Here is a 72,089-nt window from a genome sequence, read left to right as displayed (position 1 = left end):
TATTTTTTTCAAATTCTATTTTACTTCCATCATATCATTTTAGTCTACTTCACTATATTCATTTTTTTCAAATTTTCAAAATATTTCCTTTTTTTCTTCTTTCTTTCTCCCCTGCCCTTTTTTTTCTCTAATCGATGAAACCACTTTCAACACCCAGACCAAAACACACCTAGGATCTATCATCATCTATTTGATTTGTGTGTGTGTGTGTGTGTGTTTAATTTTTAATTTTTATAATTTTTAATTTTAGGTTTTTTTAATTTTTCTACCTCATTAATTCCTTTTCTCCCTTCAAAATGACAAAACAAAGGGATTCACCCCAAAATAAAGAGCATGAAGAAACGACAGTCAAGGAGTTTACCAACACAGATACAAGCAAGATGTCTGAAACAGAATTTAGAATTCTGATAATAGAATACTAGCTGGGGTAGAAAATAGATTAGAATCCCTTTCTGCGGAGAGAAAAAAAGAAGTAAAAACTAGTCAGGATGGAATAAAAAATACTATAACTGAGCTTCAATCACGCATGGATGCCATGACAGCAAGGATGAATGAAGCAGAACAGAGAATCAGCAATATAGAGAACAAACTTATAGAGAATAAGGAAACAGAAAAAAAAGGGATATTAAGGCAAAAGAGCACAATTTAAGAATTAGAGAAATCAGTGACTCATTGAAAAGGAACATCAGAATCATAGGGGTCCCAGAAAAGGAAGAGAGAGAAATAGAGGTAGAAGAGTTATGTGAGCAAATAATAGGGGAAAAATTTCCTAACCTGGGGAAAGACACAGACATTAACATCCAGGAAGCACAGATGACTCCCATTAGATTAAACAAAAACCGACCACCAACAAGGCATATCATAGTCAAAATCACAAAATACTGAAGCAAGGAGAGAATCATGAAAGCATCAAAGCAAAAAAAAGTCCTTAACCTACAAGGAAAGACAGATCAGGTTTGCAACAGACCTATCCACAGAAACTTGACAGGCCAGAAAGGAGTGGCAGAATATATTCAATGTGCTGAATCAGAAAAATATGCAGCCAAGAATTCTTTATCCAGCAAGGCTGTCATTCACATAGAAGGAGAGATATAAAAGTTTCCCAAACAAACAAAAATGAAAGGAGTTTGTGGCCACTAAACCAGCCCTGCAAGAAATTTTAAGGGGGACTCTCTGAGGGGAGAAATGATGAAAAAAAAAAGTAAGTAAGTAAGTAAGTAAGTAAATAAACAAATACCAAAAACAACAAAGATTAAGAAGGACCAGAGAACACCACCAGAAACTCCAACTCTACAAGCATCATAATGGCAATAAAAATCATATCTTTCAGTACTCACTCTAAATGTCAATGGACTCAATGTTCCAATCAAAAGACATAGGGTAACAGAATGCATAAGAAAACAAGATCCAGCTATATGCTGTTTACATGAGACCCACTTTAGACCTAAAGACACCTTCAGATTGAAAATAAGGGGATGGAGTACCATCTATCATGCTAATCGTCAACAAAAGAAAGCCAGACTAGCCATACTTATATCAGACAATCTAGACTTTAAAATAAAGACTGTATCAAGAGTTGCAGAAGGGCATTATATCATCATCAAGGGGTCTATCCACCAAAAAGACCTAATAATTGTAAACACCCAAATATATTAATCAAATAATCACAAACATAAAGAAACTCATTGATAGTAATACCATAATAGTAGGAGAATTCAACACCCCACTCACAACAATGGAAAGATCATCTACTCAAAAAATCAACAAGGAAACAATTGGCATTCAGTGACACACTGGACCAGATGGACTTAACAGATATATTCAGAACATTCCATCCTAAAGCAGCAGAATATGCATTCTTCTCCAATGCACATGAAACATTCTCCAGAATAGGCCACATACTGGAACACAAAACAGTCCTCAGCAACTACAAAAAGATTGAGATCATACCGTGCATATTTCCAGACCACAATGCTATGAAACTCGGAATCAACCATAAGAAAAAAATTTGGAAAGGTAACAAATAATTGGAGACTGAAGAACATCCTAAAAGAATGGATGGGCTAACCAAGAAGTTAAAGAAGAAATTAAAAAGTATATGAAAGCCAATGAAAATGATAATACCACAACCCAAAACCTCTGGGACACAGCAAAATCAGTCATAAGAGGAGTGTATATCACAATCCAGGCCTTCCTAAAGAAGAAAGAAAGGTCTCAGATACACAACCTAACCTTACACTTTAAAGAGCTGGAAAAAGAACAACGAATAAAACCCAAAACCAGCAGAAGACAGGAAATAATAAAGATTAGAGCAGAAATTAGTGCTTTCGAAACCAAAAGAAAAAAAAAAAGAAAAGAAACAAACAGGAGAAGAGATCATTGAAAACAGAAACTGATTCTTTGAAAGAATTAACAAAATTGATAAACCACTAGCCAGTTTGATCTAAAAGAAAAAGGAAAGGACCCAAATAAATAAAATGAAGAATGAAAGAGAAGAGATAACAACCAACACAGCAGAAATGAAAACAATAAAAAGAGAATATTATGAGCAATTATATGCCCAAAAAATGGGCAATCTGGAAGAAATGGACAAATTCCTAGAAACATATACACTACCAAAACTGAAACAGGAAGAAATAGAAAATTTGAACAGATCCATAACCAGTAAGGAAATCAAATTAGTATTCAAAAATCTGACAAAAAACAAGAGTCCAGGGCCAGATGGTTTTCCAGGGGAATTCTACCAAACATTTAAGGAAGAGTTAACACCTGTTCTCTTTAAGCTGTTCCAAGGAATGGAAATGGAAAGACAACTTCCAAACTCATTCTATGAAGCCAGCATTGCCTTGATTCCAGAACCAGAGACCCCACTAAAAAGGACAACTACAGATGAATTTCCCTGCTGAACGTGGATGCAGAAATCCTCAACCATATACTAGCCAACTTGATACAACAATACATTAAAAAAATTATTCACCACGACCAAGTGGGGATCATACGTGGGATGTAGGGCTTGTTCAATATCCAAAGAACAATTAACATGATTCATCACATCAATAAAAGAAAGGACAAGAACCATATGATCCTCTCAATAGATGCAGAGAAAGCATTTGAGAAAATACAGCATCCTTTTTTGATAAAAACCCTCAAGAAAGTAGGGATAGAAGGATCATACCTCGAGATCATAAATGCCATATATGAATGAGCCAACGCTGATATCATCTTCAAAGGGGAAAAACTGAGACCATTTCCCCTAAGGTCAGGAAAAAGACAGGAATGTCCACTCTCACAACATAGCATTGGAAGTCTTAGCCTCTGCAATCAGACAACACAAAGAAATAAAAGACATCCATATTGGCCAGGAAAAAGTCAGACTTTCACTCTTCACAGATTACATGATACTCTATATGGAAAACCCAAAACATTTCACCAAAAAACTGCTAGAACTGATTCATGAATTCAGCAAATTTGCAGTATATAAAATCAATACACAGAAATTGGTTGCATTCTTATACACCATCAATGAAGCAACAGAAAGAGATATGAAGGATTTGATCCCATTTAGAATTGCACCAAAAACCATAAAATACCTAGAAATAAATCTATCCAAGGAGGTGAAAAATGTACACACAAAAAACTATAGAAAGCTTATGAAAGAAATTGAAGAAGACACAAAAAAAATGGGAAAAGATTCCCTGCTCCCGCAAAGGAAGAACAAATATTGTGAAAATGTTCATACTACCCAGAGCAATCTACATATTCAATGCAATGCCTATCAAAATAACACCAGCATTATTCACAAAGCTAGAACAAATAATCCTAAAATTTGTATGGAACCAGAAAAGACCCTGAATAGACAAAGCAATCTTGAAAAAGAAAACCAAAGCAGAAGGCATCACAATCCCAGCCTTCAAGCTATACTACAAAGCTGTAATCATCAAGACAGTATGGTACTGGCACAAGAACAGACACTCACATCAATGGAACAGAATACAGAACCCAGAAATGGACCCAGAAACGTATGGCCAACTAATCTTTAACAAAGCAGGAAAGAATATCCAATGGAATAAAGACACTCTCTTCAGCAAGTGGTGCTGGGAAAGCTGGACAGTGACATGTTGAAGAATGAACCTGGACCAATTTCTTACACCATACACAAAAATAAACTCAAAATGGATGAAAGAACTCAATGTAAGACAGGAAGCCATCAAAATCCTCCCAGAGAAAGCAGGCAAAAACCTCTTTGATCTTGGCCGCAGCAACTTCTTACTCAACATGTTTCAGGAGTAAACATGCTTTTATTCAGAGGAATAAAAGCAAAAGTAAACTACTGGGACCTCATCAAAATCAAAAGCTTCTGCACAGCGAAGGAAACAATCAGCAAAACTAAAATGGCAACCAACACAATGGGAGAAGATATTTGCAAATGACATATCAGATAAAAGGTTAGTATCCAAAATCTATAAAGAACTTATCAAACTCAACAACCAAAAAGCAAATAATGCAGTAAAGAAATGGGCAAAAGATATGAATAGGCACTTCTCAAAAGAAGACATCCAGATGGCCAACAGCCACATGAAAAAATGCTCAACATGGCTCATCATCAGGGAATTAAAAATCAAAACCACAATGAGATACCACCTTACACCTGTCAGAATGGCTAGCATTAACAACTCAGGCAACAACAGATGTTGGCCAGGATGAGGAGAAAGAGGATCTCCTTTGTATTGTTAGTGGTAATGCCAGCTGGTACAGCCACTCTGGAAAACAGTATGGAGGTTCCTCAAAAAATTAAAAATAGTACTACCCTAACGACCCAGGAATTGCACTACTAGGTATTTATCCAAAGGATACAGATGTGCTGTTTTGAAGGGGCATATGCACCCCAATGTTTATAGCAGCACTGTAAACAATAGCCAAAGTATGGAAAGAGTCCAAATGTCCATGGATGGATGAATGGATAAGGATGATGTGGCATATGCATACAATGGAGTTTACTCAGCAATCAAAAAGAATGGAATCTTGCCATTTGCAAGTACATGGATGGAACTGGAGGGTATTATGTTAAGTGAAATTAGTCAGTCAGAGAAAGACAAAAATCACATGACTTAACTCATATGAGGACTTTAAGAAGCAAAACAGATGAGCATAAGCGAAGGGAAACAAAAATAATATAAAAACAGGGAGGGGGACAAAACATAAGAGACTCATAAATTTGGAAAACAAACAGAGGGTTCCTGGAGGGGGTGTGGTAGAGGAATGGGCTAAATGGGTAAGGGGCACTAAGGAATCTACTCCTGAAATCCTTGTTGCACTATATGCTAACTAATTTGGATGTAAATTTTAAAAAATTTAAAAAACATTTAAAAAAAGAATGAAAGAAGTTTACACACTGATTAAAAAAAATTAAGAAAGAAATTGAGTGCTATAGGGGCACCTGGGTAGCTCATTCGGTTAAGCGTCCTACTTCGGCTCAGGTCATGATGTCATTGTGAGTTTGAGCCCCATGTCCAGCTCTGTGCTGACAGGTCAGAGCCTGGAGCCTGCGTCAGATTCTGTCTCCCTCTCTCTCTTCCCCTCTGCCACTCATACTGTATCTGTCTCTCTCTCCCAAAATAAATAAACATTAAAAATTAAAAAAAAAAAGACTTCCAGATATCCCCAGACCAAAATAATGTCTGTCTTCTGTGAAATCTCACAGTTTGTACCTCTTTTCTTTTGCTATTTATTGCCTATTTTCTTTTTTTTTTTTTTAATTTTTTTTTTTCAACGTTTATTTATTTTTGGGACAGAGAGAGACAGAGCATGAATGGGGGAGGGGCAGAGAGAGAGGGAGACACAGAATCGGAAACAGGCTCCAGGCTCTGAGCCATCAGCCCAGAGCCCGACGCGGGGCTCGAACTCACGGACCGCAAGATCGTGACCTGGCTGAAGTCGGACGCTTAACCGACTGCGCCACCCAGGCGCCCCTATTGCCTATTTTCAATAACACCTACATTTGTTCAAGTTATTCATGTGTTTGGAATTATAAGATGTTGGAACTGGAAAAGACTTACATAAGATACTCTCATCCAATCTCATGTTATATAGAGGGAAAGAGATACTGAAAGGTTAAATGAATTGTCAAGAATCACACAGAGCTTTAAAGACCAGTTGGACTTCTCAACTCAGAATTTAATGCTTTTCTCACTATTTTACTTGTCTCCCATTTCTGAAGTTGTTTCTACCTCCCCTGCCTTCACTGGGACCAGTCAACCATTCTCCCCACATTTATGTAGCTTAATTATCCTCTCAAATTATTTTCATAACAATATACCCCATTACACAATAACCCCAGACCATGACCATTTTAAACAATTTTTTAATGTTTATTTATTTTTGAAAGAGGGAGAGAGATAGAGCACGAGCAGGGGAGGGGCATAGAGACAGGGAGACAGAGAGTCTGTCAGCACAGAGCCTGATGAGGACTTGAATATACAAACTGCGAGATCATGACCTGAGCCCAAGTCAGATGCTTAACTGACTGAGCCAACCAGGTACCACGTGACCATGATTTTTAAATCTCCAAATTTGTCTTCTCATCGCAAGTCTCTTTCTGGTTCAAGTCATACTATGGTCTGATGCCAGATTAGCCTTAGGAACCATCAATTGTCATTCTACTACTCTATATTGAACATAGTATTTCCAGGGGTGGGACGTATTCCGCAACCTATATTTGCTTTGCTGCTGATTATATAAATACTGGAGAACCAACTTAGGTAAAAGTGAAAAACTCAAAATTTCTATCTTTCTGTTTTCCTACAGATGATTCTTCTGTCCCAGAGGTGTGATCTCTTCATCTGTGTTTTTCATTGGATCTTTGCTTTGAGTGCCTTTCTTCATTTCTATTTATTTAATAACCATTCATGTTTCTAATTATGGCTTTAATTCCAGCTTACTGATGAAGAACGTTCTTACCACCAGTCCATTGGCATTATGTCTTCCCTTGTCTTCTTAAATATATTATTCATAGTATGTTTTACTTTGTATTATTGTTCCCCCTTTTTCACATATAAAATATCTCCAGATTCTAGAAAAATTTAAGAAGAATTAAAACTCATATATATTTTATCTCTGTAGCTACAATCAATAATGTTTATTTTTATGTTAATTATATATCTTCTTGGTAAGTAAAAAAAGTCCCCCAAGCACAACATCACTCCTGCTGTGACTAATTTAAAAATATTTCCCATAGCCAGATATAATTTTTTTTCTAATGGCTTTTTAGAACTTGATTGTGTCAGGTCGCTTCCAGCTTTGATTAATTTTTCATTAAGAAATAATTTTGAAAAACAAAAGAAATAATTTTGTTTCCACAGTTTGTTTACAAAATTATAGTCTTTAAGACCAAATGAAAAGTGTGCTTGAATGATTTCCATATCTCAGTAAATTGTTGGCAAAATGTAGCTCTCATTTTGATTTTCATAAACTTTGAATATAATATAATGTCTGTTCTTAAAAAAAATGACAAGAACAATCAGCTTATGTAATATATAAAAAAGATGTTATACAGTAGTAATTATGGCCTGATTCACATTTGGTAAGTGTATTTGTAGAGTTCAACTATAATATCCAGCCGGATTTAAATAAATAAAATCATCTCTTAGAGGCTTGGTCAAATAGCCATAATATTACAAAATGACTTTGTGTCTTTATTTCAAATCACATTGAATAGGAAGTAAAATGAATTGATGAAATAAAATATAGTTCAATGTAATTTCTACTCATGGGTTTTCTAAATGAAATACATAGTGTAGCTTTCAGATGTATGATATAGAGCTAAAATGTCCCTAATTTAAAAAATGAAAAGAAAATTTGTTATATTTTAAATGATGTCTCATGTCTTATGTTTAAAAGGTAAATTCTGTGGTATCAACATATGAGTCAGTAATATTTTTAGGTTGCATATTCAAAAGTGGAACACAAATTTCAGAAAGATTCACTGCAAGGGAGCACCCATTTTAACTCCATTCCCAGTATGGACATGTTCTTTGACTTTGAAAAATGTCATTTAAAGTAGCACTAATAGGGCCCCAGCTGAACAAAACCTTTGCACATATACATCAACATCTGGACCAGGATGACAGAGTGCCATCTTCTCCCCCTGCCACAAGACCCAAGATTCATGTCCAGGCTCAAAAGTCATGTGATAGGCCAGTTATGCCAAGGTATTTTCAATAAAGCATTTGGAAACACAAAAGAACAAGTTGGAAACCGAAATTATTTTCTGTATAGTATATCCTTGTCATAAATCAAAAATAAGAAAACTATTGTATAAAGTGCCATTTTATTAAGTGTCACTCAGCATTCATGATTTCATCATTCTGGTGGTTTGGAGAGGGTACAAAATAGCCAATAGTCCAATAATCAGTATGCCTACCCAGAGCAGTACAGTGTAAAAGTTATGGAAAATCTGAAGAAATAAGGTAAAAATACATTAAGAAATGAATTCCCATGTAGAAAGCAAACAGCTCTACCATCCCAATCACTCTAGAAATGTTCTTTCAACTTAAATAAATTACATTTTTCACACAGATAGTCTAAAATTATTTGTTTAACTTTCTGATTAAATTTGTATGTGTGTATCTGTGTGTGTCTTTCCTTCTGTGTATGTGTATATAGAAAGAGAGAGAGAGTTGACTAAATCAAACAAGATTCTAATATATGTACTTGAATAAAAGAAGTGCTTGATTTAAGACTGTTAGTAGAGGGTGAATTGAGTCAAGTAAAAAAATATTAATACAAAACCTATAATTTACCATGACACATCTATAAAAAATTGAATCTGGTGAAAGGGCTTGAGAACTGATTACATTAAGTATAAAGAAACCAACACAGACAAACACATTAGCAGTTCTATCTATACATTAGAACAACCAATTTAACTTTAAGATTCAAGAAACAGAATTTTCTATAGGTTTTGTTGTGTCCTTAGCAGCAGTACAAAGAATCTTTGATTACAGCTGGAAGGATATGGATAATTCCTTGTTACCTCTCTATATGTGTGATTAAAAAAATGGTAGTTCAAACCAAAATCTGGATCAATATGTGGATTTTTTGTTTGTTTATTTGTTTGTCATGTCAATATATTCAGTTAGAATTAAACTTCCATGTAATGGAAAAAAAAAAAAAGGACTTGACTTATTTACCCTCTTGCCTTTTTTTTTTTTTTTTTTTTTTTTTTACAATATCTTGAAACCTGGATAGGAATAGTTCATTTATTTATTTGTTTGTTTGTTTGTTTATTTTTCAATATATGAAGTTTATTGTCAAATTGGTTTCCATACAACACCCAGTGCTCATCCCAAAATGTGCCCTCCTCAATACCCATCACCCACCCTTCCCTCCCTCCCACCCCCTATCAACCCTCAGTTTGTTCTCAGTTTTTAACAGTCTCTTATGCTTTGGCTCTCTCCCACTCTAACGTCCTTTTTTTTTTTTCCTTCCCCTCCCCCATGGGTTCCTGTTAAGTTTCTCAGGATCCACATAAGAGTGAAACCATATGGTATCTGTCTTTCTCTGTATGGCTTATTTCACTTAGCATAACACTCTCCAGTTCCATCCATGTTGCTACAAATATCCTCTTGCCTTAAACAACTAAAAGTCAAACAAAATATTTAAATAATGGTTTTTAGACATTTGACAAAAGACAGTGCAGAATAGTTATTTCTGAAATCAAAGAGAAAAATGAGGTAAGTCCTATGATTACCCTAGCTTACTGTCTGGGCAGTTTCTAGGCTATAGCACAGGGAGGGTGTACACAGAGACTGATAATTTCTCAAAGTTGAGACAAAATTAAGCATTCAGAGAAATCAAAGAAAGTAGAATCCATAGGGCAGAGTACCATAAAGGACAGAGCTGCTCAGAAAGAGAAGTTTTTAAATATCTATATAATGTTCCTCTTGAGTTTTCAGCTATAAACTTATCTGCACATGTGTGTCAGGAAATTACTGATCAAGAGGAACACCACCCAAAAGGAGAAAGAAGAAAAGTCCCTGGATCTCACATAAGGCTGGCATAGTCATGTTTCATTAAGTCAGAGTGGTAAGTCCTTCTAAAATTTGGAAAATCAAATGGAATTCTCAGTAAGTTTCTTCATCAGTAGTAGGGCCAAATTAGCCCTAAGATGAAGGCTATCTGGACCTGCTTGACACAGTTTAATAGCAAGATACTAAAGAACCAAAGTAGGTTATCTACATCCCAGAACACAATTCTATGTTTATTTAAAGAAATACCAAAATTCCGGCACCAAGATGTAAATTTTACAGTGTCTAGCATCCAATCAAAAATTAGCAAGCATGACAAGAAGCAGGAAAATATGATTCTTAATGCTGAAAATAATCAATGAAAGAAAAAAATGCCAAGAAGTGAGTCATACTAAGTAGAAAAGGACATTAAATTATCATTATAAATATAGGGCATGTGTTCAAGAGGATAAAGGAAATCATACATATAATAAATATGAAAATGAAAGATACAAAAATGACCCAAACTGAACTTCTAGAGATAAAAAATATAAGATCTGAGTTGAAAAACACACTTCATGGTATTAATAGTACATTAGGCACTCCAAAGGAAAAAAAAAAAAAAAGAAGATACTAGTAGTAGATGTTGAAGATACTTGGTAGTGGAAACTACCAAAACTGAAAAACAGAGAGGTTAAATGACTTCAAGAAAAATCCCCAGACCTCAGAAAGCTGTGGAACAATATCTATTATGACAAAGGAAAGATTGTCTAATCTTACCACTTTTATTAACCATTATACTGGAGGTCCTCACAAGTATAATAATGAAAGAAAAAGAAGTAAAAGGCACACAGATTGAAAAGGAAAAAGCTAAACTGTGGTTATCCATATATGCCATGATCATCAATATAGAAAACCGTAAGGAATCTACAAAAATGATTAGGGTGTGGACATATGTTTTGGGGGGGCACCAATCAACCCACTATACATAATTTTTCAGTTTCTTTAAAAATTTAAACATACACATACTAACTGATTCAGTCATCCCATTCCTAGGTATTTTCTAAGAGACAACATAAATTCACCTAAAGATCTTTACATGGGTGCTCATTTGTAGTAGTGAAAGAAGAGAGGGAGAGAGAAGAAAACAACCCATCTAAATTTCTATCAATATGTGAATGGATAAACCGTTATGGTAAATCCATATAGTGAAATACTACTCAGAAGCTAAAGCAACAACAGAGAAGAATCTTAAATAATTATTTTGAAAACAGAAGTCACACAAAAACTTTACATACTGCATAAAGTCATTTATTTAAAATTTCAGAAAGTTTAATCTGTAATGACCAAAAGATCAGTGGTGACCTGTAGATGGTGAAGCAAGGAGAGAAGGATTTCAAAGAGGCTCGAGGAAATTTTTGGATGTGATATATTTGTATATCATCTTGATTGTGGTGATAGTTTCATGGGTGTATACATAAGTCAAAACCCATCAAATTGTTGAGGGTACTATACTAAGTGAAGTAAGTCAGACTGTGAAATAAAAATACCATACAATTTTACTCATAAGTAAACACTAAAAAATGTTAAAAAAATAAATGAATAAGCAAACAAAAAGCAGAATAAGACCTATAAATACAGAGAATAAACTGATGGTTTCCAGAGAGGAAGGTGTGGGGGATTGAGAAAAATGGGTGAAGGAGAGTGGGAGATACAGGTTTCTAGTTATGGAATGAATACATCAAGGGAATAAAAGTCACAGCATAAAGAATATAGTCAGTGATGTTGTAAACATTGCATTGGGACAGAAGGTAGCTACACTGATGATGAACATAAGATAATGTGTAAACCTGTTGAAACACTACAATGTATACTTGAAACCAATGTAACATTATGTGTCAATTATACTCAAATAAAAAAATAAAAATAATCATCAATTTGTACAATTTCAAAACTTGTAGCTTATTTTATATACTTTAATAAAGCTGTAAAAATAAAAAAAAATTAAAAGTTTTAATTATAATTCTATATTATTGCAGTTCAACTGCTCTCCTAAGCTATGAATGAAAGGGATGGTATATGTTGATTTGGTTTTGTCATTAGATAATATCTCCTACTTTTCTCTTCTTTCAGAGTCAGTCAGACATTAGTCTCAATGATTAGACCATTGGCCTCACTCAGTTCTTTGAAGCCCTCATCCTGTTCCTTCTCTGCTGTCTTTTCTTTAAACACTGCATATAGATATTATTTCATTCATATCTGCTGTCTTCAAGGCTAACACTCTAAGTTGAATGGGAAGCTACCAGGTTGGGTAAGATTTTCAGGCAATGTCATTTTTCCCTACCCACATTTATCTTTCCCTTTGAATTTTGTCTTCTCTTCCTTTCTTCTGTGAAACTCTCAGCATTTTAATATTTGCATTTATGCAACACAAACTGGAGGATTTGGTTAAAAAATACTGTTAAAAATATTCTGATGTGCCTAATTCTTTCAAGTCACATTAGAACACAGTAGTTAATTAGGTTGTCTAGCTGTCCTCTTTTAAAGCAAAGAAAATTTCCCTTTGAGATAATGAGGTATAGTATCCAGAGATTCAAGGAGAAGCTCAGATATGGCACATACAAGGGAGAAGCAGTGGTGGGTAGGGGAAGACTGCCTTGGAAATACAGATGGGTCACTGAGAGGTCTGGACCTCAAGGTTGTTTAGATAGAGGGAGGCTCTTGCCAAAGGGAAATTGTGCACTATTCATAAATTTGCCTAGAGCAGGGCTTAACAAGATCTGTTATTTTTTTCTTTTTGAGAGAGAGCTGAAGAAAATCACAGCAGAAAGTGGAACTAGTTCCAAGTGCCAACAGCAATGAGGATGGCCCAACAGCATCTGAAGCTAGATATTTTTTGCCATATACTTTGTATGTGGATTTTGCATACATATTTCCCTCTTTGAATTTCTGGATTGAGGATCAAAGAGAATGAATTACATAGATATAATTCTAAGGAAAAATACTATAGACTTCTATTTGTATAAATTCCCTATATATGCATGTCCCTCAACATTGAAATTTAATAAATATTTGGAAATTAATTTTTGTTTATCTTAACCTCAAATCTTTTTGTGTTTATATATTCATTAATATGCAGATACATGTATTTGTTTTTTTCCCACTTTTATTGAGATAAAACTGACATACAGAACTGTATAAGCTTAAGATATATAGCATAGTGATTTGACTTACAAACACTGTATTGTGAAATGATTACCACAGTAAAATTAGTTAAAATCCATCATATATATAGATAAGAAAAAAAAAGGAAAAGGATTTTTTTCCTTATGGTGAAAACTCTTAGGATTTACTCTCTTAAAACTTTCAAATACTAGGATTTACTCTCTTAAAACTTTCAAATATACCATAGAGTAGTGTTAACTATAGTTATCATGTCTTACATTATAATCCTAGTATTTAAGTATCTTATAGCTGGAAGTGTGTATATTTTGACTACCTTCCTCAAATTTCTCCTCCCTTTCCCTCTTACCTCTGGCAAACACAAATCTGATCTCTTTTTCCATGTTTGTTTGTTCTTTTAAATAGACTCCACATATAAGTGAGTTCATACAGTATTTGTCTTTCTCTGTCTGACTTATTTCTTTGTCTGAGGCATAAGCATAATGCCTCAAGGTACATCCATGTTGTTGCAATTGGCAAGATCTTCTTTTTTATGGCTGAATATTATACCCAAACACACATGTGCATGCATGCGCGCGCACACACACACACACACACACACACAACTTCTTTTTCCATTCATCCATCAATGGACACTTAGTTTGTTGCCATGTCTTAGCTGCTGTAAATAATGTTGCTATGAACATGGGGTTGCAGCTATCTCTTCAACATAGTGTTTTTGTTTCATTCTGACAGATTTCCAGAAGTAAAATTCTATGTCTAATTGTTCGAGGAACCTCCATACTGCTTTCCATAGTGGCTGAGAAACACGTATTTGTAACTCCATATAAATAAATTGAGCTTGGGTCTAAGTATCATATTGGTGGGGTAATGAAGAGAAGGCTCAACTAACTTGACAAGCTGCAAAATGGCAGCATACAGACATCCTCAACTCATGTTCTCCCACAGACACACCAAATCCATAGCTACGTATGGATTATATTCTTCTGAAAAAATATCTGAAAACTAGATGAACTACTTCTCTGCAATGAGGGAAAAAAGGACCACACTGAGATGGGTAGGAGAGGCAGATACAGTCTTGCCAAAAACTTACCCTTGACAGCACCACACAATAGGGAAGGATACCATCAGCCTGGAAATTCTCCTGGAGGAGCTTTGGGTTGGTGTCCCACATCAGGCACCCCAATTCTCAAGATCTGCACGTGAGGGAGAAGACCCCAAAATTTCTGGCTTAGAAAACCAATGGGGCTAATATACAAGGGACTTGAAGTGCTATAAGAATCTGAGATTCCTGTTGTGTGGAATAAGACTCTTCCTAAGACCTAGGGGGAAAAATCAGTGATTTTGAAAAGCACCTAGACCATATATGAAGAAAATTAATTTGGTAATCTAAAAGCAATGCTGGAGGGGCAGGATTCAGTCAAAACTCTCTCTAGAGATGGAATCACAAGAAGACACCAATTTTGCACTGCCAACCTATGCTGCTAGCACAGAGGGGTGAGTTTTGATACAGAAGCCTCCTGCCACCTTGCAAAGACAGGCAAAGGTAAATGTTCACAGCATTATGTTGCTGATTTGCTGAAGACAGATAGTGTGGGAAGTTATACCATTTCCCCATTTTCTGGATGGGGCTGGTGATTGGGAGTGGTGGCAGCATTCTCCTGTGCATGCACAGACAAGGCATTTATTGCCACATTTCTGAAGCATGTGGACATGCACAGTAGAAACATTTTCCATTGCCCTTATGAAGCGAGTGAGCATGCCCCACCCCTTACACTCTTTAGCTATCTAGCTAAAACAAGTAGGCACACATAATCCATAGAGGGGGATGCTCCTTGATCACCTGGCCCTGGTGGCCAAGGATCCTGGCATTCCTGAGCTCGATAGGAATGTAACAATCAAAGAAATTTCTTTATAGCCCCCCCACACACACAGTGGGCAATGTACATACAGCAGATTGAAATACATCCCCAGTCTTCCTGTGAAAAATGCCTATTAGCTTGAGCTTCAGCCTGAGGGACAGGGTGTAGGCTTCCCACACATCTAGAAGTGAAGGAGGTGCTTCCAGGGGATATAAGCAGGGAGACATCATTCTTGCATCCCTTCGCCTCATCACAGCTTGACAAGACCTCCCAGAAAGGAGGTTATACACTCCTCTGAAGCCCTAATTTTTAAACTATTACCCAGGGGACACCTCCAGATCTCCTTGTCTGGAGCCCAGCAGCAATTATAATTGTGGCCTTATAGGACTGTGCATATTTTCATACTTTAAAAGGAACTGCCTGAGGGTCTTGCTGAAATCAGCAATCAGCTTGAAACTAGGTGCTAAATGAAATTTCTCCCCTTGAGGTACTGGCAGATCTTGGTACACCCTCAACAATCGGAACTTGTGAAGAATAAATTAGGAAGTTTAGACAATTGGAAAGGTTCAATGGACAACCAAGAGTTAGGACAAGGTTGAATGAGAAGTTTCATTACCTACACAAGGCTATTCCTTCAAGACTGAGAGCAGTAGTTGTTTCACCTAATACATAGAAGCAAACACAAAGAATCAAACAAAATGAAGAAAGAGAAATATGTTCCAAATGAAAGGACAAGACAAAACCTCAGAAAAAAAGACCTTAATGATATGGAGATAAGTAATATACCTGATAATGAATTCAAAGTAATAGTCATAAAGGTGCTCACTAAACTCAGGAGAAGAAAACAAACAGTAAGAATTTCAAAAAAGAGAGAAAATGTAAGAAACTACCAAATGGAAGTCACAGAACTGAATAATGCGATAACTAAACTGAAATATACATTAGAAGTGTTCCACCACAGGCTAGATGAAGCAGAAGAACGGATCAGGAAGGTGCAAGATAAAGAAACGAAACATCCAAACAGAGTTGCAAAAAAGAATTTTAAAAAATGAAGTTAACTTAAAGGACCTATAGGACATCAAGTAGAATAACATTTGCATTATAGTGGCCCCAGAAGGAAAAGGAAAGAAAGGAGTAGAAAAACTATTTGAGGAAATAATGACTTAAAATGTCCCTAGTCTAGGGAAGGAAGCCGACATCTAGGTCCAGGAAGACCACAAAGTTAAAAAGAAAGATAAACCCCAAAACAGCCACAACAAGACACATTATAATCAAAATGTTAGTTTATTGATAAAGAGAGAATCTTAAAAGCAGGAAGAGCACAAAAAACTGTTATGTACAATGGAAAACCCCATAAGGATATCAGTAGATTTGTCAGCAGAAACTTTGAAGTCCAGAAGTGCACTCACAGAAGTGCATGACATATTCAAGGTGCTGTAAGAAAAAAACCTCCAACCAGGAATACTGTACCTAGCAATTTCTCCCTTATTACCATTCAGAACTGAAGGAGACCTAGAGTTTTCTAGGCAAGTGAAAGCTAAAAAAAAGTTCATCATTACTAAACCAGACTTAAACAGTAAAGGGACTTCTTTAAGCTGAAAAGAAATATCACTAATTAATAACAAGAAAGTATACAAAAGTAAAAATCTTACTAGAAAAGGTAAATATATAGTAAAGATAGTGGATTAACCATTTATAAAGCTACTATGAAGACTAAAAGATAAAAGTAGTAAAATTAAATTTATAATAGTTAATGAATACATAAAATAAAAAGAGGTAAATGTGATATCAAAACCAAAATGTGTCGGAGAGAATAAAAATGTAGTTTGGAAATGCATTCAAATTTCAGTCACTATCAAGCTAAAATAGATTTTTATGTACATAGAATATTATACATGAACTTCACAGTAACCACAAAGCAAAAGTATATAGTAAATACACAAACAAGAAAGGAATCTAAACATATCATCAAAAAATATATCATACAACAAGAGAAGAGAGAAAGAAGAAAAGAATAGAAAGGAACTACAAAAACAGAAAACATTAACAAAATGGCAATAAACATACATCTATCAATATGTAATTTGAATGAACATGGGCTAATGAATTAAAAAACAGAGTAGCTAAATGGACTTTTAAAAAAAGACTCATTTATATACTGCCTACAAGAGACTTACTTCACAAGTGAAGACACACACACACAGACTGGAAGTAAAGCGATGGCTAAAGATACTCCATGCAAATGGAAATGAAAAGAAAACTGGTGCCATTATGCTCACATCAAACAAAGTAGACTTTAAAACAAAGACTGTGTATCAAGAGACATAAAAGGTACTATGTAATGGTAAAGGTATTAATGCCACAAGAAGATAAAATGTTTATAAGTACCTAAGCACCCAATATAGGACCACCTAAATACATGACCTTAAGGCAGAAATTGATAACAATACAAAAATAATGGTGGGCTTTAATACCCCACTTACAGCAATTGGTAGGTCATCCAGACAGAAAATGAGTAAGGAAATATTGGCCTCAAGCAAGACATTAAACGAGATGGACTTAATAGATGTATACAGAATATTTCATCAAAAGCAGCAGAATACACATTTTTTCTCAAGTGTACATGAAACATTCTCCAGAATAGATCACATATTAGGACATAAAATAAGTCTCAATAAACTCAAGAAGATTGAAATCATGTTAGGCACCTTTTCCAATCACAGTGTTATAAAACTAGAAATCAATTACAAGAAGAAAAAAAGAAAAACTAAAAATGTGCAGAGATTATACATGTTATTGAACAACTACTGTGTCATAGAATTCAAAGAAGAAATTTTAAAAAATACCTAGAGACAAAAGAAAACAGATATATGACATACCGAAATTTATGGGATATAGCAAAAACAGTTCTAGGAGTGAAGTTCATAGCAATATAGATATATCTCAAGAATTAAGAGAAATCTCAAATAATTTAAGTTTACACCTAAAGGAACTAGACAAAGAGGAATAAATGAAGCTTTCGATGAGTAGAAGTAAGTAAGTAATAAAAAAGCAAAAATAAATGAAATACAGACTAAAAAGACAAGAGAAATTATCAATGAAACTAAGAGTTGGTTCTTTGAAAAGATAAACAAAGTTGACAAACCTTTAGATATATCCAGTGTAATTGCAAAACAACAACAACAACAACAACAACAAAACAAATGTAGTGCTCTCATTGTTTCATGCTTCTGTTTAGTTCACTACAAATTACATTGACTCATGGTTATAATTCCAGCACATTTAAATTGCAACATGTACCACCATACATACATTTTAATTATTCTTCATTACCAGTAAATATCCATATCAAAATACAAAAATGATTTTATTTTATTTTTTTTTTTTTTATTTAAAAAAAAAATTTTTTTTCAACGTTTATTTATTTTTGGGACAGAGAGAGACAGAGCATGAACGGGGGAGGGGCAGAGAGAGGGAGACACAGAATCGGAAACAGGCTCCAGGCTCTGAGCCATCAGCCCAGAGCCTGACGCGGGGCTCGAACTCATGGACCGCGAGATCGTGACTTGGCTGAAGTCGGACGCTTAACCGACTGCGCCACCCAGGCGCCCCCAAAAATGATTTTAAAAAGTAGATTTTGATATTCTATCAAGGCCTAGTGAAGTAGTGGATTATTTTGTTACTGAGATGGCAAAGCACTGCATCTATTTTGTGCTAAAGGAATAGAATGTATGCTGACAGTACTGGAAAGTACTCATCCCAACATTCCTAACTTAAAAGAACAATCAGAAAAATAAGAAAATTTAAAATGGCATCTCATCATAGCAGAATTTCTTCACATAAATAAAAAGTGAAAATGAGACTACTACTGGCTATCTTTCCAAAGAAAAAAAAAATTTGAAAAGATATATGTACCCCTATGTTCACAGAAGCATTATGTACAATAGCCAAGGTATGGAAGCAACTCAGGTGTCCACTTATGGATGAATGGATGAAGATGTCATATGTATAGACATATATACATATATATGAAATATTACTCAGCCATATAATGAATGAAATGCTGCCATTTGTAACAACATGGATGGATATAGAGGGTATAAAGCTAACTTAAATAAGTCCATCAGAAAAAGACAAATATCATATGTTTTCACTTATATGTGAATCTAAACAAACAAACAAACAGACTTTTAAATACAGAGAACAAACTGGTGGTTCCCAGAAACCAAGGCACCTGGGTGGCTCAGTTAAGCATCCAACTCTTGGTTTCAGTTCAGGTCACAAAGCAAACAATTTCAAGTACTTTTCCTTGGCTTTTGATACATCAACAGATATTACCAGCACTACTTAGTTGTCATTCATTTCAGAAGGCAATGCTGACTTTAAAGCGACTAAAGAATTAACCTGTAGGAATAGTCTGCATAGAACAACTATAGGCAAGAACATTTTCAAAGAAGTTGAGAAAACACTAATTCAGTACAACCTGAAGTGACATCTGTTAAGATGTGTCAAGTTGATGGTGGTAACAATATGCATGGAGCAAATAAAGGATTAGTTTAACAAATTTTCAAACATCATGGAGATGTGAAGTGTTTAAAGCCTATGGTTATTCACTGTATTGGTCATCAGTTACCACTGGTGTGTGTGTGTGTGTGTGTGTGTGTGTGTGTGTGTGTGTGTTGAATTCTTAAGATCTACTCTCTTAGCAAATTTCAGTATAATATGCAATCTTATACTCGTCATGCTGTACATTAAATACCCAGAAGTTATTTATTCATTTTACAAACAAAAGTTTGTACTCTTTGACCAACTTCTGATCATTTCCCCCAAACCCCAGTAACCACCATTCTACTCAGTTTGTATAAGTTCAACTTTTTTTTTAAGCTCCACAACTAAGTAAGATCATACAGTATTATGTTTGACCTTATCTGTCTTATTTCATTTGGCATAATGTCTTCCAGTTCATGCATGTTGCCACAAATGGCAGGATCTCTTTCTTTTTTATGGCTGAATAATATTCTATATATACACATATCACATTTTCTTTATCCACTCATTTAATAATGGAAATTTAACTTGTTTTTACCTCTTGGCTATTGTGACTAATGCTGTAGTGAACATGGAAGTTCAATTATCTTCTCGAGATCCTGATTTTAATTCTTTTGGATAAGTAAGCAGAAGTGAGTTGTTGGACCATATGGTAGTTTAGTCTTTAATTTTTGAAGAAACTCCGTGCTGTCTTCTATATCTTGGCTATTGTGAATAAGGTACTAACTAATTTAAACCACACAAGAGATCTTTGAAATACATAAAATTACTTTCTTCACCTTTTACATGAGAAATTGAGAGAATAATTGAATAACATATACAAGGTCACATAGTTAGTATATGGTGTAGGAGGCATTTAAACCCAACTTTTTCTTTACAGTATACTCAATGCCTCTTGATTATTTTGTTATGTCTACTATTAGCTGACCTCAGTTAACCCTTCTGCCCAAATAAGTTTGCACAAGAAAGTTGGCATTTTTTAAGCCCCAGATTTTTCTGTTGGCTTAAAAAAAATCCCAGTGCTTCAGTACTGCTCACTAAAACCATATAAAGCCATTATTGACCACAGAACAGGCTTTTTTGCCTCAAAAAAGCCTTGTTGTAACACATTGTATTTCATGAGAAGGAAGTTCATTTCAGTGTGTACAGGCCCACATTAAAACCTGGGTTTGTTTGTTTGTTTGTTTGTTTAGTAGTGTGCCACCTTCAGAGTACAATGGTACACAATGTGTGAATAAGAAAGTCTGCTCCCCCCACTGGCTTTGGAGAAAATGGTGTTCCAAAATATCATTGTTTTTCTTAACTGTGTTTTTCATATGATGCTAACAATGGAGAAATGACCTTAAAATTTTATCCATAATAAATTTCCTTCTGGAAAGCATGTTATTTAGACACAAGCCCTTTCTAACTGGTGTTTATTGAATATCACATAGCAGTGAGTCCCCAGTTAATTATTATACTTTCCAATAGAGCTACCATGACAACTAACCCTATAACAACCACTGTGATCATAGTTTGTTTTTATATTGCACTGGCATTCATAGTTACATTTAACATGTAATAATTGTATTTTTCATTATTTCCCATATATACTACCATAAATTTCAAGAGGAAAACAAAAGTCAACTATTTGTAGGGAGAACAATGCCTAGGAGTGATGCTAGGGATGGTTATGGAAGGAATGACAGGGCATGTAGGAGGCAGTGATGTCTAGGGAAAGCCAGACATTCTTATAAATGCACAATTTCCCAGTCTCCTCAGGCAAGTGCCATCTCTCTCACCTACCCAAAGTTCAGTGCCCAGAGAAAAGAGAGTTTTATTCTATCACCTTCTTTTCCTGATCATGCTAAGACAACATAGGGAAGGGAGTCTTCCATAAACCCCAACAATCAGGGTCAGGACAGCTACTTCTGCATTGATGTCACAACAGGCCTCCAGCCTCTTTTTTTCTAATATGTTTTCATTCCTGTTCCATGAAATGGAATAATTCATGAGACACAGAGGGGAAGAGAATGAAGAGAAGAGGGAAGCTGCTGCTAGTCTTTCAGCCCTGTGCTGCCACCTGCAAGCTGTAACACTATTCTATTCCTGGACCATACTCTTGATGAGTACCTTTAGTACCTGTAGGCCCTGTTTCCCTCTTCCTTCTCCAATTCTCTCCTTTAAAAAGTCAGTCATTTTCATTACAATTTCATTGTTTTTTTAAGCATAGACAAATTACAGATTCAAACTTATGTTATAGAAAGTTAGCATTATAAAGTTAACATTATAAAAAGACAGTTGTTAAAATGATTTTATCTGTATTAAAAAATGCTATCTTTAATATAATTTAGTGCTACATAGGTTCAAAACAAACAAAAATCTGGAAAATCATACTACAATAATGGATATTCTTCCATGGAAGCTAGCATTTAGTTTTTAAAATCCCAATAATTAATTGTAGCATAGTATATTAAGGAATGCAGTTTAAGATATTTACTATGAGTACTAAGAAGCAGGCGATCCACTCTGCCTTACCTTATGTCACTTACTTGGGGGACTGAAAGAGCAAACTATTCTGTTTCTCCACGTAACTCTTCCACTGTAGCCTATACTAAGGCACACCTTTATTTGGCAAACTACCAATAAAGAAAAGATAATGCATGCATTATTGATGAACTTCATTCTGGATTAAAAGTCAAGATTTTATATATATACATATACATATACATATACATATACATATACATATACACACACCCATATGTATATATACACACACACACACATCCTACCTTTACCTATGGAGATGGGATTGCTTTAATCAAAAAGGAAAAAAAAAAACTAGTGTGGTTATTGGTAGACTTACATTACCCCCAATGTAATTGCAACATAAATTGAGAGAATGAACATAAACTTGAGGGTGCACATTAAAGAAGGTATTTTTTTTATATGTTTGGCTTCTGTTTGGATACTAATTCTAGTGGTGAAGACACAATCCAAAGTGAACAAAGGCTTGCACATAGTTCATTTACTTTTAGATATTTCACATTATCATTAACATTTGAGTAATCGGCTCATTTTCTGTCATGTAGTTTGCTATAAGTCTAAAGAAAAAATTCTCTATAGAGCAAGTTAACTACCCCTTCTTTGTCTCTTCCAGGAATGCTTTCCAGAGTTTGTTAGAGAATAAAGCTACAAGCTGAACATCAGCTCACACTTCACTTTCTGCATTGTTCACGAACCAGTGTTCAAACAAAGAGATAAGAGGTTCACAGGAAAGGTTTATTGCATTTATTCCTAATTTTTGAAGGGGACTAGATTTGTCTAATTTTTTTTTGTTTGTTTTCTTCTGCCTACAAATTATGTCAATACATAAAGGGTTATTCTGTTTAATAGTTAAAGAATTGAAAAACCTGGTGTCATGTGGGGACATTTCCATAAGTATGTGGAAAATAGCATTCTGACTTTTAAAAATACTTTGATTTGGGGCGCCTGGGTGGCGCAGTCGGTTAAGCGTCCGACTTCAGCCAGGTCACGATCTCGCGGTCTGTGAGTTCGAGCCCCGCGTCAGGCTCTGGGCTGATGGCTCAGAGCCTGGACCCTGTTTCCGATTCTGTGTCTCCCTCTCTCTCTGCCCCTCCCCTGTTGATGCTCTGTCTCTCTCTGTCCCAAAAATAAATAAACGTTGAAAAAAAAAATTAAAAAAAAAATAAAAATACTTTGATAACCTTGCTAGTATAAGACAATTGTTTGGTCATTTGTGTTAACAAAGTGTCTCAAAAGATGGAAAGGAAATACATCAGACAGCAAAAGACAAATACTGTATAATCTCACTTACATGTCAAATATAAAAAAGACAAGTTCATAGAAACGGGAGCTGGGAGAGAGGATGGAGATATGCTGGTCAAAGGGTTAAATTTCCAGTTATAAGACGAATATATCCTGGGATCTAAAATACAACTTGGTGATTATAGTTGACAATACTGTTTTATATACTTGAAAGTTTCTTTATTAAAAAAAAACAATATTTATTTTTGAAGGAGAGAGAGAGACAGAGCATTAGTGGGGGGAAGGGCAGAGAGAGAGAGGGAAACGCAGAATCCGAATGGGCTCCAGGCTCTGAGCTGTCAGCACAGAGCCCAACGTGGGGCTTGAACTTACAAACCGCGAGATCATGACTTGAGCTAAAGTGGAACGTTTAACCAACTGAGCCACCCAGGTGCCCTATACTTGAAAGTTTCTAAAACAGTAAATATTTTTTTCTTTAATGTTTATTTATTTATGAGAGAGACCATCTGATCCAGTGTCTATGAGAGAGAGACATACAGAGCGTGAGCAGGGGAAGGGCAGAGAGAGATGGAGACAGAGAACATGAAGCAGGCTCCAGGGTCAAAGCTGTCAGCACATAGCCTGACATGGGGCTCGAAATTATGAACTGTGAGATCATGACCTGAGCCAAAGTTGGATGTTCAACCGACTGAGCCACCCAGGCGCCCAGACAGTAAATCTTAAATAGTCTCACCACACACACACACAAATGTAATGTGAGATAATGAGGTGTTAACTAACCTTATTGTAGTAATCATTTCACCATATATATGTGTATTAAATCATCATGTTGTACCCCTTAAACTTACACTATATGTGTATTAAATCACTATATTGTACACCTTAAACTTACACAATGTTATATGTCAATTATATCTCAGAAAGATGGAAAAATAGTAAAAAGAGCTTGACAACAAGGACTTCCTATCTTTTAGTAGTATAAAGTGAATACTGTAACTATCTAGAACATGCTTAGAGATCAAAGGAAGATGCCAGAGACTCAGAGCGTGGGTTTCTCTGAAGCTCTGGCTGACTTGTGTTCTCTTAAGTCTTGAGCAAAGAATATGACTATGACTAAAAGGAAGGGAATTTAACACAAAAAAATCAAGATTACATGAAGTTTAGTAAAATGATTCTTAGTTGTTTATTTTTGTCATTGCCATATAAATCCCAAAATGCTTTACATGAGAGTCTTGTAGATGACAGACAGCCTAACAGTAAGAAGGTCCTTGTCAAATTATTCCTGAGGAACATGAAAAATTCATCAGTGGATGAGCTTTGCTCATTAGAGCAGTTTATTTTGATGGGAAACTTCTTTAATTCAGAATGTTTTAAAAGACAAAAATTACTGCAATTATGAATCAACGATTCGTTCATCTCTTAGATCTGTTTAAACTCTAAATTAGTCATGGAGAACTACAGTATATACATAATTTCAAACTGGGTACACATTCAAACTCCATGTTTGAATCAAACAATAACGTGAAAAACAGTGCTTTTTTAGCATATTAAAACATTTTGAAGTTTTTTCACATATAGTTCGAAATAAGGTATTTTATTCCGTAGGAGGCATAGGACTTTACCATATATTAATTTTTTATTAATAAGCATTGCTTTGCTAAATTAAAATATTGAATGTAAGGACAATTTACCACAATATGAAGCAGTGGTTATAATTAATAACTTAATTTTTACACTTTACACAGAAGTCTTCTAATCACTCTGATAATATGTTAGGAATTAGGGAGAATTATACAGTTTATGAAGTACTCTCACTAGTATGGAATTAGAGGATCACAATTCAAATTCAATTTAACAAACTTTCTTAAGTGCTTACTTACAAACACACATCTGGCTATGTGCTATGGTGGGATTCCAAAATAAATGAAACCCATACCCTTAAAAACATACAACTTAGAAAATAAAATCTGCTCACAAGTAATTTTTTTATTACAAATGCATTCATGCAAGAGTACATGGGTTGCTCAGTTGGTTAAGTGTCCCAGTTTGATGTCACGGTTGCTAAATTCAAATCCCATGTCAGGCTCTGTGCTGACAGCTCAGAGCCTGGAGCCTGCTTTAGATTCTGTACCTCTTTCTCTCTCTGCCCCTCCCCCACTTACACTCTGTATCTCTCTCTCAAAAATAAATAAACATTAAAAAATATTCTAAACAAATAGATTCATGCATGCAAACATATTTTCTAGCATCTGATTAACTTTCTCAAATACAAATCTGTGTTAATACTTTTCAATTGCTCCCATTTAACCTTCATGGCAAAAATCAATAATATTTTTACAAGACCCTTTATCTAACTCATGCCTGCCCTGTCCCCTCATTGTTTCCTTAAATTCTCTGCATTATCTCTGTGATCCAATAATAATAACTGCTAGACATTGCTTTGTTGTGATTGATACATTTTAGGCTAATTTTTTTCCATTAAAAAATTTTTAACTCCAGTGTAGTTAACATGAAGTGTTATATTAGTTTCAGGTGTACTATATAGTGATTCAACAGTTCCATATTTCACTCAGTGCTTACCAAGATAAATGTACTCTTAGTCCTCTTCACCTATTTCACCCATCCTCCCACCCACCTCCCCTCTGGTAAGCATGTTTGTTCTCCACAGTTAAGAGTCTTATTTTCTTGGTCTCTCTCTCTCTCTCACTTTTTTTTCCCCTTGCTCATTTGTTTGGTTTCTTAAATTCCACATGTGAGTGAAATCATATCATGTTTGTCTTTCTCTGACTGGATTATTTCACTTAGCATTATACTCTCCACCTTCATCCATGTTGTTGCAAATGGCAAGATTTCATTTTTCATAGCTGAATAATATTCCTTTGTATATATATACACCACATCTTCTTTATCCATTCATCTATCAATGGACACTTGGTCTCCTTCCATAGTTTGGTTATTGTAAATAATGCTGCAATAAACATAGGGGTTCACATATCCCTTCAAATTAGTGTTTTTGTATTCTTTGTGTAAATACCCAGTAGAATGATTAATGGATCATAGGGTAGTTCTATTTTTAACTTATTCAGGAACCTTCATATTGTTTTCCACGGTGGCTGCACCAGTTTGCATTCCCACTAATAGTGCAAGTGTTCTTTTTTCTCCATAGTCTTGCCAATACTTGTTGTTTCTTGAGTTTTCATTTTTAGCCATTCTGACAGATGTTTCATGATGTTAACTAAATAATAAATAAATACGTTCCCTTGGAAAATAATTAAAATATTACAAGTAAGGCTAAAACATAATTTGAATACTATCCCAAATGCCCTATTCTGTTTGCCATCAGTAGTTACTATTATTAGTTAGGTATGAGTCCTTTAATACTTTTTTTTTTAACACATTTACATGCACATGTTGCTTTGTTTTGACTTTTAACCTAAAGGAGATCATATTTTGCATAGGCTCTGCAATTTATTTTATTCAACAAATATCTTGGCAATTTTACTATATCAGTGTTAAAACATTTCTATAGTCTGAGTTAACAGTTTTCATCTCCTGTTTATCTATGTTCTTTTTAATCCTTAAGCTGTTTATTTAACATTCTCTTCTCCCTTAGCTATATGTAAAAACAGTTGGTGTAACTTTTTGGTCCTTGGAATTAGTTTTTGTTTTATTGATCAAGTTTATATTTTGTTTCATTTTCCATTATTATTTTTTCTAATCACCTTTATTAATTTCCTCCTTCAGTTTAATAGAATTTATTTTGTTGTTCTATCAGATTTTTGAATCAAAATTTTATTTCAGTCCAATTTATTTGACTTAGAATAATACCTTCTAGACCATCCATGCTATTGCAAAAGGTATGGTCTCAACCTTTTTATGGTTGAGTGATATTATATGTATATATACTTAATATGTATTAAATATTATGTATATAATTTAATTATAACTTTTATTATTTATAATATAATATAATTTAATTAATACATAATTTAGTATGTATTAAATATATTATATATATTTAATATTTATATGTATATAATATTATATGTATATATACATATATGTATATGTGTGTGTGTATATATCCAGTAGCAGAATTTGAACATAACATATGTTATTTGTATTTTTAATTTTTGAGGAACTTCCCTAATGTTTTCCATAGTGGCTGTACCAATTCAGATTCCCGCTAACAATGTATGAAGGTTGCTTTTTCTCCACATCCTCATTAACACTTGTTATTTCTTGAGTTTCTTATTTTAGTCAATCTGACAAGTGTCATACATGGAATCTTAAAAAAACAAACAAACAAACAAAAAACAGAATCAGACCCATAAATACAAAGAACAATCTGACGCTTGCCAGAGGGGAGGGGTTTGGAGAGATGGGCAAAATGGGTGAAAGAGGATGAGAGATACAGGTTTCCAGTTATGAAATGAATATATCATGGGAATAAAATTCAATGATATTGCATTCAATTGCATTGAATAGAATTGTATTGTGACAGATGGTAGCTATACTTGTGGTGAGCATAGCATAATATATAAACTTGTCAAATCATTATGTTGTACTGAAACAAATGTAATATTGTGTGTCACCTATACTCAAAAAATAATCAGGTGTGCTTCATTTACTTTTTTTTAAAGAAATTAAGAGCTATATATATTCTTTCTAAATCTCTCTTTGATCAATTTTACCAGTTTGATATGTGATGTTATTCAATTCTAAATAAGTTTTCATTTTCATTTTCTTTTTAATGTAATATATATTCAAAAGTGTGTTTTTAAATTTGTGGGTGTATAGGAATTTTTTTGTCTTAGTATATTTTTGGGAAATTGTTTTCTAATTTAATTGAATGGTGATCAGTATATGTAAAATGGCCAATAAGATATTAATTTTTTTATTTATGGAGATTTTTTTATGAGGCCTTTTATATTGTCAATTTTTTATAATATTTCTCATGTGTTTGAAAATAATGCATATTCTTCTTTTACAGGTACAAATAATGTATGGGTGTACGTGTTCATAATCTATGTATATTAAATTGAGTTTGTTAATCATAAAATTCAAATTCTCTATATTTTTCCCAAAATTTTTAGTGTATTTGGTCTGGAAACTTAGTGAAGTATGTTAAATTTTCACTATGACTGCAAATTTCTCTTTGAAATTTTATCAGTTTTTGTTGATATATTTTGAGCATACATAATTAGGCAGTAAAAGCTTGTGACTATTATATATTTTGATGGTTTATTCTTTCAATGAAATATTTTGTCTGTGTCCTTTTGATACTTTTTGCTTTGAATTATGTTTTTACTGATATTAATAATGTCACACCTGCATTTTTCATTAGTATTTTTAGTACATATTTTTATTTCTTATTTTCATACTTCTTGTGTCTCATGTAAATAACACTTACATTGGATTTCCACCCAGTCTGAGAGAATTTAACTTCCTTATATTTATTGTGAATATTTATATACTTGGCTCTATTCCCAATGTATAATTCTGTTTCTCCTAATATACATGCATTTAGTCTTCTCTTTTTTTTAATATGAAATTTATTGACAAATTGGTTTCCATACAACACCCAGTGCTCATCTCAACAGGTGCCCTCCTCAATGCCCATCATCCACTTTCCCCTCCCTCCCAACCCCCATCAACCCTCAGTTTATTCTCAGATTTTAAGACTCTTTTATGGTTTGCCTTCTTCCCTCTCTGTAACTTTTTTTCCCCTTCCCCTCTCCCATGGTTTTCTGTTAAGTTTCTCAAGATCCACATAAGAGTGAAAAAATATGGTATCTGTCTTTCTCTGTATGACTTATTTCACTTAGCATAACACTCTTCACTTCCATCCACATTGCTACAAAAGGCCATATTTCATTCTTTCCCATTGCCAAGTAGAATTCCATTGTATATATAAAACACAACTTTTTTATCCATTCATCAGTTGATGGACACTTAGGCTCTTTCCATAATTTGGCTATTGTTGAAAGTGCTGCTATAAACATTGGGGTACATGTGCCCCTATGCTTCAGCATTCCTGTATCCCTTGGGTAAATTCCTAGCAGTGCTATTGCTGGGTCATAGGGTAGATCTATTTTTAATGTTTTGAGGAACCTCCACACTGTTTTCCAGAGCAGCTACAACAGTTTGCATTCCCAACAACAGGGCAAGAGGTTTCCTGTTTCTCCACATCCTCTCCAGCATTTATAGTCTCCTGATTTGTTCATTTTAGCCACACTGACTGGCGTGAGGTGATATCTCAGTGTAGTTTTGATTTGTATTTCCCTGATGAGGAGTGACATCTTTTCATGTGCCTGTTGGCCCTCTGGATGTCTTCTTTAGAGAAGTGTCTATTCATGTCTTCTGCCCATTTCTTCACTTGATTATTTGTTTTTCAGGTAGTCTTCTCTTTTTTTAGAGAGAGAGAGAGCATGAGAAGGGACAGGGACAGAGGGCGAGAGAGAAACTTAAGCAGGCTGCACACTCAATGGAGAGCCTGATGCACGTTCGATCCCATGACCTTGGGATCATGACCTCAGCCAAAATCAAGAGTCAGATGCTCAACCAACTGACCCACCCAGGTGCCATGCATTTAGTTGGCTTAATTCATGTTTTTTCCTTTAATTTTTTGAAATATATTATGTTTCTCTTTGTTTATGTCTGCCTGTCTCTGCATGTGCATTTCTAGTGGTTATCCCTAAATTTTAATCAAACATTAAACCTGTATTATCTAAAATATTCAGTGGTATTTATTTTCTGTCCCTCAAGCCAAAATAAGAAATGCAGTATATATTTACATCCTTCTTTTCTTTTTGCTTCCCCTCTATTTCTTCCCCTTTTAAAATGCCAATTTACATTGCAGTTTTTAATTTAACACTTTTTTTAACCATGAACAGTGTTTAATTAAAAAAATTATTTGCTTCAGTAGGAGAGGAAGAATAATTTTTCCTCTACCCCTCTGTGTTTGTGGTTGAGACCTCCATAATAAAAGATAAATTAACAAGAGAAAAACAGACGTTTATTAATATGTATGCTTCATGTCTACATGGGAGATACCCAGGGAGAAATGAATACTTGAAGAGGCTTAGAATTCCTACAGCATCATCAAGAAAGAATAATAAATTTGTGGAGAAATGAGAAAACAAAGGAAAACAATTTTAGACTTCCAAGGGCAGAGATAAAGACCAGTTAGTACAATTTTTTGTTTTTTTGTTTGTTTGTTTGTTTTGTTTTTGTATCCTTTAAAGCCTTCTCCAGACTGTTAAGGCTTTAAAGATTTTTCTGGTGATTAACTTTTGTCCTTCTTGGTAGAGAGGGGAGGGGAATACCTCTGTAAATTTGTATCCTGTTTTTAGGCAAGTAGGGAGAGTGCAGAAAACTCTTCTTGTATCTGCTTCTTAGTTGTCTTCAGCTCAAAATGATCCTTATGCAAAGTGACATATTTTGGGGTGGTATATTCTGCTACCCTTTAGTTTTTTATTCAGCCTTGCTTCTTACATTTGACTTTATCATCTTGAATTCATTATTCTTCTTGTATGTCATTTGTATATATTCTAGTACAATATTTCCCAAATACAGCTGTTTATCACCTTCACAATTTTATATCTGAATCCCACTATAATTTTATTTCATTAATAATTTATTTAAATTAAATAAATTTTAATATAAATTAACTTAAACTCACTCTAAGTAATTAGATATATGAAATCATAGGTTAATATGTCATTTAAATATAACTATTAATTAAAAAATGTCAGTTACTACAAAAAGTGTCATCTCATGTATTGTGGTAAAAATACCATATTTGGAAAATACATCTGTAGTAATTCTCTCAGAAAGTTCTGTACTCAAGAAATTATGTGAATTTGTACGTGTCTTAAAGGACAAAGACACACTGTTTAGTCTTAGGTTTCAACCCTTTTGGGGTAAAAGTTGGGTAGTGGCAGGATCTGTAACAACATAGGTTACCTCAGCTTCTAATCTCAGCACTGATGGTTTTTGTCCCTCCCTGGGAATCACAGTCATCTGTAAATTCCCCACCTCTCAAACCCAAGTTCTTTCCTAAAAGCAGACATTGGAGCAGTTACTATATATCCCTAATGTCAGGTAGAATGTAACTTGTGTTCACTAAATTGACCAGTTTCCCATTCTATAGTACTCAAATCTCCTTGTTGTTGGTTGCCCTTGAGTTTCCTGTTACTCCTGGTATTCCCTTTTAACAAGGATGGACAATTCTCAGTGCCTATGTTTTATAGAAGAATAGTCCCTCATGCATATTAGGGCTATGTTTTTCTTTCTTTAGACTGATCATCTATTGAACTCCTTCTTTCAAGATTTTTTCACCATGCTTATTGGGTTTTTTTTAGTATAAAAATAAATTTACTAGTTGTTCATATCTATTGCACATAACTTTTTGAAATTTGGGAGTTGAAATAAAATGGTAAAAGACGCTCAGGTTTCATCTTAAAATGAAAACACTGGTAGGATTTTGACAACTAGGAATGGAACAGAGAGGTATTATAGACAGAAACAATAGTATGATGTTGTCTTCAGAGTTTAGTGAATAGTCTAGTCTGACCCACAAAGGAGTGGGGAGGGATATATTGGGAGACACTGCAGGAAATCTGGCCATGAGAAGAAAATCACAGAACTTTGAAGTAAGTTCTGTAAAAGCAAGGAATGTGTCTGAGATTTCCACCACTATTGCACCAACATCTAGCATAGTGGACAACATAAAGTAAATTGCTAAATAAGCATGGAGTAAATGAATGAGTGAGTGAGTTAATAAACTAAGATTTTTCACAGCACAAGTGTAGGAATAAATATAATAGATTTTCATAAACTTCCAGCTCTTAAGGAGAAGATTTAGAATGAGGGACTTGAATATGAATCTATGTGTAGTAAACAGCATATAGAGGCCTACCTGTTACAAAATGAATAAATACTTCTTAATGCAAATCTTAACACATAAATAATTGCCAGAGTTTGCAGATCATACTGCCTGCAGCAACTACTCAAATCTGCTATAGTGTGAAAACAGAAATAGGCAATATGTAAACAAATAGGTGTAACTATGTTCCAATAAACCCTTATTCACAAGAAGTGATGGCAGAGTAGATTTGGCTATGGGCCATAGTTTGCTGACCTTTACTTCAGATGATAATACTGCAGTTTAAGAGGATTTTTCTTACTACAATCAACTATTTCACTTTCTTAAAGCAGAAAGATGCTATTATGAGTTCTGAATAGAAAGTAGCTTTTGCAATTTTCCAAGTATTTCACAAACATTATACTTGTTAAAACATCTGAGGACAAGTTATTAGATTTTATAAGAAAAAGTAAATTGCCATAGAGCTGCACAAAGAGTTAGTAAAAGGCAAAATAGTAAATGCTATTCATTTAAGATGAGACTGAACTTTCTAAATAACAATTTTGTTTGGACAAATAAACAGTTACCTATACTTGCCTTCCAGGTTCTAAAAAAGCCAGTATTCAGGAGCCCTGGCTTCCACTATTGTCAGGGATTTAAATAGTGCCACTATATGGGAAAACTAAAAAAAAAAAAAAAAAAAAAAAAAAAAAAAAAAAAAAAAAAAAAAAAACACCTCATTTTTCACAGGTATTTTCCTTAATGTGCTTTGACAATATTTAATTTAATAATCCATTAGTTTTTATTTTGTTTATGTTCTTATATGGGTGTAAGGGAGGTAAATTTTTACCTTCACTGACAGTTTTTTGGCTGGGTCTGAGAATTAAACTGATTTAAGACCAATCAATAAAAGTATATAAATTTATATTATTTTATGTGACATGGGAGCCCTCAGAAGGAATGAAAACTCAAAGAAATGTTGAAATCTACATATTTTTATAGTAGGTTGACAAAGAGAGGCAATTGTGGAAAAGTAACTAAACTATGTGGGGAGGCTACAGGAAGTTATTATTTTTTCACAATGTGTATTTGTATACAATTTTCTTGTTCTCAGCTTCTCATCACTGGTGATAAGAATGCTACATTCCTTTGGATCCTGGGTGGCTCAGTCCGTTAAGTGTCTGACTTAGACTCAGTTCATGATCTCACAGTTCCTGGGTTAGAGCCCCATGTTGGGTCTGCACTGACAGTTCAAAGCCTGGAGCCTGCCTCGGATTCTGAGTCTCCTGCACTTTCTGCCCCTCTCCTGTTCCTGCTCTCTCTCCCTCTCAAAAATAAACATTAAAAAAAGAATGTTAGTTTTCTTCTGGTACAGGGAGTACATCTTTCATATAAAAATGCCATCTCCTGCTTTCAGTAATAAAAACGTGGTCAGAGTGCCCTTTTTGTATCAGGCGATCCACCTCAAAATAGCCATAGGCCCTAGGTGACCAATGAGCTACTTACAACTGGTCACAGTTACCAACATAGGAAATTCCCATATATTCCCATACTTCCTCACTCCACCCTATGTAGCCCCTCACCACACCTGTTTCCTTTGCTGTCATGTCCATTAGTCTCTTGCAGTGTATTCAGTAAACTTCTATCTCTTTTCTTCTGCCATGGGTGAATTCTTTCACTGACCATGTCACTGGCCTCTACCCAATCAGGTTGTCCTACAATTCAGGAAAGGGATTGTAGTAACGTTGATAGACTTTTAATCTCTACTAATTATTTTTCTGTTTCCCTGAAAAGCCCTTAAAACATCCTTAATTTTTCTCTTAAAATACACAGGTGTACAAATAGATTTTTAAGAAAGATTCATAAAAAAAACACAACACAACAAAAGAAGGATATTTGTGATTGCAATTTTAAAAACATTTTGCTAGGGAAACTTAAAGGTAACCATGACTCCAGAGATATAAAATTGAATGGATCCAAGGAATGCGTATGCCCTTTGTCATTATAAAGAAAAGGTCAGGTCTATTTGATCACTTATTTTCCAAAAAATAATTTTATAAAAGTGCTTTTCTTTTTCTTTGATTTTGTTCACAAGATCCGAAGAATAATTCTACTTCTATTTTTGGCAGTGAGTTTGCAAAGGAACTCTTTATAAGAATGTTATTTTGGACAGTATTTGAATGGAAGTTTGAAAGTATATTACTTATAGAGTACTATGGTTGCCTTTAAATTTCCAAGTTAGTATGTGTTGCGTCACTGTTTGGGGTGGCATCTTTTCCTTCTAGAATACTTTTAAAAATGCAAATGTGGAAACAGAAAACTCTTACTTCAGAGATAAATGGACCTCTTTTGAAAGGTGGCCTTTGAATGCAATCTTATTCAAAAGGAAAGCCTATTTAGAGAAAAAGTAATCCAAAAATGCCAACAGCTGTATTCTGTCTGAATATGTGCCTTCTTTTTGACAATGGCACTGATAAGTTAAAGTACTTTTAAAAACAAACACTTTACTTTATTTGGTTATAGAAAAAGTAGTGGAAATGTTATGGTACTCCCACCCTTATATTTTCATTAAAAAGCAATACATTTCAAAAGTTTGATATGGGCAGTTGCCTAAACCCACATAGTGTATATTGGAAAACACAAATTAACTTTGAAAAATAAATCAGAAGAAATGTGTGTGTGCATGTGTGTGTGTTTCTAAAATATCTACTCAAAACTAAAATATAATTTCTTTGCTATAATTTTGATGAATTGTTAAAGTTAGAATATAATGGAATATTATGGAAAATATGATCTCACATTACAAAATTGATTTTTCTTTTCTTTTTGTTTTTAGAGATTATTGTAAATACTCTTTGATCTAAAAAAATAAATTTCCTCACTGATAGCACAAAAGATATTGAATATGACAAAGACATGCTTTTTAAAAACAATAAAAACATTGTGGACAACAATGCTTGCATTCCTACAGACCAGGAAAAGATAAATGCTACTATCACTGTTAGTTAAAAAAGAGTGATCCAGAAATTGGAAGGAGGATGTTGGTCTCCCAGGGATTCTGGTGACAATTTTTAATAATACATGCAGTTTTGCTTTAAGGATTTACTCCAATAAGAAATAATAAGACAAAATGGTTGTGTAAACCCTTAAAGAAAAAAAAATCATGTGTTATTTAAAACATCTTGTGTTTTGTAATTTTGCAACAATTCTCATAAAAAGTTTTATTATTTATTTTCAAGAAAAATGTAATCACTAGTAAAGATAATGTTCCTAGGTGAAACCTAATGATGTTATTTTGATTAACACATCTTTTGTCTTTGTAATTCATTTTCTTACAAAAACATTTTTTATAAGACTTCAACCAAAATTTATCCTCACATTGGGGCATATGGGTGGCTCAGTCGGTTAAGGTGTCCAACTTCCAGTCAGGTCATGATCTTGGGATTCACAATTTCCAGCCCCGCATCAGGCTCAGTGCTGACAGCTCAGAACCTGGATAGCGCTTCAGATTGTGTCTCCCTCTCACTGCCCCTCCCCTGCTTGTGCTCTGTTTCATGCTCTCTCTCTCAAAAATAAATAATAAACATTAAAAAATTAAAAAATATATATCCTCACATTGAATAAGCACTATGGATGGTCATATAAAACTGATCACATTAAATAACTTGCAATATAAATGGCTTATAGTTCTGTAAGTTGTCTGACAAATTTTTAATTTTACCATTTAAATGTAAACTCTGGGGGGGCGTGGGTGGCTCAATCGGTTGAGCATCCGACTTCTGCTCAGGTCATGATCTCACGGTTGGTGAGTTCAGGCCCCGCATCGTGCTCTGTGTTGACAGCTCAGATCCTGGAGCCTACTTCAGATTCTGTGTCTCCCTCTTTCTCTGCTCCTCCCCCACTCGCGCTCTCTCTCTCTCTGCATCTCAAAAATAAACATAATAAAAAAACAAATGTGAACTCTGCATTTTACATCAGACTGTGAGAGTAAAATAATTTGTTACAAATTCATTTAATCTTCTATGTTATTCCACTTGTAACCTAATCAAGAAAAATAATCTAACTTAATGATAACTTCATTTGAGGCTTTGAAAGTATCTTAAATATATGGTCAGAGAAGAAAAATATTTGGTTTCTGTTTGTGTTTTCTTTTTAATGTATTGTTGTGGTATATTTTCTTCTCTTTTGTGTTACGTGTTCTTTTTTCTTCTAATGCAAAGATCTACCAGGCATTAGAGAAAGGGTTCATAGATCTTTACAGTTCCTCAATAACTCAAACAGAATCATCCCTAAAGACTAGATATTTTAAGATAATGTAATACAAAAGATAAAGAAGTGCTGACATTAAGAAGGGTATTTTGTTCTAACATACTCAAACATACACCAATCAATATGAAGATCATAAAAATGTGTACTTAGACCACTAACTGAAAGTTGGGAATCAGACTATAGTTAAGAGATGCCAAACTAAGAAAAGTTAAGATGAAACTGCTGGATAGGTGGAAGCACTAGCAAGGCAACAAGTGCATTGGCAGTATTTAGGCACTAGGGACTAGTATTCCAGGCAGAAAACCTTGTGTTGGGGAAAACTGAGGTACAAGGTGTGAAAAAAAGTTAGAAAAGGACAAGAAGAAAGATTCACGAGTCTCATTATATCCCTCTTCTTCCCAATCCAATCACCACCCCTACACACACACACACACACACACTCACTCACTCACTCACAACCTCTATTTATAGTCTGGAGTCTGAGGTGTGGCAGATCCTGAAAGAGGATGAGGCAGGAATAATGAAGAATTATAGACTCCCATAACTATTAGGTATCCTTTGAGGTATCTGGCCTTTTTTTGCAGATAGAGAGTTTGAAGCTCCAAAAAGATTCTCAACTGCTCATCTTCTCTGAGACTGTTTCTTCCTATAAAACAAAACTTTGGGAAGGATTAAATATGGAATAACAAGTGAATGTTCCTAACTATTAGGTGCTCCCTATTTGCATCTGCTTCTTCCATGAAACCATTCTGAACCTTCCTATCTAGAATAGGAGGCCTCTTGGTATATGTCCAGGAATCCTGAAACCATGTATACCATTACTTTTAGCCCCATTTACTTATTCTTCAGTTGCATTACATTTTGAGAGGAAGCATTTTTCAGGAATAAGGTTTGTCTCACCTCTGAAGTGTTATAACAGACACAATAATGACTAGAAAAAACATTAGGCTGCATGCTAAGTTAACTCCCTCTTCTAAAGAAGTGTTATTGAATGCAATAATTAAATATAAATTACCATATGGCATGGATTTTCAAAGGTCATTTGTGATTAGTGAAATCACAATTGTTAAATCTGTGTGCCATAACACTATATTTCTATGAGGCATAAAACTAATTTGCAGTGTATATATCCAGAAGATCTCACATTAATTATGATTTTGGGTATTTCCATATTTTAATACAGGATTGTATTTCTCCATTCTATCTCACTATCTGGCATTAGAAATCAGTCTAAAATCAAGCTGTAATGTAAGTGACACGGGGTCTTCTTAGACAAAATGCAACCAATAATGATAAATTTATGTAGAGCCAATTTTCCTCCAGAAATCCAGAGATTTTCAATGCACAAAAAGGGGCTGGTATTCGTGACAATATGATAAGGTATTTTGGCATCCCTGGAGTGTAACTTTGGCTGATATGCAGGTGTCAGAACAGCATATCTTTATGGTGTTCACTAATGGAAGGAACATGATAAATGCCCTTTAACAGAGTGTAAGGAGGAAGGAAGAAGCACAGCCAGGGACAGATGGTACTGATTTATTACTTTGGAATGTCAGAGGGTAAGTGCTTTCTGCATATTGAGTTAGAGGTAATGCAGAGGTAATGTTTGAGATTATTGTGTTGGGCTTGATATTTTGATACTGAATCTGAAACAAAATTGTCTCATCTTTTAAGCAGCGTTAATGACAAAAGAGATGGCTGGATTTGAAAAGGCCTGACATCTTTTTGGATATGCTCAGAAAAACAATGCACTGGGTCTATTGCTCATGAATATATTTGAAATGAATATAGTCTTTTTAAAAATTGTCTTTATTTTCTATGGCAATAACAATATTATTCAAAGTGACTTAACTAAAATACATTGTAACCAAAGCAACCATTGTATTGTGGTTTGCCAAGGAGATCAAATCTAAAAGAAAATATGGACAGAACATCCATAAATACAGATATTCTTTTGTCTGTTGCTTCACTGATAACATTTTTGATATGTGGATTTGGTGTCAAAGAAATAACTACAAGAGGATTTATTTGACTTCTTCATTACTTTGACATAATTTATGATAATAGATGTTTTAGATCATTTAGTTGATTGTTCAAACATATTAAGCTTTTGAGACTTCCAAATTAAAGTAAGTTCATGTAAATTACTTGATGATTAAATTTTAGAAACAAACTTTATATAATATGTACCCTAGCATCTAAGAAAGGTGCAAGATTCGGTAATGTACAGATATATTTGATCACATTTTATGGAACAAGCACACTTCTGCTGAGCTACTTTGCTGTTATTTAATCACATTTTTTTAATTTTTTAAATTTTATTTATTTATCTATTTATTTTAATTTCTTATGTTTTATTTATTTTTGAGAGCAAGAGAGCGGGGGAGGGACAGAGAGAGAATGAGACACAGAATCTGAAGCAGGCTCCAGGCTCCGACCTATCAGCACAGACCCCGACGTGCGCCTCGAACTCACAAACTGTGAGATCATGACCTGAGCTGAAATCAGACGCTTAACGGATTGAGCCACCCAGGTGCCCCTGATCACATTTTAAATTAAGCATTCTCACGTGGGAACTCTGGACTGATATGCACACTGCTGGAAAAGGTATGTTTACTTCAATGAAGTTACTATTCAGTTATAAGAATTATACAGCTGAACATTCTATAACTTGGTTTCATTTCATTGTTTATTAAGATATTTTCATTGATGTTTACAGTTTTCAAAAACAGGTGAAAAGGAAGAGGTGGTCTACTACATAAAAATATCAGATTGAGAAGGAGACTAAAATTGTATTGTTCCTCTTCCTGTCTCATTTCTCTTACTAATGCTCCTCACTTATAAAGAAAATGTAATCATTTGCACTTATTATACATCTATAAGTATTGTGTAAAATGTTTACAAAGAGTTTAGACCTCAGCATAAAATAAAATTTCCAGAAGTAAATGAGTGGTGAATATATAGAACACATTTGTATATCACTTTAAAATCTCTATTTATTAAAATAAATGTTTTATATATTGTTATGGTAATAATCCTATAAGATAGTCAATGTCTGTATCATTAACTCCATTTTTGTATATGAGCTAACTGAGATTCAGAGGACATAAATGATTGATTTATGATCATCCTGCTGGAAGGTAGAGCAGACTGGATAATAATATGAGTCTTTGAAAATAAGTGTTCATTATCTTATACCGCACTGCTTCATTTTATGCACGATAGATATGTGTGTGCCATCATATTTCTACATTATGAGTAATAACACATGTCTGGTCTGCTATTCATAAGAAGGAAAAATAGTGAACAGAATATAAACTTTGCAGGCAATATAATGTTTGTTAAATTAAAACATTTGTTGAATTAAAAAATAAACTAAATAGCATAAAAGGCATTTTTCTTTCTAGCTTAATCAGAAAACAAATTAGAAAATTTGTTGAACATCTAAGTACCAGGTCCTGTAAAGAATTCTACATATTTCCCATTTATTTTACTCTGTCTAGCTCCTTTAATGCAATACTAATTAATTTTAAAGATTAAAAATTTTAACTGATATGATAATGTGAGTAAAAAAAAAAGAAATGGAATGTCACCATCTGTCTTCTAACATAGCCCTACAAAATAAATATATAAATTAGAAACACTTAGGGTTCCATGTAATTCCATAGAAAGATGGAGAAAAAAAAACAACAAGAAAGCTGGCCACTCATCATGCCAGCTTAAGGGCTGACTAGTAGGAGGTGCAGAAAAGTAAAGATCAAAGAAGCTGCCTTAGGTTCACATGCTGTTGACTGGCCAACTAATGCAAGGTCTTTTGTGGATATGACTAACACTGAATTCATATTTACTCTACAGAAATTTGATAAGGATTAATTAGGGTGTTCGACTTCAAAATATAATACTGAAGGAGGAAGAAGAAGCTCATTTCCTGGGACTTCTTAGATTTGGTACTTTTCTCTCTGGCTATATATACATAATACCACCTCGGTGTTTCTAAAATTTTCTGCCAGTAACTACTGTAAGTATTCTTAACACCTTCTTATCAATACTCTGTGCTATTCCTCCAAAACTTTCCTATATTTCTGTTTGTAGGTCTCTTTACCATCTGATGCAAAACTAATAAATTCAGCCTGACTCAGTGTCATTTTGCAAATACACTGTAAATTAAACACTTATTTTATTAACATTAGCTCTCCAGATTTAACCACAATTATGACAGAGAACATATTTGCTTGTTTTATCATTATAGGCATCCTCGCCATGGGAAGCACAAGATGATGACCACAAGTTAAAAAATTAGCAAATTATTTAATCATAATTTCATACAGAGATTTACTTTCCAAGTTAATGATTTGTTTAATTAAAATTATTTTTCATTTAATTGAGTGTATATCTGGCATATTCTATAAGCCTAGCTTTCTAGTGAGAAATGTAAGTTTCAAAAGAAAAAAAAATTATAGTTTTATATGACTATAGTATATGTGACAACTGTCCATACTTATTGAAGGAAATTTGGAAAAGAATGAAATATATAATATTATCCATAATTTTACCACTCAGAGATGAACATTTTTAACATTTTTGTGTAAATCAACCAAGTCTTTCTCTGAATGCACAAACACACGCACACACACACACACACACACACACAGAAGGAATGAATTATAGGTGACAGCCAGCAATAACCAATGACATTGACTTCAGACCTTCAAAAAGCTTAGATATTGGAATTATAAAAGAGATTATAAAATAAATTTAATATTTTAAAACAATGAAATAAAAACTGAAAGTAAAATAATCATAGTTAAACTTCTCTATATCTTTGCAATATTTGGGAGAAGGGTAAATGTACTCATTAATTTTAGATTTTGATAGCCTAGGTAAAATGTTCTAGAGCTACCACCATGATGAAGTAGTCATATTTTTCACACGTCATCTTTCTTACAACTAAAATTTAACACATAACACAACAAATAAGCATAGGCAATCTCTAAAAGATAGAAAAAAGATGAGCTACCTAGAGACTTTGGAATATTAGGGAGGACATGGTGTTGACTTCCCTAGATTTTCTTATCATCTCTCATATATTCTAGACAGGGTGCTACAGAAGACCCCAACCCAGAAATGTCAATAGGCACAGAGAAAAAAATAAACCCCTAAGAAAACCTATTTTCCCCTCGCCAAAGGACCAGGAAGAGACTGTGGCCTAAGAACAGAAAAACATTTTGGCTATACCTGCCTATAGAAGTTTGCTCAAGCTGCCATAATACCAGACTTGGTGGCTTAAACAATATACATTTATTTTCTCAGAGTCTGGAGGCTAGAAGTACAAGATCACAGGTTAAGATTTATTTTTGGTGAGACCTCTCTTCTTGTCTTGGAGACAGTTACCTTCTTGCTGTGTCCTCACATGGCCTGTCCTCTGTCACAGACAGACAGAAAAAGATCTCTGGTCTCTCTTCTCCTTCTTATAAAAATACCAGTCCTGCCAGATTACGAACTCACTATTATGACTTAATTTAACCTTCATTACCTCCTTAAAAGCCATATCTCCAAATACAAGCACATTGAAGGTTAGAGTTTCAACATATGAATTTGGCAGGGGGTCAAAATTTAGTTCACGACACCCCCTTATTCCAGTCAAACACCAATGGAAACCACTTCCCCATCTCCCACCCCTATTGTAGTTTCAAAAAGGCCAAGTGAGGAGCTGATCTTCATCCCATCCTCCAGCCCTGGTGAAGCAGACAGCATTCTCCAATTCCCCTGCTGGGTGATGTTGGTGGAGCCTAGCAAGAAGCTAATTTTCCATACCTTGTTAATGAAAGCAGGTGGTGTTCCAGTTCCCTGAACAAGTGGTACTGGCAGGCCAAGCAGGGAGATGATATTCCATCCTTTCTCAGGGAAACCAGATAGTTCTCCCAATCCTCCCAAGGGTAGTATCCATGTACTCTAATGGTAAGCTGTGCTTCTATTACTACTCAACAGACATAAGACTGAACAAAGTTGTACAAATCTGTGCTAGTAAGCACCCCACTTTCTCCATATCCCAGAAGCTAGCAAGATCCACTGGGGAGCTAAACCACCATACCCACCAAGCAGCAACAAGACTGAAGGAGGTGATGTGAAGCAGAGTGGTTCACACTCCACTTGCCCCAAGTTGTCACTGGGGCTCAATGGGGAGATGAGTTTTTACTTCCACCCTCTACCAACAAGGTGGTACAATGATGGGAGATTGGCTTGGTGATATTCTACTTTCCCCTTTGTCTGATGTCAGGGGATTTCATGGGGAGTTGAGCTTCCACCCCATACTGCATCAAGTCATTGAAGGTTATTAGGGGTGAAACTACTTTCTTTTTATCCTTCCCCCACTCCATTCTCCAGGTGTTATTAGGGTCTAGCTGAGCTTCTACTGTCTACCCTGCATCAACAAAATGCTATGACTTAGCCTTCTACTTCCACACAACCTGATGTTGGTGCGATCCAGCAGAGAATTGATCTTATATATCTACTCAGTGACAATATGAATGATATATGATATCATAATAACTAAGAAAATGATACAAAATTACATACAAGAAAATCATAAATAAGTCAAGGTACAATTCTAAAACAAATGTTCAAATAACCCAAAGGAAGGTAAGGAAAAAGAAAGAGAGGAGCTAAATGTAAAATAAACAATAAAGCCACAGAGTTAAGCCCTAACATATCAATATCTATCTTAAATATAAATGGTGTAAATATACCAGGTAAAAGATAGGATTAGCAAAGTGGATTTAAAAATATGATGCAATAATTTGATGACTATATATGAAACTCACTTCAAATATGAAATAGGCAAATTTAATTTAAAAGTATGGAAAAAGATATAACATATAAAATCAGTAAGAAGTTTTAGAAAAAGTCAGTAAAAAGGAAACAGGAATGTCTATATTAATATCTGATGAAGTAGACTTCAGAACGAAAAAGGGCATGTGGTATAAGGATGTGTTTCATCAGGAAACACAATATCCTAAATGTCTATGCACCAAACAGAGCCTCAAAACCCATGAAACAAAAAATGATAGAGCTGGAAGGAGAAAAGAAAAATCCACAAATACAAGAAGTTGTTTAAGTTGGGGACTTCAACACCCTAATTAATGGAACTACCAGTCAGAAAATCAGCAAGCATATAGAAGAACTGAACAACATAACCAATCAATAGGATATAATTGAAATATATAGAACCTTTCATGTTACAAAAAACAGACATTTATTTCAAGGACTCTTGTAACATTCCTAAATATAGACCATATCCTGGGCCATAAGACAAACCTCAAAAATATAAAAGTACTGAAATCATATAGACTATATGTGTTGACCATAAAGGTATCAAATTAGAAACCAATAACAGAAAAACAAAGGGGAAATCTTCAAACATTTAAAAACTAGACAACACATTTTTTTTTTTTAATTTTTTTTTCAACGTTTTTTATTTATTTTTGGGACAGAGAGAGACAGAGCATGAACGGGGGAGGGGCAGAGAGAGAGGGAGACACAGAATCGGAAACAGGCTCCAGGCTCTGAGCCGTCAGCCCAGAGCCCGACGCGGGGCTCGAACTCACGGACCGCGAGATCGTGACCTGGCTGAAGTCGGACGCTTAACCGACTGCGCCACCCAGGCGCCCCTAGACAACACATTTTTAAGCAATTCATAGGTCAAAGAGAAAATTACAAAGGAAATTTTAAAAACACAGAACAGGATGGAAATTAAAATACAGCAATGTGTAATTTTGAAGAAGAAGACCAAAGCAGGAGGCATCACAAAACTAAAACTAAAGGCATCACAAAACTAAAAGGCAACCAATGGAATGGGAAAAGATATTTGCAAATGACATATCGGACAAAGGGCTAGTATCCAAAATCTAGAAAGAGCTCACCAAACTCCACACCCGAAAAACAAATAACCCAGTGAAGAAATGGGCACAAAACATGAACAGACACTTCTCTAAAGAAGACATCCGGATGGCCAACAGGCACATGAAAAGATGCTCAATGTCGCTCCTCATCAGGGAAATACAAATCAAAACCACACTCAGATATCACCTCACGCCAGTCAGAGTGGCCAAAATGAACAAATCAGGAGACTATAGATGCTGGAGAGGATGTGGAGAAACGGGAACCCTCTTGCACTGTTGATGGGAATGCATACTGGTGCAGCCACTCTGGAAAACAATGTGGAGGTTCCTCAAAAAAATTAAAAATAGGCCTATCCATCAAAGAGTTCTATTTGAAAGGCAAATTCTGTTGTAAAAGGTCACTCCTTAAAAATCAGTTAGCATGTTAATATACAGATAGAACTATAGAATTGGAATACTACCCTAGTGGAAATTGCATATGGGAGTGGCAAAAGAAAACAGGGTGCTGACATGAAAGATGAAAGGATCATCAAAAGCAAATTCACATTGGTGTCCAAGATCTAAGTTATATCACTTAAAAATGCATTAAAAGTATGTTCTGACAATTATATGTAGATGTTACACAGAATTTTCAGTGGAATCAAAGGAAATTCACATAATAGCATCAATGGATATGACTAAATGTATCTTAAATTTTTTTTTCAACGTTTATTTATTTTGGGGACAGAGAGAGACAGAGCATGAACAGGCGAGGGGCAGAGAGAGAGGGAGACACAGAATCGGAAACAGGCTCCAGGCTCTAAGCCATCAGCCCAGAGCCCAATGCGGGGCTCGAACTCACGGACCGCGAGATCGTGACCTGGCTGAAGTCGGACGCTTAACCGACTGCGCCACCCAGGCGCCCCAAAATGTATCTTAAATATAACCTGAGTGATATAAGGATGAAAAAGGATACTCTTAATGAAAACAACCACCATTCATGCCTTTTTTTTTAGCACTTTCTTATTTGCATATCCTGTATTTTGAGGTGAAGGGAAAATAAAGAAATTATGCCCTGATTCAGTTATTTCTACTTGTCATGTCCACAAATCTCATGAATGTAAAACCTTGATATCATCTAGAAAATATATAAATTTTGTGTTTTTCAAATTGATAATATTGGGTAACACTCTTTTGGTCAGCTGTGATGGACTACTGAGATACTGCAATTAAAGAACAAATTTTGGATTTGTCAAAATACAATATCTAAGATAACTTATTTTTTTAATTTTTTTAAGCTCATTCATTTATTTTGAGAGAGAGAGAGAGAGAGGGATAGTAGCAGAGAGAGGGGGAAGAGAGAGAGAATCCCAAGCAGGCTCTGCGCGGTCAGCACAAACCCGATGCAGGGCTTGAACTCATGAACCGGGAGATCATGACCTGAGCCAAAATCAAGAGTTGGTTGCTTAACTGACTGAGCTACTCAGGCACCTCTCTGACATAACTTTTAAATAATGCTATTTCAGTCTAAAGCACTCAGTATTCATTCAGTAAAATGTATATACTAAGCAATTTACTATGTACATGGTGTTTGATAGTAAAGGAGAACAGATTTTGCCACCTCAAATATACGCCTCTTTGGAGTATCAATTATTTTAAATTCGTCATTTTAAAATTTCTTTTAATGTTTATTTATTTTTGAGAGAAAGGGAGTGTGAGGGGGAGAGGGACAGAGAGAGAGGGAGACACAGAATTGGAAGCAGGCTCCAGGCTCTGAGCCGTCAGCACAGAGCCTGATGTGGGGCTGGAACTCTTGAACCATGAGATCATGACCTGAGCTGAAGTTGGACGCTCAACCAACTGAGCCACCCAGGCGCCCCTAAATTAGTTATTTTTTTTTAATTTTTTTTTCAACATTTATTTATTTTTGGGACAGAGAGAGACAGAGCATGAACGGGGGAGGGGCAGATAGAGAGGGAGACACAGAATGGGAAACAGGCTCCAGGCTCTGAGCCATCAGCCCAGAGCCCGACGCGGGGCTCGAACTCACGGACCGCGAGATCGTGACCTGGCTGAAGTCGGACGCTCAACCGACTGCACCACCCAGGCGCCCCCAAATTAGTTATTTTTAAGAAACAGCAGACACAAATGAAGCTCTGAAAACTGAGTAGAAATTACACTTCTGTAAGAGACATTTATGTTTATAAGGGAAATCTCCATCTTAATGGTGTTTTCCATGCTGTACCAGGAAAGAGGTGATGACTCAATCTCTAGAAACTCATAGATGGAGAAGGCAAGGATTTAAACCCTCTTTAAAGTTGTTTTTCCTGGTAACATCTGAAAACCAACTCCTCATCCCAATATCTTTTTTTGTCTTTAGCTGAAGGTGGTATTTAAGGTGATGGCTTTGGCAATTTCAGGGAATTACTCAGTTTTCCTAGGTATCTCCCATGTATACAGGAAGTATACATGCCATTAAACTTTTGTTTGCTGTCTGATAAACTGTCTTGTATCAATTTAATTATTAGACTATCCAAAAACACTAGAAGGGAAATTTTTTTCTCTCTCTACAGTAGGTACTTGAGAACATTACAGTGAAAGAGAAGTGTTACTGGCCTTCCTAGAATTTATATTCTCATTGAAAAGGTAGTTAAAACTACTTCATAACTTAACTGTTTAATGAAAATTTTGACCAATAGTCTGGAGTTGTTTAGAGGGTACATAACAGGCACATCTTCCCTAGATTGAGAATTGAAAAAGGGAAAAAGAATTCCAAGCAGAGGGAAGAGCATGTGGGAAGGTCCTGAGATGGGGGAACAGATTTCATTACAGGAATTAAAAGTCTATCTGTGTGTAATTCAAAGTGTGAGGATAGTGGGGTGAAACAGGTTCATAAGGACCATATTAAGATTTTTAGTCTTCATCCTAAGAGCAATAAGAAGCAATTACAGTTTTCTAAGAGACTAGCAGAATCAAAAGGCATGTTTAAAAGGTCATTCTGATTAGAAAAAGAAAACTACTTATAAGAGTATTTTTGCAGTTTAGGTAAGGAATTGTGGCAGTTAGCACTAAGAGTTTGACAGTGAGAATAAAAAAAGAAGACATATTTGAAAGATTTGAGAGATGTTTTATTTTATTTTACTATTATTATTATTTAAGTAGTCTTCACTCCCAGTGCAGAGCCCAACATGGGGCTTGAGATCAAGATCTCAAGTGTCCGACTGAGATGGAGCATCCCAGGCACCATGAGAAATATTTTACGTATAAAATCAACAGGAATTTTATGATTAATTGGCTGTGAGGTGTGAAGGAAAAGACAGCAGTGTAAGGGCTGAGGACAGGCTGCCCCAAGATAGGCCACTTTGGCATAAACATTACTTTAAGTTAAAAGTAATCAAAACCTTGGGGCACCTGGGTGGTTCAGTCGGTTGAGCGTCTAACTCTTGGTTTCAGCTCAGGTCATGATCTCACGTTTTGTGAGTTCAAGCCCCACATTGGGCTCAAACTGACAGCACAGAGCTTGCTTAGGTTTCTCTCTCCCTCTGTCTCTTCCTCTCCCATGCTTGTGCTGTCTCTCTCTCTCTCTCAAAATAAGTAAATAAACTTAAAAATAAATAAATAAGTAATCAAAACCTAGAAGATTCAGGAAAAGCTTTCTTCCTGGTCTTCAACTGCCTTGTCTGAGGAACAGATCTATTAATAAAAACTCCCCTTTACCTAAGAAACTTATCTGCATAATAGGGCAAACTTTGTTTTTCAAAACATCTTCTTGTGTCTTCCTGCTAATGGCCTTGCTCCCTCAGACCCTACCCTTCTTAGCTCATATAAGCTTCATGACTCCTCATTGTCTTTGGAATTTCCATGTCTGTGTGGATTCCCCATATATGCAAATTACATTTGATTTTCTCCTGTTATCTCATGCCAATTTGATTCTAAGTCCAACTAGAAGGACCTTGTAGGGCAAAGGAAGGTCTTCCTCTCTGAAAGGAGTCAAGGATGACTCCCAGGTTTCTTGCTTGCATAATTGGAGATATAAGCCACTAAATGAAGACACAGTTTGAAGAAAGAGATTTGTGTAGTTTTTTCCATGCTGAATTTGAGTGGTTTATGAAATGTACAGATGAAAATGCTGAGGTGAGGCATATATATGAGTCTGAGGCTTACTGTGACTTTTCATAGTGGCCTATGTTTAAACAGATTTATTTCCCAATTAAATTGTGCAAGTGAGCAGTTTTGTCCCCACTTTTCAAATATTATGCCACTGTGTGTCTCCAACCAATGTCTTCAATTTTTATTTACCAGCAACCTTTTACAAGAATATGCTCATGGGGCACCTGGATAGCTCAACTGGTTAAGTGTCTAACTCTTCATTTTGGCTCAGGTCGTGAACTCACAGCAGAGAGATGTTGAACCCTGTGTTCAGCTCTGGGCTGGGTGTGGAGCCTGGGTAAGATTCTCTCTCAGGGCACCTGGGTGACTAAGTGACTTAAGTGTCAGACTCTTGATTTTGGCTCAAGTCATGAACTCACGTTTCATGAGTTTGAGCCCTGCATTGGGCCCTGTGCTGACAGTGCAGAGCCTGCTTGAGATTCTCTCTCTCTCTCTCTCTCTCTCTCTCTCGCTGTATCTCTCTCTGCCCCTCTCCCACTCACACGCACACATTCTCTCTCTCTCTCTATCTCAAATAATAATAGTATTAAAATAATATGCTCATGACATTCCTTGTAATCTAACATTTTTGACTTATTGAAATACTTAGGAAACAATCACCTAGAAATTATCAAGCTAAAAATTAAAGAACTAGGGAATAAATATTTTCATATCTCTTTATGTACTGCTGGCTTATCTATAACTTTTCATTTCTGGTTTGTCTTTTTCCAGCTGTTTAAAAGAAAATGTTGATATGACCACAAATTCTAAAAATAGCTTTGCCCAGTTAAATCATTTTTTTTCAAATAACTTTAACCTTCTTATCCTAGGAAGAAAATAAATTAAGGGGGGTGATAGAAATATCCCACTCAGGGATGCATATTTTTGAAACTAACGAATAGCTGGTCTCATAATCATCAAGTAGAAATAAAAGCCACTTTTGAGTAAAACAAATTTTACAGATGTTGACTAGAATACATAGCTTTTCTATAAATTTTCAAAGGCAAATGTGTTAGTCCTTTTCCATGCCTAAAATAGGTAGCACAACCTATCTTAGAATGCCAGCAGTACTGATGCAAACACATACAGACTCTGAGAGAGTCACATGAATCACAGGAGTAAGTTTTATGAATCTACAGGAGTAAGTAGACATCTGGAGGTGCTGGTAGGATGAACCACCAAAAGGAGGAAAGGGTAGCCCCTGCCATTCCTGGTGGCATGCCTGATTCTCCACCTGTCCCAATGGCCAGGACTGGCAGTTTTTTCCTTGCTGCTCCCTCTCCCCTCCACTTACCTTGTAGTCTCTGGTGATGGAAAGGCAGTGACCCCAGGAAGATGTTCTTGGTGTTCAGCTGTGTCCTCCAGGGCACATTAGGGATGGACAGCAGAGTGGGACCAAGCTCTCTTTGGGCATGTGAACAGTCAGGCATGCCCTTGAGAGCAGAGGGAACTACAACTCTGAGCGAGAGAAGAGCTCACCTGTATGGTGGGGACAGATTTGGGGATTTGTTCAATCCCTGTGGGCAGGAAGTGGGTGGGGACCAGCATAGTAGGCAGGGCTGGGGACAGGGTCAGCTGAGGGCTGAGGTCCCTGGGGACAGGAGGCTGGACCTGGTTGCCAGCCAGGAGTGGGTTGGATTTGTGCCCTGTAGCCACTTGCCAGCAGGCTTGTCCTTGCTTGGCAAGGCCTACGTCTTGGGGTTGTGGTTGTAGTTCGACCATGGGACAGTCCTTGGAGGGAGGATGTGGGCAGGCCAAGAAGAGCTCCAGCAAGCTTCTCTTACTTCTCTTGCCTTTTGTCTAGTCATGTGTAAACTTATCAGACAAGGCTTCTTTGGCCTCTCCTAAATAGGTTTAAATAACCTGCAGACTCCTCTCCCTAGTTCCAACTCCCATACCTTGCTTTGCCTCTCTTTGTTAACACTTATCACTATATATGATATTTATTTGTTTTTGTTTTTCTTACGGTACTAGAATACAAGTCCCATGAATGCAAGAATTTTTATCTGTTTTACTCTTTGGTATAACCTCAGCACCTAGAAGAGTAGAAACTCAAATACTTTTCAAAAAAATGAAAGTGCAAATGAGTGAATAAGAAAATGAATGGTAGTATAAAAGAGCACTAGATAGAAACCTCCACTCTAAGTATTCTGTACAAATAAAAAGAATCAAATTGTACCACAAATGGCTCACCAAAATCGTTAATTTAGTCTTGCTTTGACCTTCAGGCAACATTTTATATTTTGAATGTGGCAATAATTTAAGTTATTCACTGACCTAGGAATTGAAATGCTGACAGATTTAGCAGGCCCTAATCATGGTTATTGTGTTGTTTCCTACCACCACTACACATTAATGTTTATCCTGTCATTCTCTTTTGGTGCCATTAGATTTTCTGTCTGCCATGGTGGTAACAGATAGCTCTAGAGCAGATGTTTCTGAAGTATCATTGATAACAGTGTCACAAAGATTTTGTGGAGTCAAAGGCCAACAAGCTCGACTAAATAAGGAGGAGGTTTGGACAGCTTGCATATGCCTCAGCGAGGGAAATTATAAACTTCCTGTGCCTCAACAGCTTCTGGAAGCAGCCAGCCATTTCTAAATAAAAGCCACAGCTATGTAGCAATACCTGGTCTCTTGTTTTTACCACTTTGACATCATTCATCATTCTCCAATTTAGCAATCTTTGCATTATTTAGTTACACGGCTGCTAAATTTGTGTCCTCCTATATTCTCTTCATTAAAGTTGTTTCTCAGCACCCGTGGTTTATGGTGCAGAAATCTGACTTACAGTATCACCTGACTAGGCTTCTTTTGCCATTTTATATGCTGTCAAGTTTGACTACTAAGATAATTCCTAAATAGAGCACTCTTAGTTTATCAAAATAATCAAACCTCTGCCCCTCCACACCAAAAACTGTATTACACTATTATGAAATATTCAGGGTTTCTGTTTTTGTTGTTGTAACCATTTGGGGGAGTAACAATTTATTTATGATTTTATTTTTTTAATTTTTATTTATTTTTATGTTAATTGCACTATTGTTAGCATACAGTGTTATTAGTTTCTAATATAATATTCAGTGTTATATTAGTTTCAGGTGTACGATATATTGGTTCAACAATTCTATGCATTATTCAGTGCCCATGATGGTAAGTGTACTCTTTAAACCCCATCACCTATTTCACACATCCCCTCTCCCACCTTCTCTGTTGTGGGGAAATAGGTTCAAGAATTCCTTATACTTAGGGATGCCTGGGTGGCCCAGTCGTTAAGCGTCCGACTTTGGCTCAGGTCATGATCTCACGATTTGTGGGTTCGAGCCCCACATCGGGCTATGTGCTGACAGCACAGAGCGTGGAGCCTGCTTCAGATTCTGTGTCTCCCTCTCTCTCTGCCCCTCCTCCACTCACTCTGTCTCTCTCTCCTTCAAAAGTAAATAAACATTGAAAAAGAAAGAAAGAATCTCTTATATTAAATGGGTTAAAAAAGCTGAGGGTGGAAAGAGACCCCCACAGGGCCAAAGCGCCTAAGGTTAGTTAGCGAGATATTATAATGGCATCATGAGTAACTTGTTATATCACCTGCGGAAAACTACATTCCATCTGGTGCCAACATAGTATTGTGCTCTGATCATAACTCCAAACGGCCCTTGCTGCCCAGACCTTTTGCTTCTTACACACACAAGTTAATGATTACTATCTGATTGTTTTCTTCACGTTCGCCATGTGTGTAAGATCTTGAGACCTCAATAAATACAGAGATGAAAGCCCTATTTGAGGCTCTTGTCACCTCCCAGACATTAGCCTCTCTAGTTTTCATTTCTTTGCCCATTCTCTTGCTGGACAAGAGAGAACTCCAGACTCATAGTCTGTGACACCCTCTGGTAACCATAAGTTTGTTCTCTATAGTTACATGTCTGTTTCTTTCTTTATCTCTCACTTTTCTCCTTGTTCCTTTGTTTTGTTTCTTAAATTCCATATATAAGTAAAATTATATAGTATTTCTCCAGTCGACTTATTTCACTTAAATTTCACATATAAGTGAAATTATATAGTATTTCTCTGGTTGACTTATTTCACATAGCATTATACTCCCTAGCTCAATTCATGCTGTCGCAAATGGCAAGATTTCATTCTTTTTTATGGCTGAGTAATGTTCCATATTTTGTATATATGAATTTATATAATAAATTATTTATCCACTCATCTATCAATGGATACTTGGGCTACTTACATACTTTGCCTATTGTGAATAATGCTGCTATAAACACAGAGGTACATGCATCACTTTGAAATAGCATTTTTATATTTTGGGGGTAAATACCCAGTGGTGTGATTATTGAATCACAGGGTAGTTCTATTTTTGACTTTTTGAGGAAACTCCATATTATTTTTTTCCACAGTGGCTGAATCAGTTTGCATTCCCACCAAGAGTACATGAGGGGTCCTTTTCTCCACATTCTCAACAACACCTGTTGCTTCTTGTGTTTTTTGTTTTAGACAACATGATAGGTGTGAGGTGATATCTCTTTGCAGTTTTGATTTGTATTTCCCTGATGATGAGTGATATTAATCATCTTTTCATGTGTCAGTTGGCCATCTGGGTATCTCTTTGGAGAAATATCTGTTCATTCTTGTGACCATATTTAATTGCCTGGGCCACCCAGGCATCCCTAAGTATAAGCAATTTAGGGTTTTTTTTTTTTGAGTTGTATGAGTCCTTTATATATTTTGGATATTAATCCTTTCTTGGATATGTCATTTGTAAATATCTTCTCCCATTCAGTAGGTTGCCTTTTAGCTTTGTTGAATGTTTCCTTCACTGTGCAGCTTTTTAGTTTAATGTATTCCAATTGCTTATTTTTTCTTTGCTTTTCTTTCCCTCAGGAGACATATCTAGAAATATGTAGCTATGACTGTGTCAGAGTGATTACTGTCTGTGCTCTCTTCTAGAATTTTTATTGTTTCAGGTTTCATATTTAGATCTTCAACCCATTTTGAGTTTATTTTTGTGTATGGTATAAGAAAGTGATACAGTTTCATTTCTTTACACATAGCTGTTCAGTTTTCCTAACTCCATTTGTTTAAGAGACTTTTTCCCATTGCACATCCTTGCCTCCTTTGTCAAAGATTAATTGACCATATACTTATGAATTTATTTCTGGGTTTCCCATTTAGTTCTATTGATCTATTTGTCTATGTTTATGACATTAATATACTGTTTTAATTACTACAGCTTTGTAATACAACCTGAAGTCTGGAATTGCGATATCTCCAGTTTTTTTTTTCTTTTATCAAGATTGTTTTGGCTATTCAGGGTCATCTGTGCTTCCATACAAATTTAAGGATTGTTTTTTCCAGTTCTGTGAAAAATACTGTTGGTATTTGGTAAGGATTGCATTAAATCTGTATATTGCGTTGTGTGGTATAGATACTTTCCCAATATTTGTTTTTTCAATCCATAAACATGGAATGTCTTCCCATTTCTTTGTGTTATCTTCAATTTCTTTCATCAAGTGTTATAGTTTTCAAAGTACATGTCTTCTTTGGTTAATTTTATTCTTAGATATTTTATTATTTTTGGTGCAAATGTAAATGGGATTGTTTTCTTAATTTCTCTTTCACTGCTTCATTATTAGTACAGGAATGCAGTAGATTTCCATATATTGATTTTGTATCCTGTGACTTTACTGAATTCATTTATCAGTTCTAGTAATTTATTAATAGAGTGTTTAGGGTTTTCTATATATAATATCATGACATCTGCAAATAGTGAAAATTTCTTCCTTATTAATTTGGATGTCCTTATTTCTTTTTGTTGTCTAACTGCTGTGCTATTTCCATATGTTTTGTGGTTAATTTCTAGTTTTATAATGTTGTGGTCAGAAAAGTTGCATGTTATCACTTCAGTCTTTCTGAATTTGTTGAAAGTTGTTTTGTGGTCTAATGTGTGATCTATTCTGGAGAATGTTCCATGTGAACGTGAAAAGAATGTGTATTCTGCTGTTTTAAGATGGAATGCTCTGAATGTATCTGTTAAATTCAGCTAGTCTAATGTGTAATCGTTTGATTTTTCTGTTTGGATTATCTCTCCATAGATGTAAGTGGAGGATTAAAGTCCCCTGCTGTTATTGTATTATCCTTTATGTTTGTCATTACTTGTTTTATGTATTTAGGTACTTTTATGTTGGGTCTATAAATATTTACTATTGTTATAGCTTATTGGATTGTCAACTTTATTATTTTTTTAAAAAAATTTTTTTCAACGTTTATTTATTTTTGGGACAGAGAGAGACAGAGCATGAACAGGGGAGGGGCAGAGAGAGAGGGAGACACAGAATCGGAAACAGGCTCCAGGCTCTGAGCCATCAGCCCAGAGCCTGACGCGGGGCTCGAACTCACAGACCGCAAGATCGTGACCTGGCTGAAGTCGGACGCTTAACCGACTGCGCCACCCAGGCGCCCCAACTTTATTATTTTTTAATGTTTATTTATTTTTGAGAATGAGAGAGAGAGTGGGGGAGGGGCAGAGACAGAGCAGAAGAGAGGTCTGAAGCAGGCTCTTAGCTGACAGAGAGAACCCAATGCAGGCTTGAACTCACAAACTATGAGATCATGACCTGAGCTGAAGTCAGATGCTTAGCTCACTGAGCCACCCGGGTGCCCCTGTCGCCTTTATTATTATATATTGTCCTCCTTTGTCTCTTCTTACAATCTGTGTTTTAAAGTCAAATTTGTCTGGAGGCATCTGGGTGGCTCAGTTGGTTAAACATCCGACTTCAGCTCTGGTCATGATCTCAACAGTTCGTGAGTTTGAGCCCCACTTCGGGCTAGGTGCTGACACCTCAGAGCCTGCAGCCTGCTTCGGATTCTGTGTCTCCCTCTCTCTCTGCCCCTCCTCCACTCACACTCTTTCTTTCTCTCTTTCTCTCAAAAATAAATAAACATTAAAAAAATTTAAATAAAAAATCAATTTTGTCTGATATAAGTATTGCTACTCCAGCTTTATTTTGTCACCCATTTGCATGATAAATATTTCTCCATCTGCTCACTTTCAATCTGCCAGTGTCTTTAGGTCTAAAATTAGTATCTTGTAGGCAGCATATCAGTGAGTTTTGTTTTTGTTTATCCACTCTGTCACTCAATGTTTTTTGATTGGATCATTTAGTCCATTTACATTCAAAGCAATTATTGATAGATACATATTTATTGCCATTTTGTTACTTGTTTTGTGGCTGTTTTTGTAGTTTTCTTCTGATTCCTTCTTCTCTTGCTATCATTCATGACACACTTGGATTCCCTTCTCTTTATATTTTTGCATATTTATTGCTGGTTTTTGATTTGTTTTTACCATTTTGTTTGTATATAATATCTTCTACATACAACAGTCTGTATTCAGCTTATGGTCAGTTAAATTTGAACTCATTCTATACTCTTACGTTCGATGTTTCAGATATTTAGTATAATATTTTACATTCTTTTATACTGTGAAATATTTAACTGATTTTTATATATATACTTATTTTTACTGTTTTTGCAATTCCTACTTTTCATACTCTTACTTATGGTTTTTCCTTTCTACTCAAAGAGCCTCCTTTAATATTTCTTCTAGGCCTGGTTCAGTGGTCATGAATTCTTTTACTTTTTGTTTGTTTGAGAAACTCTCTCTTTCTATTCCAAGTGTTAGCCTTGCTGGATAGAGTATTCTTGGCTGATTTTCTATTTCCTTTCAGCACTTTTAATGTATCATGCTACTTCCTTCTAGCCTGCACAGTTTCTGCCAAAAAATTATCTTATAGCCTTATGGGGTTTCCCTTGTATGTAATTGTCTTCTTTTCTCTTGCTGCTCTTAATTTTTTTTTTCTTTATCATTCTTTTTGCCACTTGAATTACTATGTGTCTTGGCATGGACATCTTTGGATTGATTTGGGGGGAGATCCCTGTGTCCCCTGAATCTGCATATCTTCTCTAGATTAGGGTAATTTTTAGCTATAATTTCTTCAGATACATTTTTTGCCTTCCTTTCTCTCTTCTTATTCTGGGATCCTTATAATGCAAATGTTGTTATGCTTGATGGATTCACTGAGTTCCCTAAGTCTATTCTCAGTTTATGTAGTTGTTTTTCTCTTATTTACTCACCTTGATTGCTTTTAATTAGTCTTTCAGGTCATTAATTTCTTCTGCTTCTTCTAGCCTTTTATTTATTCCATAAAGTATATTTTTTATTTCATTCATTGTGTTATTTATTTATGATTGGTTCTTTTTTATGTCTTTTTTAAGGGTCTTACTGATGTCTCCCACTCTTCTCAAGTCCTGTGAATAGCTTTATGATGATTACTTTAAATTCTCTATCAGGCAAATTACTTACATCTGTTTCAATTAAGTCTCTTGCTGTGGTTTTGTCCTGTTATTTCAGTTAGGACATATTCCTCTGTTTCCTCATTTTATCTATCTTTTGTGTCTATTTCTGTGTGTTCAGAAAGTCAGGTATGTCTCCTGCTCTGGAAAGTAATGGCCTTATGAATAAGAGGTCCTACAGTGCCCTGCAATGCAATGTCCCCTGTTCTCCAAGACCTGTTACTCCACAGAGTGTTTCCTACGTGTATTTCCTGTGGTCTTCTGTTGTGTCCTGGTTGCTTTTTCCTTCAGTACAATTGCCTGCAGAGGCTCTCTTTGCCAGCTGTGGCAAATGTTTTGTCCTTGCTGGGGTGGGTCATGTTTTAACAAGATGTGGGCTTCTCTGCTGGTAAGATGAGACCTGCCATTGTCACCACTAGAATCAAGGCCCCACAAAATGTGCAGTCAGAGACATCATGTTAGCAGGGTTTGCACTGGTCTTCTGTGGAAGGGGATCCACAGTTTTGGGACTGAGACAAGTCTGACTCTAAAGGGTAAACTTGAAGAAGCATGGGATGGGGCACCTTGGTGTAAGCAAGTTAGATAATGAGTAGAAGCTCTGTGCTGGTCCCAGCAGTTGGCCATGTGTTTATGCTTGTGGAAGAGGGAGGTAAATAGCAGTTCCCAGCTCCCTTGTTCCTGATGTCTTCCTACAATTCCTGCCTCTTTGAGAAAAGCTCTAAGATGAGTAAATAACTCTCCTTCCCATATGTCCCCGACATTTTTAAAACAGTTGTGCCTATGCAGTCACTCCACTGGCTGTTGTGCTCTCTGTAAGGGTGAGGGCTCAGGCTTCTAAGGACCTTTGGTCTCACCCAGAGCTAAGCCCCTTGATTTTTAAAATTCCAGAGTTTAAGTCCCACTGGCTGTAAGAACTTATGATCTTTGGCCCCTCTCAATTTTCAACGCCAAAAGTTATGAAGATTCTTCTTCCCTGTGCAGGATCCCCAGTGTGATAATCTGTTTCTTGCCTTTATGCCACTGGCTCTCTCCCCACCAGAGATGGCCATGGTCCATTTAACTCCCAAAGAGTATCTCCACCCTTCCTACCTTCTTTGATGTGGTCTCTTCTGTACCTTTATTTTTATTTATTTATTTTTTTAATATTTATTTTTGAGAGAGACAACATGAGTGGGGGAGGGGCAGAGAAAAAGAGAGAGAGATAGATCTGAAGCAGGCTTCAGGCTCTGAGCTGTCCACACAGAGCCTAATGTGGGGCTCAAATTCACAGAACCATCAGATCATGACCTGAGCTGAAGTCAGTCATTTAACCAACTGAGCCACCCAGGCACCCCTCTTCTCCACCTTTAGTTGTGGAGTTTCTTCTGCCAGCCTTTAGGTCATTTTCTGGGTTATTTACACTAATGTGAGTGTTGCCTATTTGTATCCATGGGATAAGGCAAGCTTAGAGTCCTCCTACTTCAGAATCTTCCTAGCCTCTCTATACGGGTGATTTTACATAATCCTATATCACACAGAACATTAGAGATCATCCATATTAATGAACTTACTTTTTCAGATGAGGAAAATATCCTAAAAATATAAGTATCTTGTGCAAGATCACAAAGCATATACCTACACAAATGTAGTTCTATGACAACCTATGCAAATCTGGTCGCTTAACTCTTGTTATCTAAAAATTGGATTTTTAATACTAAAAGATAAGATACATGTAAACTGTATCATCTTTATTGTTCTTTTTTTAAATTTTTTTAATGTTTATTTATTTTTGAGACAGAGAGAGATAGAGCATGAACAGGGGAGGAGCAGAGAGAGAGGGAGACACAGAATCCAAAACAGGCTCCAGGCTCTGAGCTGTCAGCACAGAGCCCGACGCGGGGCTTAAACTCACAGACCGTGAGATCATGACCTGAGCCGAAGTCGGCTGCCTAACCGACTGAGCCACCCAGGCGCCCCTCATCTTTATTGTTCTAAAACACACATGTTAATTGCATCATTGAGAGCAGATTGTATCATCCAGTGATATAATATAAATTAGTAAGAAGAAAGACAAAAAGTAAAGAATCTTGTAGATCATGAATGCTTAAGTAGTGAACAGAAGAAGAGGTGCTAAGTAAAAGTCCTGAAAATGAGTATATATAAAATTCCATATTTTTGTTTAGGAAACAAAAGGAGAAAAATTTTCAGGTATCCCAGGTTAAAAAAAAATTCTTATTTGCTGCTGAGAAGTGAGGTGCAATAAGAATTCTAAAATATCTATTAGATTTAGCAACAAGGTTCTTAGCATCTTTAAGATGAGCAGTTGCAGTGATGGAATTGGTGTATAATCCTAATTGGCATCCATTCATCCTTTTAGTCAACAGGTATATTTATTAAGTGCCTGTCATAGACTCTAAGTATAAAGTTTTTTTGGCCAGCAAAAGAGTGGACACAGGATTAAAGTGAGAGATGGCTAATGTCCAGGAAAAGACAAGAGCCCTGAATAAGGGTCCTTGCCCCATATTTATTCAGATCAGAAGGCTTACAAACATGATGGGAGTGTACAAAGAGACAAAGAAACTGTGAACATTGACTTGTGGATGTGAGGGAAAAGGGGGGTTTTGAAGGTATACAGTGTTTGGGGTTTGGGTCAATATAAAACAAAATCCTGGCACTGGGCAGATAGGTAGATGGTTGTTAACAGCAGACAGGAGGCAGCACCTCTGTTTATCTTAGCTAGCCAAGGGGATGAGACAGGGGAAATAACTTCAGGGTTAGCAAGACACCTTTTCTTTTGTTAACCATCTCTGCTCTGAGCTGCTTTGCCTGCAGCTCAGCAGTCCATAGTCCACAAATTTACCTAACCCAGTCCTATTCCCCTATGAAAGCAGCTTTCTGCTATAGTACTAAATTTAGGGTGCTTTCACGCTGAATATCTAATCTTGTTATTCCTATGTATTGGGCACCTTTGCACCATTTCTATTTTAGGCCTTTGCCTCTCTCTCTATTTTGGGGGGCTCTGCACGCTGTCTCTATTTTGGGGTGCCTTTGCACCTCCCTATTACCAGCACCTTTGTGCCTCCCTATTCTCGGGGTGTCTCTGCTCCCCCCAATTCTTGGAGTGCCAATCTGTTTTACGCAAACATTTTATGACTTTGTATTTCTTTATGCCTTGTTAACCCATTGGTGTAGCCCGGGGGATTCCTAAGCTCATCCCCTACAAGTGCCTATGTTTAGCCTGGCGCGGTGTTAGATTGTGCAGATGCAATAGTAAGCACAGATATCATCCTCATTCTCATGGAGTCTGCAATCTAGTGAAGGAGACATATATTAATAAAACAGTCAAGTAAACAAATATTAAATTGCTGTTCTGACAAGGGAAAGTGTTATGTATGTGTATACATCAAATAGAGAAACTGTGACCTGGAAGGTTTCTCTGTGGAAATGACATGAACTTAAATGTAACAGATGTGAATAAATCAAGTAGGCATAGTAGAATGGCAATACTGTGATTAATAGGGTTCTGGGTGGAGGAGAAAACATTTGCAAAGACCTGGAATAAGAAGAAACATGGTATATCCATTGAATTAAAAGAAGGCAAGCCTGAGTGGGGTATTGAGAATAAAGGGATTATAGTAAGAAATAGGGATAAGAGAAAGTGGGACAGGCTCAGATCATGCAGCTAAGAATTTGGTTTTTATATGACCAGCAGTGGGAAGCCAATGAAGGGGTTTAACTAAAGGCATTTCTCAACACTCTTGGGTGGGGAGGCAGTGTTGATATGATCAGATTTATGATTGAAAAGGTTTTCCTAGCTTCTATTATTAGAAAGGATTTGAGAGACAGAGTAGTTTCAGGGAGAACTGTTAGGATCCAAATCTGCAGCTGTCCACGCAAGAGATAGCAATGGTATAAACTAAAATAGTGGAAACAGAAATAAATAATTGGATTCAATAGTTATTTGGATGGTAAAACTGATAATACCTTCTGAGCAATTAGATATCAACTTGCAGAAGACGGGGGGTGTCATAAACAAAATATAAAATACTTCCCAAGTTTTCTGTTTTGACAAATTAAGAAATCGAAACATATTTTTGAAGGAAGGAAGGAAGGAAGGAAGGAAGGAGAAGAAAGAAAGAAAGAAAGAAAGAAAGAAAGAAAGAAAGAAAGAAAGAAAGAAAGAGGGAAAGGGAAGGGAAGGAAAGAAAAGGAAAGGAACGGAAAGGAATGGAAAGGAAAGGAAGAAATGGCTAAGAACCTGCAGAAAGAAGAACAAGTATCTGGGGATATACATAAAGTTAAAGACATGAGCTTCCCAGGGGAGTTCTACCAGATGTTTAAAGCAGAGATAATACCTATCCTTCTCAAGCTATTCCAAGAAATAGAAAGGGAAGGAAAACTTCCAGACTCATTCTAGGAAGCCAGTATTACTTTGATTCCTAAACCAGACAGAGACCCAGTAAAAAAAGAGAACTACAGGCCAATATCCCTGATGAAGATGGATGCAAAAATTCTCAATAAGATACTAGCAAATCGAATTCAACAGCATATAAAAAGAATTATTCACCATGATCAAGTGGGATTCATTCCTGGGATGCAGGGCTGGTTCAACATTCGCAAATCGATCAATGTGATACATCACATTAATAAAAAAAAAGAGAAGAACCACATGATCCTGTCAATCGATGCAGAAAAGGCCTTTGACAAAATCCAGCACCCTTTCTTAATAAAAACCCTTGGGAAAGTCGGGATAGAAGGAACATACTTACACATCATAAAAGCCATTTATGAAAGCCCACAGCTAACATCATCCTCAACAGGGAAAAACTGAGAGCTTTTTCCCTGAGATCAAGAACACGACAGGGATGCCCACTCTCACCGCTGTTGTTTAACATAGTGTTAGAAGTTCTAGCATCAGCAATCAGACAACAACAGGAAATCAAAGGCATCAAAATTGGCAAAGATGAAGTTAAGCTTTCGCTTTTTGCAGATGACATGATATTATCCATGGAAAATCCGATAGACTCCACCAAAAGTCTGCTAGAACTGATACATGAATTCAGCAAAGTTGCAGGATACAAAATCAATGTGTGGAAATCAGTTGCATTCTTATACACTAATAATGAAGCAACAGAAAGACAAATAAAGAAACTGATCCCATTCACAATTGCACCAAGAAGCATAAAATACCTGGGAATAAATCTAACCAAAGATGTAAAAGATCTGTATGCTGAAAACTATAGAAAGTTTATGAAGGTAGTTGAAGAAGATATAAAGAAATGGAAAGACATTCCCTGCTCATGGATTGGAAGACTAAATATTGTTAAAATGTCAATACTACCCAAAGCTATCTACACATTCAATGCAATCCCAATCAAAATTGCACCAGTATTCTTCTCGAAACTAGAACAAGCAATTCTAAAATTCATATGGAGCCACAAAAGGCCCTGAATAGCCAAAGTAATTTTGAAGAAGAAGACCAAAGCAGGAGGCATCACAATCCCACACTTTAGCCTCTACTCCAAAGCTGTCATCATCAAGACAGCACGGTATTGGCACAAAAACAGACACATAGACCACTGGAATAGAATAGAAACCCCAGAACTAGACCCACAAACGTATGGCCAACTAATCTTTGACAAAGCAGGAAAGAACATCCAATGGAAAAAAGACAGTCTCTTTAACAAATGGTGCTGGGAGAACTGGACAGCAACATGCAGAAGGTTGAAACTAGACCACTTTCTCACACCATTCACAAAAATAAACTCAAAATGGATAAAGGACCTGAATGTGAGACAGGAAACCATCAAAACCCTAGTGGAGAAAGCAGGAAAAGACCTCTCTGACCTCAGCCGTAGCAATCTCTTACTCGACACATCCCCAAAGACAAGGGAATTAAAAGCAAAAGTGAATTACTGGGACCTTATGAAGATAAAAAGCTTCTGCACAGCAAAGGAAACAACCAACAAAACTAAAAGGCAACCAATGGAATGGGAAAAGATATTTGCAAATGACATATCGGACAAAGGGCTAGTATCCAAAATTTAGAAAGAGCTCACCAAACTCCACACCCGAAAAACAAATAACCCAGTGAAGAAATGGGCAGAAAACATGAATAGACACTTCTCCAAAGAAGACATCCAGATGGCCAACAGGCACATGAAAAGATGTTCAGCGTCGCTCCTTATCAGGGAAATACAAATCAAAACCACACTCAGGTATCACCTCACGCCAGTCAGAGTGGCCAAAATGAACAAATCAGGAGACTATAGATGCTGGAGAGGATGTGGAGAAACGGGAACCCTCTTGCACTGTTGGTGGGAATGCAAATTGGTGCAGCCGCTCTGGAAAGCAGTGTGGAGGTTCCTCAGAAAATTAAAAATAGACCTACCCTATGACCCAGCAATAGCACTGCTAGGAATTTACCCAAGGGATACAGGAGTACTGATGCATAGGGGCACTTGTACCCCAATGTTCATAGCAGCACTCTCAACAATAGCCAAATCATGGAAAGAGCCTAAATGTCCATCAACTGATGAATGGATAAAGAAATTGTGGTTTATATACACAATGGAATACTACGTGGCAATGAGAAAAAATGAAATATGGCCTTTTGTAGCAACGTGGATGGAACTGGAGAGTGTGATGCTAAGTGAAATAAGCCATACATTTTTTTTTTCCTTCCCCTCCCCCATGGGTTCCTGTTAAGTTTCTCAGGATCCACATAAGAGTGAAACCATATGGTATCTGTCTTTCTCTGTATGGCTTATTTCACTTAGCATCACACTCTCCAGTTCCATCCACGTTGCTACAAAAGGCCATATTTCATTTTTTCTCATTGCCACGTAGTATTCCATTGTGTATATAAACCACAATTTCTTTATCCATTCATCAGTTGATGGACATTTAGGCTCTTTCCATAATTTGGCTATTGTTGAGAGTGCTGCTATGAACATTGGGGTACAAGTGCCCCTATGCATCAGTACTCCTGTATCCCTTGGGTAGATTCCTAGCAGTGCTATTGCTGGGTCATAGGGTAGGTCTATTTTTAATTTTCTGAGGAACCTCCACACTGCTTTCCAGAGCGGCTGCACCAATTTGCATTCCCACCAACAGTGCAAGAGGGTTCCCGTTTCTCCACATCCTCTCCAGCATCTATAGTCTCCTGATTTGTTCATTTTGGCCACTCTGACTGGCGTGAGGTGATACCTGAGTGTGGTTTTGATTTGTATTTCCCTGATAAGGAGCGACGCTGAACATCTTTTCATGTGCCTGTTGGCCATCTGGATGTCTTCTTTGGAGAAGTGTCTATTCATGTTTTCTGCCCATTTCTTCACTGGGTTATTTGTTTTTCGGGTGTGGAGTTTGGTGAGCTCTTTATAGATTTTAGATACTAGCCCTTTGTCCGATATGTCATTTGCAAATATCTTTTCCCATTCCGTTGGTTGCCTTTTAGTTTTGTTGGTTGTTTCCTTTGCTGTGCAGAAGCTTTTGATCTTCATAAGGTCCCAGTAATTCACTTTTGCTTTTAATTCCCTTGCCTTTGGGGATGTGTCGAGTAAGAGATTGCTACGGCTGAGGTCAGAGAGGTCTTTTCCTGCTTTCTCCTCTAAGGTTCGGATGGTTTCCTGTCTCACATTTAGGTCCTTTATCCATTTTGAGTTTATTTTTGTAAATGGTGTGAGAAAGTGGTCTAGTTTCAACCTTCTGCATGTTGCTGTCCAGTTCTCCCAGCACCATTTGTTAAAGAGGCTGTCTTTTTTCCATTGGATGTTCTTTCCTGCTTTGTCAAAGATGAGTTGGCCATATGTTTGTGGGTCTAGTTCTGGGGTTTCTATTCTATTCCATTGGTCTGTGTGTCTGTTTTTGTGCCAATACCATGCTGTCTTGATGATGACAGCTTTGTAGTAGAGGCTGAAGTCTGGGATTGTGATGCCTCCTGCTTTGGTCTTCTTCTTCAAAATTCCTTTGGCTATTCGGGGCCTTTTGTGGTTCCATATGAATTTTAGGATTGCTTGTTCTAGTTTCGAGAAGAATGCTGGTGCAATTTTGATTGGGACTGCATTGAATGTGTAGATAGCTTTGGGTAGTATTGACATTTTGACAATATTTATTTTTCCAATCCATGAGCAGGGAATGTCTTTCCATTTCTTTAAATCTTCTTCAATTGCCTTCATAAGCTTTCTATAGTTTTCAGCATACAGATCCTTTACATCTTTGGTTAGATTTATTCCTAGGTATTTTATGCTTCTTGGTGCAATTGTGAATGGGATCAGTTTCTTTATTTGTCTTTCTGTTGCTTCATTGTTAGTGTATAAGAATGCAACTGATTTCTGTACATTGATTTTGTATCCTGCAACTTTGCTGAATTCATGTATCAGTTCTAGCAGACTTTTGGTGGAGTCTATCGGATTTTCCATGGATAATATCATGTCATCTGCAAAAAGCGAAAGCTTGACTTCATCTTTGCCAATTTTGATGCCTTTGATTTCCTTTTGTTGTCTGATTGCTGATGCTAGAACTTCCAGCACTATGTTAAACAACAACGGTGAGAGTGGGCATCCCTGTCGTGTTCCTGATCTCAGGGAAAAAGCTCTCAGTTTTTCCCCATTGAGGATGATGTTAGCTGTGGGCTTTTCATAAATGGCTTTTATGATCTTTAAGTATGTTCCTTCTATCCCGACTTTCTCAAGGGTTTTTATTAAGAAAGGGTGCTGGATTTTGTCAAAGGCCTTTTCTGCATCGATTGACAGGATCATATGGTTCTTCTCTTTTTTTTTGTTAATGTGATGTATCACGTTGATTGATTTGCGAATGTTGAACCAGCCCTGCATCCCAGGAATGAATCCCACTTGATCATGGTGAATAATTCTTTTTATATGCTGTTGAATTCGATTTGCTAGTATCTTATTGAGAATTTTTGCATCCATATTCATCAGGGATATTGGCCTGTAGTTCTCTTTTTTTACTGGGTCTCTGTCTGGTTTAGGAATCAAAGGAATACTGGCTTCACAGAATGAGTCTGGAAGTTTTCCTTCCCTTTCTATTTCTTGGAATAGCTTGAGAAGGATAGGTATTATCTCTGCTTTAAACGTCTGGTAGAACTCCCCTGGGAAGCCATCTGGTCCTGGACTCTTATTTGTTGGGAGATTTTTGATAACCGATTCAATTTCTTCGCTGGTTATGGGTCTGTTCAAGCTTTCTATTTCCTCCTGATTGAGTTTTGGAAGAGTGTGGGTGTTTAGGAATTTGTCCATTTCTTCCAGGTTGTCCAATTTGTTGGCATATAATTTTTCATAGTATTCCCTGATAATTGTTTGTATCTCTGAGGGATTGGTTGTCATAATTCCATTTTCATTCATGATTTTATCTATTTGGGTCATCTCCCTTTTCTTTTTGAGAAGCCTGGCTAGAGGTTTGTCCATTTTGTTTATTTTTTCAAAAAACCAACTCTTGGTTTCGTTGATCTGCTCTACAGTTTTTTTAGATTCTATATTGTTTATTTCTGCTCTGATCTTTATTATTTCTCTTCTTCTGCTGGGTTTAGGCTGCCTTTGCTGTTCTGCTTCTAGTTCCTTTAGGTGTGCTGTTAGATTTTGTATTTGGGATTTTTCTTGTTTCTTGAGATAGGCCTGGATTGCAATGTATTTTCCTCTCAGGACTGCCTTCGCTGCGTCCCAAAGCGTTTGGATTGTTGTATTTTCATTTTCGTTTGTTTCCATATATTTTTTGATTTCTTCTCTAATTGCCTGGTTGACCCACTCATTCGTTAGTAGGGTGTTCTTTAACCTCCATGCTTTTGGAGGTTTTCCAGACTTTTTCCTGTGGTTGATTTCAAGCTTCATAGCATTGTGGTCTGAAAGTATGCATGGTATAATTTCAATTCTTGTAAACTTATGAAGGGCTGTTTTGTGACCCAGTATATGATCTATCTTGGAGAATGTTCCATGTGCACTCGAGAAGAAAGTATATTCTGTTGCTTTGGGATGCAGAGTTCTAAATATATCTGTCAAGTCCATCTGATCCAGTGTCTCATTCAGGGCCCTTGTTTCTTTATTGACCGTGTGTCTAGATGATCTATCCATTTCTGTAAGTGGGGTGTTAAAGTCCCCAGCAATTACCACATTCTTATCAATAAGGTTGCTTCTGTTTATGAGTAATTGTTTTATATATTTGGGGGCTCCGGTATTCGGCGCATAGACATTTATAATTGTTAGCTCTTCCTGATGGATAGACCCTGTAACTATTATATAATGTCCTTCTTCATCTCTTGTTACAGCCTTTAATTTAAAGTCTAGTTTGTCTGATATAAGTATGGCTACTCCAGCTTTCTTCTGGCTTCCAGTAGCATGATAAATAGTTCTCCATCCCCTCACTCTCAATCTAAAGGTGTCCTCAGGTCTAAAATGAGTCTCTTGTAGACAGCAAATAGATGGGTCTTGTTTTTTTATCCATTCTGATACCCTATGTCTTTTGGTTGGCGCATTTAATCCATTTACATTCAGTGTTATTATAGAAAGATACGGGTTTAGAGTCATTGTGATGTCTGTATGTTTTATGCTTGTAGTGATGTCTCTGGTACTTTGTCTCACAGGGTCCCCCTTAGGATCTCTTGTAGGGCTGGTTTAGTGGTGACATATTCCTTCAGTTTTTGTTTGTTTGGGAAGACCTTTATCTCTCCTTCTATTCTAAATGACAGACTTGCTGGATAAAGGATTCTCGGCTGCATATTTTTGCTGTCTAGCACCCTGAAAATCTCGTGCCAATTCTTTCTGGCCTGCCAAGTTTCAAAAGAGAGATCAGTCACGAGTCTTATAGGTCTCCCTTTATATGTGAGGGCACGTTTACCCCTTGCTGCTTTCAGAATTTTCTCTTTATCCTTGTATTTTGCCAGTTTCACTATGATATGTCGTGCAGAAGATCGATTCAAGTTACGTCTGAAGGGAGTTCTCTGTGCCTCTTGGATTTCAATGCCTTTTTCCTTCCCCAGTTCAGGGAAGTTCTCAGCTATAATTTCTTCAAGTACCCCTTCAGCACCTTTCCCTCTCTCTTCCTCCTCTGGGATACCAATTATGCGTATATTATTTCTTTTTAGTGTATCACTTAGTTCTCTAATTTTCCCCTCATACTCCTGGATTTTTTTATCTCTCTTTTTCTCAGCTTCCTCTTTTTCCATAACTTTATCTTCTAGTTCACCTATTCTCTCCTCTGCCTCTTCCATCCGAGCCGTGGTGGTTTGGATTTTGTTTTCCATTTCCTTTAAAGCGTTTTTCAGCTCCTCGTGACTGTTCCTTAGTCCCCTGATGTCTGTAGCAAGAGATTCTCTGCTGTCCTGTATGCTGTTTTCCAGCCCAGCGATTAATTTTATGACTATTATTCTAAATTCACTTTCTGTTATATTATTTAAATCCTTTTTGATCAGCTCATTAGCTGTTGTTATTTCCTGGAGATTCTTCTGAGGGGAATTCTTCCACTTGGTCATTTTGGATAGTCCCTGGTGTGGTGAGGGCCTGCAGGGCACTTCCCCTGTGCTGTGGTGTATAACTGGAGTTGGTGGGCGGGGCCGCAGTCCGACCTGATGTCTGCCCCCAGCCCACCGCTGGGGCCACAGTCAGACTGGTGTGTGCCTTCTCTTCCCCTCTCCTAGGGGCGGGATTCACTGTGGGGTGGCGTGGCCCGTCTGGGCTACTTGCACACTGCCAGGCTTGTGATGCTGGGGATCTGGTGTATTAGCTGTGGTGGGAAGGCAAGGTGCATGGCGGCAGGGGGGGCAGGCTTAGCTCGCTTCTCCTTAGGTGATCCACTTCAGGAGGGGCCCTGTGGCAGCCGGAGGGAGTCAGATCGCTGCCGGAGGTTTGGCTCCGCAGAAGCACAGAGTTGGGTGTTCGCGCGGAGCGAGCAATTTCCCTGGCCGGAGCCGGTTCCCTTTGGGATTTTGGCTGGGGGATGGGCGGGGGAGATGGCGCTGGCTAGCGCCTTTGTTCCCCGCCAAACTGAGCTCTGTCGTCCGGGGGCTCCGCAGCTCACCCTCCCTTTGTCCTCCAGCCTTCCCGCTTTCCGAGCAGAGCTGTTAACTTATGACCTCCCAGACGCTAAGTCGCGCTTGCTGTGGGAACACAGTCCGTCAGGCCCCTCCGCTTTTGCAAGCCGGACTCGGGGGCTCTGCTTGGCCGGCGAGCCGCCCCTCCGCCCCGGCTCCCTCCCGCCAGTCCGTGGAGCGTGTACCGCCTCGCCGCCCTTCCTACCCTCTTCCGTGGGCCTCTCGTCTGCACTTGGGTCCGGTGACTCTGTTCTGCTAATCCTCTGGCGGTTTTCTGGGTTATTTAGGCAGGTGTAGGTGGAATCTAAGTGATCAGCAGGACGCGCGGTGAGCCCAGCGTCCTCCTACGCCGCCATCTTCCCAGAATCCCCTAGAATTATATTTTCATTGAAAAAGTATGAGGTTGAATCATGTATTAAGTACTAATCAAAATAGGTATCATGTTTTTAGCTCTTAGTACATGCCAGGCACTGGCATGCCAGCCACTGGCACTTATAGCATTTTGAAGAGGAAGGTTGTCAATATGATTTTCACTTTATGGATGAGAAAACTGAAGCCTTGAGAAAGCATTTGGTCAAAATCACTCACAAGGAAGTGGCAGAGTCAGATTTGGAGACCATATCTTTCTTACCCTGAGGCAACGTGCTGCATTACACAGTGACAGAAAGAAAATACTAGCTTTTATCAGCCTGCCTCACAAACCTATACCTCTGCTTGCAAATATCACCTCTTTAATTGAAACAAAACATCAATTAAAGCAATAAAAGAAAAATTCCATTTTGATCAATAAGTACACACCATTTATTACACAAAAGATATTTAGACAGTTTTTCTGACAGGAAAATTAATGTTGCCAATGCTACAGAAACAATCACAAGCTCTGTCTCATTCCTTAGATAATTAGCAATCATTAAAAAGGTTTTTAGAGGGCGAAAGTAAAAATCGAGTGAAAATTGAAAATGAAACAAATGGCAGCTTTTTATCGAAAAAGCTTTCAATAACTATGGATTTGGTTTAAGGACATTTGCTAATTGTGTTGATGTTTCAACTATTGTCATCACCAGCTTTTATTCACACTTAGGAACAGGAAAACTAAGCAAGCTCAAAACAATATTCTTTTCTACACATAAGCAAAGCCCTAAGCCTGTTTTCCTAATCCATCTCCTCTTCATACTTCCAACAAATATTTATTAAGCATTTGCCCTGTTCTTGTTTTCACGACTGCCAAATGGGATGTTATTCTGAGAAAATTTGATTGAAACAATGACAACTAAAAGTAGATAGTGAAAACATAAATTAATCTTTACCACTGAGATATTTTAAAAATAACATTGTTTTAATTACTGCTGTAGAATTTGTTTCAATGTCTTCCACATCCTGTCCCCCACATCAACCAACTGACCAACTGAAATATTCATTTCAGCAGCAAGAGGCAACAGATTATCTTCTTGCTGTTACCTACCTTTAGCTGGTAGAGAGTTTATTTGTTTTTCTTGAATTCATCAAAAGAGTAATAAAAATATTTTACATCTTGCTCTTTTTGGCTGAGAAGTTGAAGGATTTACAAAACTGAATTTATCCACACAACCTCTATAAAAGAAGGAAAAAATGGGATATTTTTAATCTATAATATTCAAACAGAACTCATGCTATGGCTAACAAGTAGCTTCATGAATGACAGCTTCTATTTTATTTTATTTTTGATAGTTTATATTTTAATACAGTTTATCAAATTATGTTGTATTTAACCCTGATGGCAAATTAATTAGAATCATTTATTCCATAAGTAGGGGAATTGAATTGCGATTGCCTTGGTTGGCCATGCTGGGTGTCTTATGTAGGATCCAACACTTGTATACCTGGATCTTATAAATATGGAATAGAATGGATTACTATCATCTCTTGAGTTAGCATGGGTTTTCCCTAAAAGCAGAGCCTGAGGCAGAGTTAAATGCTGATGGAAGATGTTGAAACTCAGAGGGAGGAGCAAGGGACAGAGAGGGGGAAATGGAAAGGAGAGCCCATATAAGGTGATGTGGAGGACTGGAAAATTCTCTGCACTGAACATTTATTGACTTCTTTGCTCTCTAATACCAAGAGACTCACTCTTTCCCTTTAAATCTCTTCTTTTAGTCAAGCATTTCAAGACCAGGATTTAATGGCCTGAAATGTGCCACACTGACAAAGAAAAAATTCTACTGGCAATATTTAGACACCTGCCTGACCAAATCAGACCACAATCATGCAATTGCACTCTGCTACTTTTGACTCTTTTTTTCCCCTTTAAAACCCTCTTTTTGGGTTCTCAGACCTAATTCCATTATAGGGGGCTGTCCCCCACACACAACACCAAAAAATCTCAGACACCAGCAGATTTTCCAAGAATTCAACTCAATTGTGACATTATCTACCAGAGATACCATCAGATAGCACATGATAAGGGCTCAATCATGCAAGACTGCCCTCCAACCCCCACTTCAGACACCAGTGGCAAACTCCAGGCTATTACCTGTGTTTCCAACTGACTGTTTATAAATTGGAGGGTCCAACCACCTTCTTTTTATTTTATTTGTTTATTTAAAATTTTTTAATGTTTATTTTTGAGAAAGAGACACACACTCTTTTAATGTTTATTTTTGAGAAAGAGTGGAGGAGGGGCACGGAGAGAGGGAGGCACAGAATCCAAAGCAGGCTCCAGGCTCCGAGCCAGCAGCACAGAGCCCAACGCGGGGCTTGAACCCATGAACTGTGAGATCATGACCTGAGCCGAAGTCAGATGCTTAACTGACTGAGCCATCCAGGCACCCCAAACCACCTTCTTTTCAAGTTATTTTTATTTACTAGAGTGGCTCACAGAACTCAAGGAAACAGTTACTTTCATTTACCAGTTTATTAAAGGATATGATAAAGGATACAAATCAATAGCCAGATGAAGAGATATGTCCTTTGCCTATTGCAATTGACTGAATAAAGTATCAATTACCTTGTAGTTTGTTTGTTGTATATGTTTTTTGAAAATTTGACAGTTGTTGCCCATGATTACAGGGTGAGTGCCTGATCTTGAAGAGAGCTTCTGGGGAGCCCTCTGAAATGCAACTCAGAATCATCTACCTAGGGATAGAAAAAGAGATGAACATTTATCCTTCAAGAGTTGAGTCTGGCTTACAGGGCTTTAAT

Source organism: Lynx rufus, unplaced genomic scaffold (assembly GCF_022079265.1).
Source record: "Lynx rufus isolate CCGP_SWC_20201006 ecotype Redwood Valley unplaced genomic scaffold, mLynRuf1.p SCAF_14, whole genome shotgun sequence".
Taxonomy (NCBI): Eukaryota; Metazoa; Chordata; class Mammalia; order Carnivora; family Felidae; genus Lynx; species Lynx rufus.
Note: the sequence above shows the minus strand (reverse complement) of the source record.